Consider the following 72,089-nt stretch of genomic DNA (forward strand, 5'->3'; position numbering starts at 1 on the left):
TTATTGATCTCATCAGCTTGAATTCACTCATCCTTCCATAACTGTATTGTTGTATTGTCAGGAGGCCCCTTTTCTTCGGTCCCTCGTGTGCCCTTTGAAAAATGTGAATTACTTTATTGGATATTAAAAGCGTTCCCTAGCCACTGCCGCCCGATACCTAATTTAAATAAACATATAGCTTAGCTCCGATTGCTCACATTAGCCGCAGAATATATTGAGAGCTTGGGTTCGCCAGGGGAAACACTCGGGCACAGAATTGTAAAGCAGTACAGAGGGAATTCATTACAGGAGGCTTATTAAATTTAATTTCATATTGCTTATGCTTTACACGGAAAATGCAGTCTCTAAGTACGTTCCCTTTTGTATAACCCAAATGATTTCGCGTAGATACGGGTATGAAATAATAACAATGACATGAGCGCGTCATCATTAGCCACGATTTATCCACTGCTGGGTGAATGTCTCCCAAAGTCGTTGCCAACCTCTTTCGCGGTCGTGCAATGTAAAACAATCCATCTCAGCCCCCTTACGCACGAGCCGACTTCACCGCTCCGTCTCCGCGGTGAACGTCCCACCTCGGGCACGTTCCGACCTTTGACCCGCGCCTCCTGAACCGAGTGCGGCAAATGCCAGCGAGGGATTTGCCCATTTGCGCGAGGGTTCGATCACCGCGGCATCGTGAAGATTCAAACGTCAAGCCTTTGCGGTGGACGTGAGGTGACTGTTCCACTTGAGAGGCGAGGAATAATAGGTGACGCAGTTCAGGTGACGTTTTCTGTCGCCAGGTGACATTCGCACACAGGGATGCTCTGACACCCAGCGGCTTGGGCAATACAAATATTATCACGTTACCCTGACCCTCACTCTACCCCCCTCACCCTGACACCAGCCTTGTCCTCGTGCATGACGGAAGCCACGTAAATATACAGACGTCTTTGCGGTGTTTTAAAAAAAATACCGCGTAGTCGCGTGCGGTGTCTCTGTGCTTATTTTGTTCGGGAGACTGCATTGGCAGCGGTGCGTCAATAAAACTGCCGTTAAAACGAAAAAATATGAACACTGGGCAGGCAACATTTTGGATAATGGACCTTTGTTACAGCACATGATAAAATATAACCATTGTCTGTAACGTCGCCTGTGAAATATTTTGTTCCTTTTATGGCAGTATTATTGACAAAGGTGTTGAGATTTGTATACGTTATATTTAGGTAATTTATTCTGCATGCAGATGCTTTGAACAATAAGTTGATACCCCAGTGGGCTTTGCCTGGTAGGATGGGGATGGTTTCGTGTTGTCTCTGTGTACGTGTTTTGGGTGATTTGTTTACCTTCCTTATACTTTGCACTCCTATCGTGTCGTTGCGTACCGTTTGTTGTGATAACGTCCTCACCTACCCCGACTGGACATATGTGAAAACGAGCTTCATAGCTCATAGGATTCCTCCTGCAGTATAAACAAATATTTTGATCAAATTGAAAATGTTTCGTAATCACGACAGTGAGCGATAACATTTGAATAACACCGTCGTTTAGCGGTTTGACATTGGCAGTTCGAATCATTTTAAAGCAGAATGTTATTATGGACAGTAGTCCATTCTCTCCATGTTCAACTCTACATTTGATTGGGGAATAATGTTGTGATTTTTGTTATATAGTCCCAAATTTGTCACAATGATCCTGATTTTATGTACAATTTATTCAACCAACATTTAATGCGACTAAGATTGAATGTGATCAGAAGGGGAATTGCAAACACATCACATTTCTATCATATATATTTTAAAAGCATAACAAAATTATCTTGTCAGATTTACAATATTGCTAAATGCATGTAATGCATTTCGCGGTTGCATTTTTTGACCCTTTTGAAGTACGCAAACGGATGATACGCCGAGTGAAATAAACAATATTCTATTGAGAGTGGTGTAAAGGGTCTCCTTGCATTCTGATGAATGGAAATGCGCGCTCGAAGAAAATGTGGCTTTTGAAAGACCCCCAAAGCGAATTGTGCCATCTGTAGATGTTTTATTGCAATTGCTCTTTTAGTTTCACACCACGGAAAGCAATTTTTGAAAACACGTTCAATGCAACCAATGCAAAGTAACGTCAGCTACAATGTATGCATTAATGCTAAAAAAAATGCATTCGTTCAAATCACTAATGCAAAATGTGAAACTACCTTATCTGTGCATTAGCTGCCTCTTGAAATTACCTCCTTGGCAAAGATGAAAAGAAGCATTTCTTCATTTTTCAGTCTCCGTTGCCTTTGTGCTGCTGTGCGTGTCGCCGTGCATGCAACTGTGTCCGGTTGTGTCCCATGCATCTGTCTTTGTCTCTGTATGTCAAACTTGACAGCAATTTTTTAGTTATGATCCAAGACCACAATCTCTCGGCTGAGATTACTTTTTCAGGTGAAAGGTTAAGAGGTCACGGTTACAATGTTTCCAAAAGCATTCACAGTCGCAGACTTTATAAGGTTCAGAGAGCAGCATTCACAAAATATGCCTCTAGCGACACAAAGTGCCCAGTTTTTTGTGACACGGGCCATGTGAAAGCCTAGAGATTCCATTTGGAATGTTTGTAAACGCAGCAACTCAGAAATACTTTTGTAGCTTTCAGAAAAAAACTGCAGTTGTATATTCTATGGGTCACTAGCTTAGATATATGTCAAACACAGCTCTGCTCCTGCTTTGTCATTGCACGTATGTCACGTGACTGTGCAATGTGCGATTACGTTTCTAAAACGTATCACAGTACCCAATACAATTTGTACGCAACGAAAGAACCAAACATTTTTTATTTGAAGCTTTCGTGACTGCAGGGATTCATATTCTTGTTTTTTTCGGTAAAGTCACGTGACTTTACCGAAAGAACCAAGAATACCAAACATATCTTAAATAATATTTTTTTACGTGAGCGCACGCGTTTAAATCTGACATTTAAGGCTACTGTGTGATCACCTCGGCTCTTGGCCATGTCAAAGGGCTGAGCAAGCATGACCTAAACGTAGACTTCAATGTCTTATCCACCACCTGAAGCCAAAACTCGTTTTTAGCATGTCCGATGATGAATTCGATTTTGCGCTTAATTTAATTTCAAAAATAATAATTGACGGTATGTAGCGTCTAAACGCCGAAGGGCTGATGTTGCAGTGTGATGGTTTACCACACTGCAACCCGGAGGTCGCCACTTCGATCTCCCGGCATCAGAAGTTGAAACAATGGGGGGCAAGTTTCTTCAATGCCCCCACTTGCGTCCACCCAACCGTACAAATGGGCACGCCACAGTTCGGCGATCAGTCGCTTACGTGTGGTGGGGTGAAGAGTGGGGACTCCCGGAGATGTTGCTCGACGTTTTGGTAACACCCCATCCCCTGGTCCCCGCTGTTGTGGCACCGGCATCGCACTTCCAAGGCATCTGGCCAACTTGGAAAAGTAGGCCAACATACCCTACGGAGGAACCTTCCGCTAGAAGTGCAAGCAATTTCAGGGGCTGCATTTTTTATTTTTACCTTGACCTAAATGCTCGCAGGATATACGACATACCTAATTATACACAAGCAAGGCAGATTGAGCAGCGGTGCACAAGCCATCTCAAGCGGCGACGTAGCGACTTGTGCCGTCACGTTGGGGTGATAGCCCGAGGCGACGACATGTCGAATGTGTGCGAGCAGAGGAAGCACAGGAGGGTGACCATTGGTGGTGGAAGGGCAAAGAAGCGGGAAGGTTTTCATCGGGAAAGTAACGTCACGAACAGCAGAGGCGACAAAGAACGGAGCTCACGGTTCGACAATGGAGAATTATGAACAGGTACAGAGAGAAAGAGAGGGCAGACATCTCCTGACCGCTCAGGACCTCCAGGGGTGAAAACGTCTTCGTTTGCCCTGCGTGCCATTGTTGTTAAGACCAGCCTAAGATAGCACACACAGCAATTACCGCCTGGCCTGTCATTTAGATATCATTTGTAAAAAAAAAATTGCATACGTTTAAAGAGTTACAAAGGAGAATAGTCGCACGTGACATTTTTTTCTGCAACTTTTCATAATGTTTGGTTATGGTAAATGTTACAGAATAATCAGTGTGCCGTTAAAATAATGAATCCGAATCAGAAAGGGTTTTATTCGCCATGAAAGTTCGCACAGACAAGGAATTTACTTTGGCAGGAAGGTGCATACAATCAACATATAGGAATCTTAAATCTTAAATAAGTGGTGTACAAGTCTAACTATACTAAAGGTACAAAGTCTAACTAATACTAAGGAACTAAAGTATATAAAATTTTAAGAAAAGAAAATCTAAAATATACAATAGCTATAATATAAAATATCAAAAATGCAAATAGGGTAACATAGTGCAAATATGGCAGGGTGTCATTGTGCAGATATTGTGTTAAAGTCAGTTTGAGCGTTAAAGTCAGTTTGAGCCCCTGGCCTTGTTGAAGAGGCCAGCAGCGGAGGGGAAGAAACTGTGTTTGTGGCGTGAGGTTTTGGTCCTGATGGACCGCAGCCTTCTGCCGGAGGGGAGTAGCTGGAACAGAGAGTGTCCAGGGTGAGAGGAGTCGGCCACAATCTTCCTCGCTCGCCTCAGGGTCCTCGAGGTGTACAGGTCCTCGAGGGTAGGCAGATTGCAGCCAGTCACATTCTCAGCAGTGCGGATGATACGCTGCAGTCTGCTCTTGTCCTTGGCAGTGGTAGCAGCGTACCAGATGGTGATGGAGGAGGTGAGGATGGACTCAATGAAGAACAACCATGCATCCGCAACTACACATGACTCCTGTAGCGTGTTCCAAATTGTTCACGTGCGTGAAGTAAATGTTTGCAAGCGTCGTGCCGCCCCCCCCCACCCCCCGTTACAGGCGGACGAGTCCATGCTAACGCAGATGAATAGACACTTTGCAAATTTAGTGCGCTACTTTATGCAACTAATGTTGGCAAAGTGTTGAAAAGTAGAGCACTATGTTTCTCGTTTTATTACAAATAGTAACTCGACGTATATCAAAAAGTGTTGCCAAAGGAATTGGCCCCTCTTTTCTGTGCATATTTGCACATTATATCCCCAAATAATAAAGCCTAAAATGCATCATGTCTTTGCTGGAATGACAAAATGTCTCGCGTTAAACAAGTCGGGGTACAGCCCACAGATGACTTGTAAGATATTCACGAGTGCTTTAACAATATTCTCTAGTATAGTTTTTTTCCGACGAGGAAATTACTTCAGTATTTATGATTACGTATAAACATCCGTTGCGATGTAGAGCATTCTCGCGCTGAGCCGCCTATACAGAACTAGAAAAAATATGTAAATGCGTTCTTGAAAACAGTTGTTTGTATTTTAATATTATTGGTTCTTTCGGTAAAGTCACGTAGAAGGGAAATAATAAAATAATAAGAATTAAACAATAAGATTTTTTTAATTTATTTTATTATTTCTCTTCTACGTGACTTTATCGAAAGAACCAAGAATATGAATCCCTGCAGTCATGAAAGCTTTAAATCGAAATGTTTGTATTTTGTTTAAATTATGTAAACGTTCACATCACTGTAAGCCACAGAAATAAGAATCAACAAGGTAACTATTGTAGTGATTAAAAATGGCTGCCTATGCACTCCTCATTTGGGATTTTAAAACACTTTGAGAAGGCCCCGCTTGTTACTAAGATAGTTCAGATTTAGATTTTTCTCGCTATGTGTTCTACGAGTAGAAGATGTAACAGTAAAGTAGATGAAATGTACTCCTGAAACTAGAGGAGTGAAAAGTTGAGGATGTTGGCCTAAGTATCCCTGTTGATTAAGGTAAATATGCGGCCTGTACATGGGTGCTGCAGTGGCGAGATGTTAACTACCTCGCCTGTTACACAGGAGGTCGTGGGTTCGATCTCAACCCTGACGCCTGCTGTACATTTGGAGTTTGCGGTGTCTCTCACTCTCTCCCCGTGGTCGCGTGGACTTTTCTCCAGGTCCTCCGGTTTTTCTCTCCACATTCAGAAACATGCGTTTAGATTATTTGGCTGCTCGACATTTCTCCGTGACAAGCCACTTCGTTGAGCTATCCATCGGTGGCCAGGTCGTATTTGAAAAAGAACTTCATAGCTCAGTGGGCCTTACATGGTCAAATAAAAAAAATTGTTTCGTTTTTATTTGCTTGTTAAAGTCACTGCTGTCAGAAAGGTCCCCACGAGAGGGAGCTCTAGAAAACCACTCTAGAGGGTATTTTGGTCTTCTCTTCAATGTTGGCCAGACTTGTTTGAAGAGGTAGGAGTGCCCAACACTTTACCCCACCGCATACAACTTGCCGATGGCCTATCTGTGATGCACCCATTTATGCTGCCGGTTTAATTGGCACGCCGGGGCTAAGAGAACCAGCAACCCTCTGGGTTGTGAGCCCAGTGAGCTCACCATCACGTCACGGCAGCATCCCCACATCTCAGTGGAATAACTTAGGAACGTACTTTATTACTTTCCAAAGAGGTGAGTGATGCCACTAAAAGCATTGGCAGTGATGCACAGGCACGAATAACAAACAAACGCAACACATTCTTCAATAGCACTGTGTCCTTAAAATAAAAAAAGTCTAGAATCAGAGACGTTTCGGTAAATGGACCGAAACGTGTCCGATTCTAGCACATAGAGATGCCAGAGAGTCAGAGTGACTATCTCTGTGAAGAGGCGCCATTGTCCAAAATGTAACCCACTGTTGTCTGTACGCATATAAACTAGCTCAATTAATGTAGCTACAAGCACGGTGTCTTGGCATGTATGTGTGGGGACATTTTGGTCTGAGAATAAAATCATAATTTGGGTTCTCATAATATTTCAAACAAAGATAAAATGCCTGCTGTACTGTACTTCAGTTCTCATTGCAACCCCAGCGGTCCTCACAAAGTTTAAAAAGTGCATCCCCTACCTAATATTGACCATTGGCCTTTTGCAATCACCACTTACGGGGTGGCAACGTTTTTATTTTTTAGAAATCGCACTTCAGCAAATTCGTTGCTGCCAATGCTCGACTACAAGTGAGCCAACCCAGTTAAATGCGATCTGCATTGTTAAAACTATTCCTCGTAACAAATATGGCAGTGGGAGAGATACACTTGGCGAAAGGCTTTGACGAAACATCTTGCGTGGACCGGTGTGAGGAATTCAGCGATTGGGTCTGAAGAAATGTGGGCGAGCAAAGACGGCTCCCAACACATTCAAACCATCAACGGGAAAAAAATCACCACCGTGCGATGCTCATGCAAACGAGGCTACAGTGGATAAGCCGGATAAGCCACTGCCTGCCAGCAGCTGTCACGACGGCCCTACACGCTCTGAGCTTGACAGATTTCAGTGAAAAGCGCATTAATAACGTTAACTATACATTGATGGCACGGGGAACTAGTACACGTTAATGTCGTGACAAGAGATGAAGCAAAGTGAAACATTTTTACACGACGATAATCTTTTGGGATTGTACCCTATTATTACGCGTCAAATTCTTGCATGAAGACGTTTATCGGCAATGGCTTATTATCTTCGTATTCTAATCGACATTAGGTATTTCATTCTGTAATAATGTTAGTGTCGCGTTAGCTAAGGAGCATACTGTATGCATTTTACGATTCTATATGTCATACGTGCGAGCTTACGGGTTTCAATCATAATAAAAGCACTTCGAGAAATTGCTTCCATTGTTCCCGCAATAATTTATGGCCAATTTTGCCCACCCCTTACCCCCCTTTCTCATTACACTTTGGTTGAAACGAAACCGAAATAATTAATCTTGGCAGCTGTCACGCAGACGCACTGGTTTCTCAGCGAACGGGTCTCAACAAAACAGCGCTTGATGTACCACTATTGACACAAGTCTTAACGTATTTACGTGGCTTGGAAAATTCAGATATTTCAGATTTTTCTTTGTACAGTACAGCACAGGTATGTGTGTGTATATCAAAAATAACAAAACCAATTGAACGAAAAACAACTCAGGAATAATATTTAAACTAAACTTTTGATTTTATTTTACCAAGCTCAGGCTCACTGAGCGATACGGCTCTTTTTCAGAAGCGACTTGGCCACAAATTGATAGCCCAATGAAGTGGCTTATCACGTAGACATTTATAACAGCCAAATACTCTTAATAACATTATTACATACTTGTTATAACGCTTGTCTTAGAATCACAAAGCGTTGGTCACCGTTGCTCGAAGTATCAACTAAACTATAAAACTGCCAACTATGTCCTTTCGTTTACCTTGTAATAAAGACATCGGTGAGCTCTGCAGCTCTTTATTTCACAAGTGCCCTGGCTAGCACTAATGCCAGCTCCACGTGGCAGCGATATCAAGCGGCAGCCTAACGCCCCACAACGCGCCTTTACTAAACGTGGAGGAAGGGGAGCCCCAACTCCACACCTCTCCCCAATCCGCCTTTCGGGCACCTGTACGTCCCCACTTTTCCTGTCTATAAACATTTTTAAATCCTTTATATTAAGTTCGCTTGCTTGCTTAGGACCGTGCACATCTTTCGGTCGTTTTTTAACCCACTTCCCGTGATCCCATCGAGCTGACATTTTGCACACAGACTCTTTGTGCGTGAAAATGCATTTTCGTGAAAAATGTTTTCCAAAATGTTATACTGTTTAGAAAAAAAAATAATTACCAATTGTTTAATGCTGCCAGACAATCATCTGACCCATAGGTGGCAGCCATCTCAAGTCAGAGGACGAGAGGACTCTCGGCGCCACGCATATAAAGGATTTATAGTGAAAAACTTTGTTTTTATGGGTTATACTTGTTTAAAAATCTATTTGGCGTGAGCAAGTGGCCAAAAGCGTCCGTCAGCGTGGGCGTGTTCCCAGCCGTCGTCATCCTCCTCCGCCTCTCGGCCCCTCGTCACTTGGGTGGCTTTCCGTGAGCCCTGCAGCTGGGCAGGGCTCTCAATCTCTCATCTCTCGTGTGCGTGGGTGGGGGTTGCGACAGACAGACACCAGGAAAGTTGATTCTTTAAACTTCGCAGGTAAGGCGGCTGTTGCTGTTGTTGTTTTGAAAATATTAAAAGCCGACAGATTTGTTTAAAATCTTTATTTTGTCAAGTGTCGTCAAATACAACTTTTTGTAAGTTTATCGGACAGCGCGTCATTGGCGATGTTGTGATTGTGAGTGCGACGCGAATGGGGTGGTGGGCGAGTGTCACATTGCACGACGCACGGATGAGTGTGGTGAGCGGCCCATCAGAGCGACATCCGTGGCGTCTCACCTGTACAGTGGGTTTGTGTGTGTGTGTATATATTCTGTACATCGGGCAACATTGGCATGTAAAAGTAAATTCTGATTTAACGACCGCTTCAACATCGTGAAACAAATCGTCGATGGTAAGTTGTTTATGTAACCGTGGTATTATTTTATGGGCAGGGTTGGAGAGAAAACCATTCTAATGGTGCGGCTATCAACTTTGTGCCACTGCAGTTTCTTAAGAGTTGGAAAATGCTTTCGTTTTTATTATTATTTTACACGCTTTTATTTAACTCACTCTGTTGTTGTATCCTCAAATCTTGTAACTCAATTTTTACCCATTTCCCAATGTGCTATCGACTGTAAACTTGGTATACTTATGTCATACCGATGACAAGACTATATTCTATCATAAAAAATAAAAATAAACATATATTTTAAAACATTCTTTTACACGCTTTTGATAAACTCACTCTGTCTGTTGTTGTTGTATCCTCAAATCTTGTAACTCAAATTTTACCCACTTCCCAATGTCGTATCGACTGCAAACTTGGTATACGTATGTCACACTGATGACAATACTATATTCTATCATTAAAAGTAAAAAAATATATCTTTTTAAACAATCTTTTTTTATATGTTATGTTTCGGCTTGGGTCTAATTGTCCACGCTCAACTCACGTTGGCTGTAAATCACCACGGCCCCCTTACGTTATGGCAAGCTTCGGGGCCACTAACCTCGAGTCGTGGAGTTCTGCCATTACTCGTACGGTACATTTCATTAAAGCGTGTTTTTTAAAAAGTATTTTAAAATATGTATTTCCTGTCCAATCGTGTAAAGCAGTTTTGCAGGACTTTCTGTTTGCGTGCTGTTCATTCTGCTGTTACCGCCCCTGTTCTTGTTGAGCCCTGCCAGTGAAACTTAGCAGCGGCATAACGACCCTGCTGACACAGCACAGACAGTATCGTGGTGACATTCTCGACGGCTTCAAGGTGTCGTGCCTCGACCGATCGATGCCATTGTTTCTCGCGACGCTGTGCGATTTAATTACCGTACGTCGAGATGAAAACGCCGGTCTTGAAACGGTGGTGGTCTCACATCCGCGCTGCGACAACTGTAGTCGTTCGACTTGCACAGGCGGTCTAAACAGGGACTTTTATTTTTAATCTTTTTTACCAAAACTACTTTTATAAAAAGCACCAAGGGACGGTTTGTCTCGCGTTTCACAGCCACCCCCTCCTCCTGCTGCGCTTGAGCAATGGTTGTGATGAACGCGATCGGCATTGTGTCGGAGATAAACGATGCGTTTTGCCAATGTACAACTGTGTGACACACACTAAAACATTGGACTCTTTAAACGCCATCGTATCCAGAGGGCTGTGAGAACAGACATTCCTTTTTCAATTCTGGTTTTTCAGGTTAATTTACGAGCTCGCTAAATGTCAACAATGTGGCTATAGATAGTCTGCCTCTTCTGCTACTTGAGATACTTTCTGAACAAAAATGTGTCAATGCAATTCTAAGTCTCGTTTAAACAATATACATAGGCAACTAAAATATTTTAGCTTTCGCTTTGTAACAACACACTGTCATCATCAGGTATGGTCAATCAACTTCTGGATCATCATCATCGCTGTGTAATCATCAGGCATGGCCAGTCAACCTCTGTATCATCATCATCATCACTTTGGAATCATCATCAGGCATGGTTAATCAACGTCTGGATCATCATCATCATCATCACTTTGGAATCATCATCAGGCATGGTTAATCAACGTCTGGATCATCATCATCACTTTGGAATCATCATCAGGCATGGTTAATCAACGTCTGGATCATCATCACTATGTAATCATCAAGTATGGTCAGTCAACTTCTGGATCGAGGTCTTCACAAGCCGCCACCCACGTCTCACAACCCTGTGATGTCAACAATCCACCCAGCAGCTTCACGCGAGCCAACTTCATCTCCCTATCCATTCGGTCGACATCCCTCTGGGATGCTCTCCATCCATCGTTATCACGGACCCATCGACCATCATCATCACCATCATCTCTTCCAGCTGGCCAAGCCCACTTCTCTTCAAAAGTTTGAATTGTGTGTCTTAGCCTGTGTATGTCCTCCAACCCATTTTACTCTGATTTCTGTATCTCTATGTGATTCCAAGCGTGCATCTAGCCACGCTTCTCCACGTTTCTTTTCAGACTTTATCTCGCTGCGTTGTTGTTAATGACCGCGGTGTCTCTGAATCTTGTCATAGCAAGCACTACATACGGATTCAAAACCTTCTTCTTTAGACACATTGCCACAGTTCGTTCCACAACCATGTGTCGTTTTCCAATACCTCTCCACCTTGGTCTCTTTATTCTTTCATTTTGATTCCCGGTTCACCTTCAATTGCTCTCCTAGGTGCCAATATTCTGCTGTGTTTTCCAGTTCACTCCCTCTAACAGACCTCAAGAATTATAGAGTCCATTGGGAATGAACTGCAAATGATAAATAACTCAAGAAGATTATGGTTCAGAAAAAATAGGAGCAAAATAAATGTAACTTTGTCTTTATATACGCTGAATAATGGCTGCTTAGAATGATTAACTACATACAAAAAAGGTGTTACAACAGGACAATCTATAGCATTGTCAGCTGCATTACTTTGTCAGTCATGCTGAGCATGATATGTAGTTAAAGTTTTTGCATGTATGGCAGTACTGTACTTTAGTAAAATTGTTGCCAATTTATGTTTGAGCAAAATAGTTTTTTTTACTTATGAACATGCAGGAGTACCAAAATGTAGAAAAACACGAATGCTATTCATTTTATAATTTTTATAAAAATATATTTTCACTTACAGAATATAAAAAATAAAGTTTGGCCAAATAGAAAATAGATCGCGTTGGAAGTTTCCAGCAACAAACAGCATAATGACGCATGCTTACGCCAACATGAATGTAACTTAATTGTTGTTTGACTTTATGATACGGACATAGTATTCGTATTTATAGCGACTTTCTTTGTTTTTCTTCTAGGTTCACTCGGGCTGTCTACGTGAGATGGACGACGTGTATTCTGGGCAATTAGCTTCCAAGAAGCGATGGCAGCACGTATCCGAACTCCCTCCCTCACTGGGGAGATGTCCACTCCGAGGCCCCATTGCAGGAGACTCTCCGGACGGTGTCTCTCCACCCGACAGGCGACCCAGCTGGCAGCTCCGAGGGGGCGACTTCGATGTGAGCGCCCAGAGCCACAAGGACGAGCCGAGACGCAGTTCCGCAGTGTTACCAGTTCCGAGGAGGACCACGGCTGACTTGACGCACGCGAGAGGACTGATGGGACCAGCGCCACGACTGCACCACGTGGCGGCCAGCAGCAGGTTGGAGAACGAGAGCGACCATCTGCCAACGTTAGGAAATCCTGGCAAACGCTTTGAAATACCCGACCGGCGTTATTTTAGCCTGGACAGAACTAAGCACCGCTTGAAAGGGCACGACCTCCTCCCGTCGAAAACCCCGGTGGAGCGGGACACGACGAGCTTGCTGGCTCTCAGGAAGCTCTCAATTCACGACGACGAGGGCCAGAGATCTCCCAGCCACGGACGCCGCTTGTCCAACGACAGAGTGGAGCGGGCCGACGGAAGGGGACGCGGCAGAGAATCTCCAAATGGTTATTTACCCGGTATGAGAGAGAGAAAAAACGCGCAACAATTGTAAGGGCATTACATTTGGTTCATACTTCTAGTGGTATTTGTATATAAAACAATGTATACGTAAGTTATGATGATGGTTGCTTCAAAACGTTAACATCAGTTGAGTGTTGGGACTTTTTTTTTGCAGACCATCTCATAGGTGATCGTTATGGAAGAATATCTCTTGTAGTGGTTTCAATGAAAATGTTCAATGAAAGATTGGATGGACAGATCTATATCGGATGAAAGCACCAGTCATTGGGAGAGCATGGTGCTTGCATTTGTATTATTTTAGCAATGTGGAGATTGTCCCTAATATTTGATCTGCATCATCAATACAAAAACATATTTACAAGTAACAATCTTCTTCTTTCATATGGATTCATAGCAGCAGATTAAAGATGTAATTTTAGATGTTGTTATCCACTCAATTGTCTGTTCAGAGGCGGAGTGGATCTCGTCCATTCCTCCTTTAAAGGAGTCAAGACAACAGTCGTTTACACAATCAGCCGCTTACACAATCAGCCGTTTACACAATCAGCTGTTTACACAATCTGCCGTTTACACAGACAGCCGTTTACACAAACAGCAGTTTACACAATCAGCCGTTTACACAAACAGCTGTTTACACAATCAGCTGTTTACACAATCTGCCGTTTACACAAACAGCCGTTTACACAATCAGCTGTTTACACAATCAGCCGTTTACACAATCAGCTGTTTACACAATCTGCCGTTTACACAAACAGCCGTTTACACAATCAGCTGTTTACACAATCAGCCGTTTACACAATCAGCTGTTTACACAATCTGCCGTTTACACAAACAGCCGTTTACACAATCAGCTGTTTACACAATCAGCCGTTTACACAAACAGCCGTTTACACAATCAGCTGTTTACACAATCTGCCGTTTACACAAACAGCCGTTTACACAATCAGCTGTTTACACAATCTGCCGTTTACACAAACAGCCGTTTACACAATCAGCTGTTTACACAATCTGCCGTTTACACAAACAGCCGTTTACACAATCAGCTGTTTACACAAACAGCCGTTTACACAATCAGCCGTTTACACAATCAGCCGTTTACACAAACAGCCGTTTACACAATCTGCCGTTTACACAAACAGCTGTTTACACAATCAGCTGTTTACACAATCAGCCGTTTACACAATCAGCCGTTTACACAATCAGCTGTTTACACAATCTGCCGTTTACACAAACAGCCGTTTACACAATCAGCTGTTTACACAATCAGCCGTTTACACAATCAGCTGTTTACACAATCAGCCGTTTACACAAACAGCAGTTTACACAATCAGCTGTTTACACAATCTGCCGTTTACACAAACAGCGGTTTACACAATCAGCCGTTTACACAATAAGCCGTTAGCACAATCTTAGGTATTGTTCTCCACATTTATGAAAAATATGAATAGGTTTCATCTTTTCTTGCAATGCAACAGGTGTAAAATGTTCAAACACTAAATTGTTACCACAAGCACCACGTAGTGTGGTTAATGCAGTCACTTTATTCCTTGCAAAATGTTTTTATTTGGTGCTTGAGCATCTTAACACCTCCTGTTTTATTGCCAAAAATGGTAAAAACCTATTATTATTATTATTATTCATATACAGTGTTTATATTGATACACTTGATTACATTTACAGGGATTACATTTTAATAAGTTCCATTTACCATCCTCAGCCATTGTACTTTTCGATGTTTTTTTATATTACCCAAATTCGCCTTATGCACTGTGTGATTTCACACACATAGAGCGTTGAGTGCATGACATGCATCGGGATACATTGAGGTCAAGAGGTCATCACGGCCGAGGTCATTCGTGTGACTGTATATTGGCACCTCTTCCTTCGGCTAGATCCCATCATCGTTGTTCAAAGTTCCACATCTGCATTCAGATCTCCCCTTGCTCTCCAGCCCCTGGGTGACACGCCAATGCCTCTCTGTGTCACCTGCCCTCCTCCACCCCGTGCACAAGTCTCATTCATCACAAACCCCTTTTTTACCAGAGTACATCGACTACACGTTACCACATTCAAATCTCAACTTGCAAAGTTGCTCACTTTATTTTTGCCATGAAACTCGTCATCCCCCGTGTGTGCACACCTGTATTTAAAGGCAAGTTCGTTTAGTTTCTAGCTTATCTGTTCAAAGAGTAACAACGGACATAATTTACTCTTCCAAAGTGGTTGATGCGGTCTGCAGAAAAAAACCCCTACCCTGCTTCATAGCGACTTGTTGTGGTAATGAGCAGATGGCAGTGGTGGGAGTGAGAGCACATTCACAGCTGAGAAATGACGTACGAAGAAAGAACGTGTCAACTGTTATTTGGCAGCCATGTCAAATGGCAAACGCAACGATTTGACTTAATTGTCTTACTTGCATGTCTGACTCACGTGCGCACACCATTTTTAAATACTGTAAAATACGAATGTCAAAACATGGTAAGAATGCTGTGTGTGAAGATGATTACATCGCAGAGCCGTGAAAGATTGGGATGGCTTCAGAAGGCGCCCATCCAGCAGTGTGTTGACTTAAGAGTTGAAATTCCATGATTATTTAGTATTCATAACCGTACTGAAGTCTCCCTTCGTGTTGGCTTGCCAAGGGATGACCACACCCCGTCACTTGTTAACCTTGTATATGGGTTGGGTTTATAGGCAAACACGTACAGTACAACACGAATGAAATGCTCAAGGAACAACGTGCCAACATCGAAGCGACAGTCACTTAAACGTTGAGCACGTTTATAATTAAGCAGTGTTTCTTTCTTGGTAATGACACCGAAAGTAAATATGAAATTTGTTTTAACCCGAGCACAAATGATAATTGTTCAAAACACAATGACGCAATGAAGGAGAAGGGTACACAGGATTCTTACTGATAATTATCTCTGCAACATCATGAATTCTGGGACTGCTGTGTAAACAAACACATGACACATTAACCTTAATCACACAATTAAGATGAATTATAACAGTTACAATTGTAAGATAAATATGTCCAGCCATAGTCTAAAAATTATAATGACGTACCCCATTAAAAATAATCACTTATTAACGGTGGTTAATCGGTGTATGCAAATCAGCTAATGTCCTAAAACACATGTTGGGAAATCCGTGGACCTTCATCATGGCAAACAAACAAGTACAAATTCCCGACGACTGCTGTCGTGACCTAACCCGTTGACATCTTTCCAGCCGGTTCATTTTGCCAGAGTGCTTGTCCCAGCCCACCCGCTCCTGCCTGGCACACCCGTAATGTCAGAAGAGCTGCCAAATCTGAGTGCACATGCATTATGAATTTGTTCGAGGACTGGGTTGAGGGCCTTCCACCCATCCATCCCTGTCAGCCCACCAGCCCCCCCCGCCCCCCACTGAACGAGTACTAAGCCTGTGCACATGCACGGGGAGCAAACGACGGACGCACGTGCGTTGTACAGTAATCCAATTGTCATCTCAGCCTGCACGGCCGCATCGACCAATCAAATGCGGGCCCGGACTCTGCCACCAATGGCTTGCACGAAGCTGAGACACTGACATTATTAATAGGAAACCCTTCAGCGCATTAGATGTTTTTTTCGGGTAAAGTGGATGATTGTATTCGACTGCATGGACCAATGAAACGCAGGCGACTTTTTCAGGAATATTACAGAGTTTTAGCATGAGCTGAGAGATTGACAATGTCGCATGTAGCCAACTCTTGCAGAGTTTGTTTTGTGGCATTAAGTTAAATAAATGATTGATTTGCAAAGATAAATGCCACTAATACGTAATTTAATTAATCCCTTTTGACTTTTCGTGCATTCTGGTTCCATAATTCAACATCATCACCATGAGACGTGGTCAAGCCACCACTGGATAAGCCTCCACCATCTATCGCAAGACTGCGGTGTAAACAATGCATCCAGTGCGCCCGCACCAGCTGATTGGATCGCGTGTTGCCATCATTATATCTGACACGAATGACGAATTGGCTCGTAAACGACTGGTTACGTAAACTATATATTTTCGCTCGAATTAAATGTGTTCACTGGCCTTTTATTAAAATAAAAACACAAAACGAGGGGACATTTGAGACTACTGTAGAGTCTTGAGTTCTTACCTTGTTAAACGAAATGAATTTGAAATTATTCCTTTCAATTGATAGTGACTGCTTTAACTTGACATTAAAACGATAGCCTGGTGTGTATATAATGTCTTAGCAAATAGAAAAAAAATACACGGCGCTTAAACGTAATTAGATTCATGGCAAATCACTCCATTCCGTTTTTTCATTTCGTATCGTAATCAAATGACACGGTAAAGTGGCGTATCATCCCGATGAAGAGGCTGACACACGCCTGCTCCATGTCCCTGTCCTCTGCCTGGCTGTCTGCCCCGGTCTCGCAAACAGTTACTCAGCACTTTTGGAAAGACAATGCAATTCTAGCGTTTTGATATCCATCGATAACATTCATCGTCATCATCACCGTCAGCCATGATCAATCTATTGCTGGATGAAGGGTTCCCTACACCGTCACCATCTCTTTTGCCCTCGTGATGCAGCAATCCATGGAGCTCCTGCACACGAGCCGATTTCATCACTCCATCTCCTTGAAGGTCACACTGGAGGACGCGTGCCGTTATTATTCTTGAGCATCACCCCTTCGCATGGCATCCCCTCTGATGGCCTCGTTTGCCCATGCCCACTTTTCTTAATAGTTTGGATGGCACCATTTAATATATACTTTAACACAAAAAATTAGGCTGATATTTTAACACGAAAAATAAAGCTTAGATGTTAAACGAGATGCTTCTGTGGTGCATTGACAAGCATACTGGACTGAATCCCCAGAGATCATTGGTTCGAACCTCCGGCACGACAGTCACAACAACGGAGCACGTTTCTGAAATCTCCGTGCCTGCCCACGCAACAGTATGAATGGGTAACACCGCAGTTCGTTGATCGACAGCTCGTGTGTGCAGTGGGATGAAGTGTGGGTGTACGTCCACTTCTTCCAAGATATCTGTCCAGCTTGAGAGAATAGGTGGGAATACCCTCTAGATGGGCTTTAGAGATCCCACTCGTGGGGGCCCTTGTCCCAACATTGGCATGAGCAAGCACTTGCAAGGCTGCGTCAATTTATTTCAAACAGGCAAACTGCAGACGCAGCTGAGCAGTGGGTCTCTCTTCCACAGTTTTCCGTGGAAGTGTAATTCTTTATTTTTTTTCCTTGATAAGAAGTTGACAGAGTGTGGTTTTCATCATAAGCTAGGTCAGGGAATAAAATACAAAATATTTGTCTTGCTATCTTGATACACTTCCTGTGCGGCAGCAGCACAATTGTCTACACGGACACTCACCGGCTCTTATATAATGATAGTCAAAAGGAAATACACACAGATATACGGTTTGTAGTGGTTTCTGCAGACACACTCGAAGGCATGCAAATGACGCCGTGTGACTTCAGTGATATTGCGCTACTGACAACTGCTAAGCATAACGACGAATCGGTGATATTAACAAAACTCAACACATTAATCAATAACACTGTGGCCTTAAAAATGTAAATATTGTAATAGGTGACGTTTGGGCAAGTAGGCCCTCATTCAAGGGCCACTTTGCCAAAACGAACAATTAAGCTCATTACACGGTGTCATTTTGACGATCTCCTCCTTACAGCTCGGTAGTGAGACTACGGTAAGAATAACTAATCTTTGGCTCACAGTAAATAACTACAGATTGGCCCAGTGATTCACATCAATCACAGCGACGCTTAAAACGGTGCCATCCCGTCTTATGACAGCAATTGGCGTCGCAATGCCGAAATCCTACATCTGGCCAAGCAGTAAATGGGCAATGAATAATTCATGGGACGCGCCAGTGACGCAGGTTAAAGAGCGATGCGTTTGCCCGTGATTAACGAGCGGGCGTGTGGAGCGTACACTCATTTCACTTAAGAGTGCCCGAGGGCCACACACTGCGACGCTTTGAATACAAAACATTTTGCTCATCCACCGCAGGTGTGCCGAGCAGGCTGCATTGCTCTAAGACGTTAAAAAGGCGGCCGAGGGTTATAGGTGAAGCAGCCCTGCGATGGCTCGCCCGTGCCACCGCTGGCACCGGAAGGTACCCTTGATAGCCACCCCAGAGGGAGATGGTAAAACAGGACGATCTGCAGGGTGAGTTGGCCTACTCGTCCACGCTGGAACGTCTTGGAAGAGGTCGGATAACTCATTTACACGGTCGGGTGGACAGAGGTGAGGGTTTACACCATTGGAACTTCCTTTGCCAGTAGCAAAATATGATAATTGTTTTTTTACCCTTTTATCTGGCAACAAAACTGACTCCTTTTTTACAAGGAGTCATGTTTGCATTGACCACAATACCTGCAGTCGGAATGCAAACAAAAACACAACTCTTATAATGTATGCACTGTCCTTGAAATTGATTGGTCCACACCCGAGACAGCTTTCCTTAGAGCCTAGTCTCACATGGTGTTGGACCAGATGACGCCAAAAGGTGCCTTTTGGCGTCATAATTATCAGAGGTGAGGGTATTTCGGAAATGTGCCCCACAATTTCAACTTGCTGCATGGGAGGAGATCGAACCGAGATGACCCTCTGGGTTAAGAGTCCATTGCACGGACCATGGTTGCTGTCACAGCCCCATCCCCGACAACACTAAAACCAATTTCACCGTAATGAACACGGTAAAGCGCCACTTAGAGTGGGCACGTTGCCCCTCGTGATGACTGTTTTACCCACGTGCAGACGTCACTGCCAGGCCAGCGTCCCATTCGCGTGATCCACAGATCATTGAAAAACCCACCAAGTCAGATTATTCTATTACGGCTGTAACATGTCAAGGAAAACCACATTATATAACATTTGCTGGATGAGGCCTGATTAAATTTTGCTTATGGTACAAGTACAGTACAACGCTTCTTACTCATGACCCTATTATCCCCGACTCGAATGATCTGCTGGAGCTGTAATGTCAGCAGAACTGCAGCTATCCACGGCCTAATTCTTCCTATTAGCTTACCCGTCCTGCACTGTGGAACTGCTTGCCTATTATATACAAGTTGGCGAGATGCTATCTGCCTCGCCTGGTATGCAGGAGGTCGTAGGTTCAATCCCGACCCTGACGCTTGTATATATGGAGTTTGCATGTTCTCCCCGTGGTCGCGTAGATTTTTCCCCTGATCGTCCGGTTTTTCCCTACACATTTAGAATCAACGTGTGTTCAGAGGATTTGGCTACTATACATTTCCACGTGATAAGCCACTTCGTTGAGCTATCATCTGTGGCCAGGTTGCTTCTGAAAAACAAGTTAATACCTCGGTGGACTTTGCCTGGTAGGATGGGGATGGTTTCGTTTTATTTTCTATGTGTTGGGGTGATTTGTTTAGCTGTCCTGTATTTTGCACTCCTATCGTGTTTTTGTAACTGTTGTGACGTTCTTTCCCGCCCCGACTGGACATCCATCGGATTTCTCCTGCAGTATAAAGAAATATTCTGATTCTGATATTTTTAAGAAATATACTATACAGAGAGCTACTGTATCCAAATGTTTACCATGCAGAGGCTGCTGTCCCAAAATAAGATTAAATAACAATAAGATATTTTCATTGATCTTCACATGTTGCATCTCAGGATCGCGAGAGACGGTGACGGCTTGGGAAATATTTTAATCCAGCTGTGGATTGACCGTGGCTAATTGCAATGAAATCTTCGCAAGGATCATCTTTTGATGCCTTCCAATTAGGAGCGTGCCGAGACTCCAACAACTGTGCACTGCATTCTCACCAAATGAGGCCGATCGAATGTCTCCCCTCCAGTGCCTATTTGAGTCATTTTAAGGCAGAGGTTTGTACACACACAGAGCGCCTCCCTAATGCAGCACCGCCGGCACGCGGTTTATCAGACTGGCTTTAGGCTCGCACGAGCTGGGAATGGAACATTGTTGGTTTGAATGCAGCACCTACAGTAACTAACCCCACTGTGCGCGCTGCCGACAAAATTGCACCCTGCCAGCGCTTCACAGCGAATCTGCATGAGTAACTGTGCAAGGCACTCGACCGTCTACGGAGTGAAACTCCCGAATGCCGCTGCCTAGGTGGGCAGCCCTGAATGAGGGCTCAAGATGTAGGGGGAAGTGCGCACACGGTATACATATCGGACGGTGAAAATATTTTCGGAGATAACATGTATTATGCACACCGCTTTATTTTATGGGTAATCCTAAACCGCATCTGCACAAACCATGTCAGTGGTGTAAATTAAATAACAAATCAACTTCCCGGTATGCGGTGACTCTGGTCACTCAGAACAGAACCCTGGAACATATCACGACTCATCACCCGATTCACAAAATACGGAGGAGGCATCGCAGCTACAGACTCCACTGCTATTGACGAAAGTATCTGGCTCAACCACCTCATTGTAACATTTTAGTTGTGTCTCTACATCAGCATTAGCCGTACGAAGAAGCAGACAATGTTTTTTTTTATCATACACCCACCATCTGTGGATGTCTCAAGTGATTATATGGCAAGCGTTCAAGTAAGTTTGACATGGAGCAGCTGGGACTTCTGCAACAGCAGGCCAATGTATCTTACTCTGAAGACTGTTTGGCTTCCACTTGACTATTTGTAGTATCGTCAGCCGTGGTCTATCTTCTGCTGGATGAAGGCCTTCCTGCATAGTCTTCTCTCACGGTCCTGCAATGCCACAATCCATCTCACGCCTGCGTATGAGCTCTTGCCCTTGTCGGACCTTTGGCTGACACTCTGTAACCGGTCCCACCCATAGCGGTGTTTCCTGCCTCAACCCAATCACTGTCATTGACAGTGGATAACAATGGTGTCTCTGATTTGTGTGTACCTCGATCCATTGATCAGAATCAATATGATTAAATACATTAATAAAAGCAACATGTAGCATAAATTTTGATTTAAAGCTTTCGTGACTGCGGGGATTCATATTCTTGGTTCTTTCGGTAAAGTCACGTAGAAGGGAAATAATAAAATAATACAAATTAAACTGAATAAAAACGTCGTGAGAATTTGTATTGTTTTATTATTTTATTATTTCCCTTCAACATGTAGCGTCTACAAAATATCCAATTACCAATGCCACTAGTCTTCCTATTTGCATTTTTCCACACCCTGCATTGCTGAACAACTTCCAGTTATTTGCAATTTGTTTGCAGACTTGTGGAGTAAACTCAGAGACAACTGCGGATAATGGGATCTGTGATGTGTGTCCCCCCACATTGCAGCGGATTCAAGGATTCCTGCAGGACAACCACACTCATGGTTCCTAGGGGGTGACACCTCTGTGTGGCGGTGCATCATCTCCTGGGACAAATTATGCGTGGTGTAATAATAATTATTTAATCTTATATAGCGTCATTCATGCTAATAGCAGCCCATATCGCCGTATGTTAATTATATGCAAGGACCAAATTCCATAGAAGTCTGCTACCAAGCCAATGAAAACCCTACTACAAAGCAAAATCGTCCTGTAATGCTGTAGATTAATTACGTAGATAAGGACCAAATCCCATATACAGCCACTATCGAGCCAATTGAAACCCGACTACCGAGTTCAAATCCAAAATTAATAAACAAATGAAGAAGTGGTGTGTGCACACCGTTGGTGCCGAATCACCGTGTGCGCGTGATGTGGATGTGTGAAGCCGACAGGAACACGGCCTCTCCTGTCCAGTGGAGAAAGACGCAGCACAGTGGCAGCTCCCTGTTGGAGTCCCGGAGTTGCGCGCCGCGGGTCGCCAAGGGCGATTGGGGCCACCCCTCGACCCGGCTTGCGAGGGGGAACAGCGATGGCAAGCAGCCCATGGGCAGCCCCACGAGCAGCGGGCTGCATGTGGACAAGCCTGCGTGGGGAAGAGAGTGAGCGGTTTGCAATCACCTGCACAGCCCATCCTGCACAATGCTCATAACCGCATTGCTAATGCGTGCTTGACATAGTGGGGGATTTTCCAATAATATCATTTAAGTTGCAATTATGTTGTGGTACAATGATATGTAATTATGTCACTTACCTTTAAAAGAGGGCAGCTCTAAAGATTAGGTATTGGTTGTTAGGTTAGACATAGGGGATGAGATTTTATCTCCCTCGCCTGGTTTACAGGAGGTCGGGGGTTCGATCCCGACCCTGATGCCTGTATATTTATAGTTTACGTGTTCTCTCTCTCTCTCTGTGGTCACGTGGATTTATCTCCTCTTAACTGTCGTCTACAGCACAATGTAGAACGTTTACATTTTCTCTTAAGAGGAGACTGGGGTGGCTTAGCAGTCGGAGCGCTAAGCTGGCGCTGCTGAGTTCCAGAATTCGTCAATAACGCCGTGGCCTTGGCAAAGAAGAACAATCTATATTAGTCGATATTTTTGGGCTATGGCCCTTACTTCACAGCACATAGAGAGGCCAGAGACTACAGTCTTCTCCTTTTTACGGCAGTGCTACTGACGAATGTGTCGGGTTTTTATTATTAATTGTGCCTGTGCACCACTGCCAATACAGCGTCACCTAATAATGCGATTAAACCAGGCTCTCAAGTGAGGCCACTTTGATTGTCTCAATCCGGTCACCAATGACAACACAAAAAAAACCATGATTAAATTCCGTTTCGCACTTGATTTGGCAAATTTCCAGCTCCGCGGGTAAAAAAAAAACCCCCATCAGTTTGACATTAGATGGACGGATGGGAGAGGGTTGCCCTCTAGTGTGCTAAGAGGTCACTTGAAGGAATCTCAACAGTAGTTCTGTAATATCTGCTTCGTGGCTATAATGGGGTGATGCAATGTACTGTTTCATGAGCGACCCAAATAGATCATTTGTCTCGCGACACTGATAGCACAATCGGAATGAACTTGGGGTGGAGGGGGGGGCGAAGGGAAAATATAAAACGATAAATAAGTACCGCTGAAACCCGAGAGAGGATCACGGTCGAGACAGACTCAGTTTTCACTTTGCTGTCCGCACAACAGAACATGTCCTCGACTGAGCAATGCATGAAGCCACAATGCTAAATGACGACACTCGCACAAAAGCACATTATGTTTTTGACAAAGTATAGATGGGCATTACAGTATTCATAAGAAGTTATATCAATACAAAAATAGCGAGTAATGACTTTGCACGTGTTTAGATGTTGCTCATTTGCGCAAGCATTATCTTCGCGGGTTGGCGAAAGCTCCGCATTTCCTCGTGTTATTTACAGATTGTGTTTCACCGTGTGGTAACATACCGCGCGGCGCAGTCTAATTGAGTGGGTGCTCCGTCTGTGCAGGAGCCTGGACGTCCACCAGCAGAGCGGCTGGGAAGCAGAAGTGGAACGCCTTTGGGAAGGATTTGATATCCCAGTGCTGCCACGTGGCCAACACCTGCTCATCAACATTTGCAGCACCTGGGGAGACCGCCACTACGTCGGCCTAAATGGCATCGAGGTAGGGCCCACCGAACGCATCGGCAAAAGGTTTCACCGGAACGGCACGTGACGCCGGGGTCTTGCGTGCGGTCATGGCCGACGGCCTCGAACTGCCACAGACGCGCGTCGGTTCTCCGCTGCTGCCCCCCTCGGTGTGGACCTCTCTGTATCCCAGTTTAACACGCAGGCGACAGCCACAAGTCTGCCTGTCGCCTGATGATGCCGGTTGTGATTACTGGCGAAACGTCATACTCAGATTGTAAACGTTGTGGATTTGCTCTCCAACACACCGGTGTGCTGAAGTAGTAGATAATTGGCACGTTGTTTAAGTGACAAACCTTACTGGCTGTTAAATTTCGATTTAAAGCTTTCGTGACTGCAGGGATTCATCTTCTTGGTTCTTTCGGTAAAGTCACGTAGAGGGGAAATAATAAAATAATACAAATAAAACATAATAAATAAATTCTCACGACTTTTCGGCCACAACGCAAGCAGCCGTCCTCAGGTGAAGAACAGGTCTGTACGAAAGACAGTGTTTCAATGAGCACGCCGAAACGTAGTGAGAATTGTATTATATTATGTTTTATTTTTATTATTTTATTATTTCCCTTCTACGGAACTTACTGGCTGTGTCGGGTGAATAACATTGGTTGTGAAAGCCTACGTGTTAAACATCGCTCGAACGTCCGGCAGGTCTTCGCGGACACGGGCGAGCCGGTGCAGATCGCCGATGTGGTGGCCGACCCGGCCGACATCAACGTCCTGCCGGAGTACGGGCGGGACCCGCGCGTCGCCGCCAACCTGGTGGACGGCGTCTACCGCACGCAGGACGACGGCCACCTGTGGCTGGCGCCGTTCACGCCGGGAGCGGCGCACCTGGTGCACCTCGCCTTTGCCGAGCCGTGCCACGTCGCCATGATCCGCGTGTGGAACTACAACAAGTCGCGCATCCACGCGTGCCGCGGGGCACGCCACCTCGACATCTCCCTGGACGGGGTCCTCGTCTTCAGCGGGGAGATCGCCAAGGCTTCCGGCACGCTCCGCGGGGGTAAGCCGGGGCCAGGGTACGGATGCTTGCCACGGCGGTGCCCGGTTATGCCCTTGGGTGAGGACGGCTTGATCGTGGCGATTCGTAAATGAGGGTTTTTCTTTTCATGGAAATAGAGATTGCGTGCGTGTAAACGCGTTGTTAACCCGCCACCGCCCGATGCGGCCAATCGATGAGGTTTGTCACGTAAACAAAACGTGCCAGTTAGTTGCTGCTTCGACACACCGGTGTGTTGGAGAGTGAACCCGCAGCATTTACATAGCAGCATCACCGCATACTTACAGACTGATGTGAAGCGATATTATTATCACCCCATCTCGATCATCACCCAAATAGATTGTGCTTCTATGTAAGAATTTAAGATGTGGTAACATTTAAATATTTCATAACTATGTAAGTTATTGTGTGCTTAATGCCATTGTTGCATCTTTAATGTATAATACAATATTTCATCCATCCTTTGTGTATAAAGCACACTGCGACACACAGCGTTTTTGCAAAGTAGAATTCAAAATGATCATCACGGTTCGACTCATCGTGCATCGAGTGAAGCCGCTCATTAGAATATGACTGATATAACCAGTATAACTCGCATGTATCTCGGGACTCATCCACAACGAGCGCTAGCCGAGTCCACTCACTCCGCGTGCAAAACACTTTTGCAATTTAAAGTGTTCTTCTGCTGGCGACGCCGTGCTGGACGTGCGGCCCCCTCTCGTTCAGGCGCGGAGCAGTTCGGAGACACAATTCTCTTCACCACCGACGACTCGATCCTCGAGGCCATGGCCCAGCACGACCAGACGTTTCAGGAGGAGTGGAAGGAGGAAGAGAGCGGAGAGGAGCTCCCCAACCGGCCGCGAACGAGCGACAGAGACGCTGACGAGAGGCCAATCACCTGCGCCGCCTTGCCCAGCTGCGAGCAGCAGAAGGTACCGCAGTGGGCGCAACCGACCAGAGACATTGGGTCCGGACCAGCGGTTGCCAACCTGTGGTACGCGCACCCCTGGGATGTATGCACGGTATCTCTCGGGCGAACGTGAGGTGGAACGGCGGTGGTCACGTGGGGTCACCCAAGCAGTGCTGCTTGACGTGTACGCACTCGCAATTCTAAAGCCATATGCCTGTGTGTTATATGTTAAAAGTATGCTATATGTTAGATGTATGTTCCACAATACAGGTTTATTTTGGGTTGGATCGCGTGAATATAAATGTGTCGTTAAAACCACCACCACCCAACACAGCCAATTAGTGTGGGTTGTCATGTAAACAGAACGTGCCAATTCGTCACTAGTACAGCACACCGGTGTGTTGGAGTGCAAATCCACAACATTTACAATCTGAGTACGACATTTCGCCAGTAATTACAACCGGCATCATCAGGCGGCAGCCAGATTTGTGATGTGTGTTAGATGTATGTTAGATGTATGTTAGATGTATGTTAGATGAAATTGAGTAAACATGCGCAATTGAATGCCTCAGTCATTGCACGTGGTCTGCTTGTGCCCTCTCTCATGTATAACGTTTATTTAACTTTTCTTTTCCAAATATGACAAATAAGTTAATCATATTCATCATAAATCTTTTTCGCTTCCTGTAAACCTCAGCACTCCTCCCCTCGGCTTCATGAGGACGGCGATCCAAATTAAACTGTACAGCGGTGATTTTTTAAGTGTTATTAAAATGTAAATACTTAATCAATTGTTATGAATTCATTCAGTGTTAACGCAAAAGGCCTACGCGTGAATCTAATTAAACAGTTATTTAATCATTGACCTCGTGTATGATGATGATAGGCGGACAGTTGCTGGGGCTGATAAGTAGGCATACATGACGAGACAATTGGTCGTGAGCCACTGCAGAGACACTGAGGTTGCAGTCCTGGTTCTGCCCTTGTCTGGTGTGGATGATGTCCAGTTCGCGTTGGCAAGATGTTAACTCCCTCGCCTCGTATGCAGGAGGGTCAGAGGTTCAATCCCGACACTGACGCCTGCTGTATATTTGGAGTCTGCGTGTCTCTCGCGCGGATTTTTCTCCTGGGTCCTCCGTTTTTTCCCCCCGCATTGAGAATCAACATCACACATTCAGAGTATTTGGCTGCTATGAATTATGCACGTGATAAGCCACTTTAGTTGAGCTATCATTTGTGGCCAGGTCGCTTCTGAAAAAAGAGCTTACATAGCTCAGTGGGCCTTACGTGGAAAAATAACAATCGTCGATAGTATTGTTTTCACTTCAAATAATTCACTGATTATTTGAGATGCATGTCACGTCTCTTCGAGGCAGTCTGGGTAATCTGCGGTTGAACTTTTTTGTAACTAAACAGCACGACGGAGTGCATTCGTTTAAGTGAAAGGTTATTGCATGGAGCAATGCACATTGCATATTTAAGGGAGCAGCCAAAATGTTTCAAAAAGGGTTTAAAAATAAAAAAAACTCCCAGTACAAACTCACACCTTTAATTTGAGATTCTACAAGGTGATAACACGCATGTATTTGTTCTGTAATCGAGTGAAATATAAATAGTTGCGATGTGCGGTGCATGCTGTGACTCTTCACACTTTTTTCAGAGTTTGGATGTTGCTGAAGAAACGGAGGGAGAACTTAATGCATCTTCAGGAGCAGATGGAAAGTATATGGGGACATGTGAGTAGGAAGCATTCACTCAGCAGTTACATTTTCAAAAGTAGCATAATAAAAAACCTTGGTTATATTAAAATTGCTGTCTAAACAGATAAGTTTGAAATATAGTTTGGTAATATTTGCTGACAGGGTTTATTGAATTTTTTACAAAATTCTTCCCATGCAGTTAAATCAATGGGAAATAATTATACAAAGATACGTACAATGATGCACACATGACCACAACAAGTACAAAATGGACCGATTGAATGCAGTCTCGCATTTAGTTTTGTCTGATGGAAAGGACAAATAACAAAACAAAAAACTTCGTGGGAAATTAATTCTATTCAATTTAGTTTTTCTGTAATTAGAGCAAAAACCATTATAATTCATCAGCGCACAATAATGTGTGACTCCGAAGTGATTTAGGTTTTTGGAAAATGTTAACAATGTGCCACCACCATTAGGCGGGGGAATGGTTGGGGGGGGGAGAGGGAGGGTTGGGGGGGACAGTGGGGGGGGGGCGGAGGGGGAGGGTTGGCGGGGAGTGAGGGGTGGGGTAGAGGGGAGGGTTTGGAGGGACGGGGTGAGTGGGACGATGGGGTGGAGGGGTGGGGTGGGCACTCGACAGTGGTGACATGGGGTGCCCCTCCGGCCCGGCGATCTCTGTGCGGTGGGCTAGGCCTGCAGCTGAACGTGACCCACACGTGGGGAGATGAGCTGCAGTTTGGGCTCACGGGGCTGGAGGTGGTGGGCGCCAGCGGCGACGCGCTGCCCGTCACGGCGGGCATGCTCAGCGCGCCCTCGGCCTCCGCGCCTGGCAGCCCGGCTAGCGCCGCGGAGGCCCGGCATGAATCGCCCTCCTCCGGCCTCGACAGGTACGTCTGTACGTAAGTTGTATGTATGTTGACCTTCTTTAGCACCGTACATAGCCAACCTTGCTAATCAGAGGTGCGGGGGAAGGACAACAAACCAAACACACAATATCAATTCGAAAGAAATTCATTTGTCAATCTAGGTGATTTAAAAGTGCACAGCTCCAGTGGCTTCCTAACATCGGGAGAGCGTTCCAGACGGCCGCAGAAGGACATCTGAAAGCGCGCGACACGGTGACCGTCTTTGTTCGATGGCGAAGTCAAAAATCCGCCGCTGCGGCGAGGATGACCGGAGTCCACCCCGGTGGTTTGTGCTGCTTGACGGCAGGCGTCACAAGCCACCACCTCGAAGCCCCGATACGTCGCGGCGCTCTGGAGCCGCGCGATCCGTCTCCCGTCCCCCTTTCTCGTCGTCGCCCCCGTTAACGTCGCACGCCGCCGAGAGCGTCCCCTTCTCTTGGAAATCGATGAGGAAGTGGCTGCCGAGATGCGAGGCTCCCTTTGACGAGTTGTCACGTCGCCGTCGAGGCAGAGTGTGCACCGAGCTTCATGCTCCTATGGAAATCTCTCGAGGCTACAACTGAACACGTTGCGTGGCACCTCAACGGTATCAAAAATAATAATGGTAACACTTATATGGGACTATCGTTTTTGACGGAAAAGGAACGGATAATACACTGTGACGTCAAAAAGTCTCGACTTGTTCGCCATCGTTTTCAACGCACGCCTGGAATCTTCTCCAGGTGGTCTCCAGAGCCCGGAGGCGCATTTCTTGTGATATTGTTGCAAATTTTCAAAAGTGTTAACATTTTTTTGAAGCACCCTATATCTGATGACAACACTGGCGAGCTGCTTGATGACATATTGTTGGTCTATAATGGCAGCACTGTCTTTCCAATCGCCCATATTTATCCATAATAGCCTTTTGCGTAAGGCCACGTAATGGTCTGGACAAATTTGTATCATTAAGAACCCTCCACCACACAACCAACGAAATTACATTGTTACGTTTACACGCGTATAACGCGTGTATAATTATTGTTTAGGCTCAGCGGTAAATCGAAGAACAATTCTCACAACATAAGGGAGCAATGAGATGAGAAGTTTTATTTTAAACTGTGCCGAGCATCATCAGGACAAGATCCAGAGTCAGAATAAAGATCTATGAAGTCTGAATAACTGTGTCATCTGACCCAGCATTTAGAGTTTTTGTCTGCTCTCAGTTTCCACGTTATAAGCCACTTCGTGGAGCTATCATTTGTGGCCAGATCGTTTCTAACAAAAGAGCTACATAGATCAGTGGGCCTTACATGGTTTAAATAACAAAAAATGTTTCATTTTAGTTTATCTTAAATCGGTGCCTAGACCTCATTACATGGCCTGACCCAAAATCAATGATGGTTTTATATATTCTCTGCGAAAAACCTACATTAAGTTTGCATGTATTTCAACACCTGTTATTCACCAGTATTTGACCTACTAGCGACAGGAGGGAATGGATGATGACACGTGGTTTATTGTGGATAACAGGAGGAGCGCAGCACGCAATGACAGCTGCTGTGAACGGTGTCTCTACAGATTTACTTTACATACATGACGGTTAAGCCATATTTCTCCACGTTGCACTTGCAACCTGCAGAATGAAAATATTAAAGTAAAATGACGTCGATAAGTGAACCTTAGGGGGAACACTTTACCTCTGCAATGGGGCCTTTCTGATACCTCTCTCCAATATCGTGGAGAGGGCAGAATGTTCACGATTCTAATGTGACAACCAGCACAACATGAGGTGGGGGGTGGGGGATAAAATTGATTTTAAAATCTAAAAAATATAGCGTATCTTTGTTGTGAAAGACTCGTTTATTCAAGCAACAATCTAAAAACGCGTCTTCAAATCGTGCATGCATCCATGTAATCTGTATTGGGCTTAGGTTGGGAGCGGATAAAATGCGACGTTCGTAGTTTAACACGAAGGCTTACACGACCAATATAATCCATAAAAGGTTTTTGGGTTCGATGGCGTACATATAAATGTGTCGTTAAACCCGCCACCACTCGACACAGCCATTTCCTAAGGTTTTGTCACGTAAACAAAACATGCCAATTCGTGACTGGTACAGTACACCGATGCGTTGGAGAGTAAACACACAACATTTACAATTAGAGTACCGTGACATTTCGCCGGTAATTACAACAACCAGCATCATCAGGCGACAGCCAGAGTTGTGGAGAAATCCTGCTGTTTTGGGTCTTTGTAGCTTTCTCAGGCAGGAGGTGGGGGGAGTTTTACGTTTCCTGAAGAGCCACGCTTAAAATGTGCGCATGCACAGCCTTTCAATGCCACCAACACACTCATATTTTGGACGGCGAGAAGACATGAGCTGCGCACGACCTGCATGCGGATCTTGTTGTGCGGTGACAGACGTAGGAGATGAAACACAAACAAGGAGATGCGAGCAGCGTTAAGTGGCTCGGCGTTTACGTAGAGTCCTCGGTGAGTTGTGGGATTTTTAGGCTTTTGAATACCCGAGTGTAAATTTACATTCAAACAAATATATTTCCAAATGAGATATATCTCCAAATAAGATGTGTGTTTAAACATCTCCAAATGAGATGTGTGTTTAAACGTTTGCGTCACCAAAGCACATCACATGTACAAGCACGTCTCATTTTGCATTGAGTATTTTGTAAAAGTTGGTTAGAGGGCATAGGAGGCATTTTATAGCATGACCATCCCCACATTGCCTCCCACTTCTCGTCGGCCCGAGGAAGATGACACATTAATAACGCACACGAGAGGGGGCGAGATGTTTTTTAAAGGCCCGGGGCCGGCCCAGGACACACTGGCAGGGCGATGTCACTCGGCTGGACTGGGAACGCCTGGAAACTCCCCAGGAAGAGCTAGAGTCTGTGTACAGTGTAGTGTATAGTAGTGTAGTGTATAGTGTAGTGTATAGTGTAGTTTATAGTGTAGTGTAGTGTATAGTGTAGTGTATAGTCGTGTTGTGTATAGTGTAGAGTATAGTGTAGTGTGTAGTGTAGTGTATAGTCGTGTATAGTTTAGTGTAGTGTGTAGTAGTGTAGTGTGTAGTGTAGTGTAAAGTAGTGTAGTGTATAGTGTAGTGTAAAGTAGTGCAGTGTATAGTGTAGTGTAAAGTAGTGTATAGTCTAGTGTATAGTGTAGTGTATAGTGTGTAAGGTAGTGTATAGTGTGTAAGGTAGTGTATAGTGTAGTGTATAGTGGTGTATAGTGTAGTTTATAGTGTAGTGTATAGTGTAGTTTATAGTGTAGTGCATAGTGTAGTGTATCGTGTAGTGTATAGTCATGTAGTGTATAGTGTAGTGTATAGTGTGTGAGGCAGTGTATAGTGTGTAAGGTAGTGTATAGTGTAGTGTATAGTGGTGTATAGTGTAGTTTATAGTGTAGTGTATAGTGTAGTTTATAGTAGTGTATAGTGTTATAGGGAAAGGGAGGTGTGGACCGCCCTACTCAACACGCTGCCGCCGACGTGACCCTCACCAGGGCAAGCGGACTGAGAAAGGAACAAATGAACGAAGGATTTTGGATTTTTTTACAAAAATGTGCCGCAATATTTTGTCCATAATGATATTCGAATAATTGTACACATTAGCAGATATTTCTCCATGGAGGCAATGCTCGCCCAGTGAATCCTCATCTGCGCATTGCCGAGTACACTGCGTCGACATCCATCATGCAAACGAAAATCATTCTGCCTCGTAAATGTCTTCTTGCCGTCTTTTTAGATTTCGATGTAATTTATTTCAGCAGGAAGAGCCCAATGAGCTGCTCGGGTCTATTTCACGGGCGTCCTGCTACGGTACAGATGTTGTACAGTACAGACTGTGGTTACAAGCATGGCTACATAGGTTACGATACAAACGGCGCGTATATCGGTACCTGTGCTTCACACATTACGGAAATAGGGAACCGGTGGAACTATTTAAGTGTGAACCGCACAGACTCAGGCTTACGCCTCCCTGCCGACTGTCTGTTACAGGTACATCTATGAAGGGACTTGAGTTTCAGGAGCGAGCGGGGGTTTCTCACGGCCGGTTTCCCTCCCCTCCCTGTGCTTTCCGCTCAGGATCTTGGACGGCGAGAATGTGACCATGTGCGCAGAGCACATGTGCAGCCTGCCTTTCACGCCGGGACGAAGTCACCTCCTGGTCATCACCCTGGCACGGGCACACACCATCTCCGGGCTCAGGTTCTGGAATTACAACCGCTCGCCGGAGGATACGAGCAAAGGGGTGAGTTATTCGCGACATGTTCAGCGGCCCGGTTTTTTGTTGTTGATATAACAACAACAACAAATATTTTTGGGGCGTCACAAAAAGTTTTCCCTGTCTCGGCGTTCTTGCCGACCCGTACAAATTTCTTCACGGCGATTTTTTTGTTGTTCTTTGCTCGCGCACAAAGTTTGCGTTTAAAATATTTCACCCCTATCGCGCGCGCGCCAATGTTTATAGATGTTTATCGTTTTCAGAGTGTGATTTATGGAGCACGACATGCACCTCTGATATTCATATTTTAAAAAACGTAATAAAAATGGCGCTATAATTTTCGTGAATGTTATAAAAGCGTTGTATTACAAATTGGATTTTTTTTTTGTAAACACAATAAAAAGGGATGTCCCATGTTATCAAGCAGTGCATATTATATATTGCCTTTTATAAAAAAAAAAACGTTACCGTGTTTATATTCTACAATATACCTTGTGAGCAGCGCTGTTGTGCATTTGCTAAATAAAAGTAAGCCTTGGGAATGCTCCCCAAGGCTTGTGTGTTGTGTAAACTCTAAAAATGCAAGAGAGAAATTAACAAAGTATTATCAGCTGCTACATCCATGACTTAGAAGAATGTCGTTAATGGTAAAGTAGTGCTGTAGTGTAGAGATAGTTACAGTCTTGCCATTTACTGTACCGTGCGAATAGTTACTCCTTGTCACTGTTATTCGTACTACTACTACTAATATTATTCTATTAGAACGTTATGTAATGCTTTCATAATGTTACTGTTTTTAATATATCGCAATTATATTCACTGGCTTTATAAATGTTGCCCCCGTCATAGGAAGGTGGAATTTCCACCACTGGCTCTCAGGGCTATAAACAGGAGACTGAGCATCACCTCCGTGCTCATTTGAGCAATTAATCGCTCTGTTTTTATTTATTTATATACAGAAGTTAAAACGCAGAGATACCAACTTACTAAGAATGTTTCACCTTGGACGAGATGGCTCAAGATCACACAAACATCATGGTCACAGGCATGACAGGTTGTGATTATTTGCCCAATCCTGATTGTTTTCTTAACTGTGGAGCATTCTAGAAGGGCATGCTATACAAATACACGAAGGTTGATACTGGTAGGAACCACCTGGTGTTAACATTTTTTTGAAGCACCCGCTTCATGCCCAGAAATGTAATACAGATCTATGCCGCAGCTTTGCTAACTTCCACAGCAGCACCCCTCCTGTGAAGGGCTCCACGTAGCCACTGCAGAAACGCACGGCGATATTCACAGGCGTCAGATTGCGCACGTTTGTTGCCACGCATCGCCACTGCACTGGAAGCCGGAACACAGCACTTGACCTTGGAGAAAGCTGCCTCGCGTAGGCCTTTCTCTCGAGGTAGTGCCGTTAACGTGTGTTCGGGTTCAGCTCTTCAGGAACTGCCACTGCAGGACTGATTAGGTCCTAAAGAAGGTCCCAGCAGATGGAGTGAAACGTCAGACATCCTGAACGAACAACCATGCGATGACAATGCGGAAATCGCGCCGGAGGCCTTTTGGCGAGCAGCGACGACTTTGTGCGACCATTTAAAAAAAAAAAGCAAAAATCCACTTCATACCTTCAAAACCCGGACAGCGCTTTGAAATTCAAGCGGACGCATCCCACCGTGAGTCGAAGTCAAGTTGCATTCTCTGACACCCGTTCTTGCTACGTCCATCCATCCCCCCCCCTCCCCCCCAGGTCCGCACAGTCCACGTGGCGCTGGACGGGCGTGTGGTGTCTCCACCAGAGGGCATTCTCCTGAGAAAGGGGCCAGGAAATTGCCACTTTGACTTTGCTCAGGAGATTATATTCCGAGAGTTTTCTCCAGGGAGCGCACAGGCCAGAGCACAGCAGACCTCCTGCAGGTACCTTTGACCTTATGAAACTAAAAGGATTAAACTTTTGCCTCGTGAAATGCCATTGCTATGTGCGCGTGTCTTTGCCTGGTTGTGTTGTGCATTTGAATCTCGTAGAGTTGCCTAACAGCGTTTTGAAGGCAATTATATCAGTCTCTCTTATAAAACGGCATATTGTCTTAAGGTCAGAAACATTATCGACATTTTAGTAAAGGCCTCGGGATGTGTTGAAAAAGAAATCCCCAAGTTGAGGTTTAAGATGTATTTTAAATGTTACATTCAGTGAAATGCTCTCAACCAATTTCACTAAATTACAGTCATACCATGTACCGTATATTTATACTGCATGCAAGCTGTTTGCATGTCAATTGCATAAACGATTTAAAGATACACTCTGTACATACATACATACACACATCATACATGTGCAATACATGCAAGCAGCATGCAGCAAAATAATGTTGTGGATTTACTCTCCAACACACCGGTGAGCTGAAGTAGTATCTAATTGGCGTTTTGTTTAAGTGACAAATCCCTTTCTAATTTGCTGTGTTGGGTAATGGAGGGTTACGACACATATATACTTACACGATCTAACCCAAAAACCTTTATTATGAATAATATCGGTGGCGAAAGCCTGCTGCGTGTTAAACGAGCAAAACGATGCCTGGCACCGATGCATGATGATCGCACGTGTCCAGTGTTCACACTGCGCACCAGAGCCGTCTCGAACGCGCAGCGTGGCGATCGTGCGTGCCAGCTGCTCGTCGATGATGACCTGTCGATGACCGTCGACGATGACTTTTCTCTCCTCCTTCAAGAACTGAACTGAACGACCTGGAAACGACAGCGGCGTGCGGCGCAAACGCTGAGCCCCCTTGCGCGTCGGTTGACAAACGCCTCCGACCGATTAACTTGCGTTCAGTCAGCCGGTCGCGTTATCGCAGCTTCTTTGTGTTTTGTTTTATGTTTCATCCAGGCAAATTCCCAAGACGATCGAGCAGCAAAGCATGGCCTACGAGGCGCCCGCGATGCCTTGCGGATGTATCCTCGTTTTAAGTCGTCAAAAATAACGCGTGCTCTACACCAATGTTCGTCACTCATTTTCAGAGGTGGGGGGGGGGGTGAGGCGGGGGGGGGCACTTTCGTCGAGAAGACATCATCAGTGTGAGGGCCGCCACATCATTTGAAACCATCGGGGGGGGTGGGGGGGGTTGCCAGCAGCACGGCGACGACGATGATGATGGGGGTGTTGTCACCACTCTGTGTGGACTGTCGGGGGGCCGCACTAAAGGCCACCAGGGGCCGCCAGTGGCCCACGCGGCCTTGAAGTGAAGACCGCCACCCTATGCGCACAATTACACTTAAACGTGCGTGATGCTTCCTCGGGATTTCTGTTACGACTGCAATTGTGTTACCTTGCTGTTGTTGGTGAAAGTAAAAAAACAATGTGTAATTTCCTTGACCGTTGACGCACGTCTGCATTAGTTATCTTCCAGCTTCAGCTGTTGACGAGCTGGGGCGACCCGTACTACATCGGGCTCAACGGCCTGGAGATTTACGACGCCGAGGGACAGCTCATTCCCCTCACGGAGAACCGTATCCTCGCCGCCTCTGCGACAGCTACAGTTCAATCTTGAAGCGTTCATATTGGGAGAAAAAACGCAAAAAAACACACAACTTTCGACTTTAAAATACAGAGGGGGGGGGGGGGGGAGCGCATTGTACAATCCGTAAAGCAAATGCGGGATTTGTTGTCTAGTTTTTCAAGTCGGTGGGGAGGGTTCAAGTCTCACAATTCCCTTAATGCGCTGCGGTATGTACAAGAGATAAACACGCTGGGCGCTCCACTCACGTTGCTGCGTTATGTAACTGTTAGAGTTTTGAGTGTTTGTGCCTCGTTCGTCTGGGCTTCCTCCCACATGCAACACTCATTCATGGAATTGACCAAATATACAAAAGCATCATTAGCCTCTTGGACTTATTACTCGATACAATTTGTGTTGTTATCATTTGATCACGTTGCAGCTAAATGTAGACAGCGCGGAGCCGGCTATCTATGCTCGAAAATGAGAAAGTTCCTCGGTTCATCGGGCGCGACTCCTCAATCGATGGAATGTGCGTACGTGCGTTGAACTTCTTTCGCACCGTACGTAGCCAACCGTGCTCATCTGAGGTGCGGCGGAAGGGCAACAAACTAAACACGACACGCAGTCCGAAAGAACAAGAGATTTCAATCCAGATGATGTAGAAGTGCATAGCTCCCAGTGGACTTCCTGACATCGGAAAGGCGGAGGGGTTCCACAGACGGCCGCAGAAGCGCGTCTGAAGAGCGCCGCGCGATGATGCGGTGACCACCATCTTCGTTCGACGGCCGAGCATGAGCCACAATTGAGCCTCCACGTTTGCTTAACCCCTTGACGGCGGCCTTGACACCTCCCCCCCCTCGATCAGACATGACGGCTTTCCCGGACAGCGTCAACGTGCTGGAAGGCGTGTGCGGCGACGTGCGCACTCCGGACAAGCTGATCGACGGCGTCAACGATACCCACAACGGTCGGCACATGTGGCTGGCTCCCATCCTGCCCGGAGTGGTAAATATGAGGAACGTCGGCAAATAGATTTTTTTTTTTACGCCGAAGGTAGGCAAGCAGCCAGGCTTGCCAAATCGATTCAGCATTGGCACCAAAAGCCTGTCTGCCTCCGCCTGTCTGTATGTTGCGTAAGTTGTGAAATGATAAATAATATTTTTTTGAAACTTAACTAATCGCATTTCAAAACAACTTCAACATTTTCGTAATTAGAATATTTGCAGTCCTTTTTCTGCTCACTGCTGGAGCAAGGTTCCCTCCCTGTGCCGCGTCAGACAAGGCAGTTGTTTGACCATACCTCAGTCGGTGAAGTGAGGTTCAGAGCCTATTCGAATGTCAGTCTCCATTGATGTTATTCACGTCTGAGAATTGAACTCACTGTGCAACTGGGAATGATCTGAAATTAAGTTGTTAAAACTGGATATGACAGTTGTTATATCTCGCGGATGCAGCGCTCATTTTACACGTAATAATTAACACCATGTAATTCACTGCTAGCACGATGAGCGTCTGTAACAGTAATTAAAAAAAATTATTATATGAATGTGGTGTTCAGCCACGATACGGCCATGCTGGCAAGATGTTAACTACCTCGCCTGGTAAATAGGAGGTCGTGGGTTCGATCCCGACCCTGACGCCTGGAGTTTGTATGTCTCTCTCCCCGTGGTCACATGGATTTTTCTCTGGGTCATCCAGTTTTTCCCCTCTACATTGTGAATCAACATGCCTTTAGATTTGGCTGCTGCTATTAATTTCCACATGAGCCACTTCGTTGAGCTATCATTTTTGGCCGGGATGTTTCTGAAAAAGAGCGATATGGCTCAGTGGGGCCTTACCTGGACTAGTAAAAATAGTATATAGTTTTAATATTTTAGTTTATACTTCAAGGAACGGTAACCAAAGCCCTGTGAATCTAAGGCTGTCAACACGACCTTCGACCTGAACCTCAACCAGTGCCTTGAAGGGAGAGGAGGCAGCCGCATCTCCGCTCGTGAAGATGCTCCCAAGTCAAAGGTGACAGGTGCCGTCGCCTGCCGCCCTCGTTTGGAGTTTCTCAAAGGAAAAACGTCCTGCCCGAGTGTCCCCCATCGGGAAATGCGCTGGGCACATCACCGGGGTGGGGGGGGGGAGGCACACGTCAATACCACAGACTGCAGCACTTGGCATTTGTCTGCCGTTGCCCCCAGCTGAACACAAGTGTGGAGCCGTAGTCCACACCGCTTGCTGAATGCTGGACAATCAACTGAATGCTGTTAGGCATTTTATGAGTAGGGTTGCCACCTGGGACAACGAGGAGCTGGCTGCTGCCCCGGGGTTTTTTTTCCACGATCGTCCTCCTGTTGAGGCCGCTGTCCTGGGAAGTCAGCAAGTGTTCCCGGGACATTGGAAGTCTCTGGTTTTTTTGTGTCAGTTGTCTAATCATCTCCTGTTGTGAGATATTCTTCCCGGTGATATGTTCTGGTTCTTTGTAACTCAGGGGTGGCAACCTTAATTATCAGGACACCCCAAAGCTTCCCCCAGCTTAAAAGCAGCCCGCAGTTATACACTATCCCTCTGCGCACACCTTCAGCGTGACAAGTGTGTCCTCAACACGGCCTGGCAGGCCCTGTGGCAGGCCCTGTGGCAGGCCCTATGGCAGGCCCTGTGGCAGGCCCTGTGGCAGGCCCTGTGGCAGGCCCTGTGGCAGGCCCTGTGGCAGGCCCTGTGGCAGGCCAGAACGCCTGCGCTGGATCTCTGCCGTGTGAGGTCCCCACCAGCGGCGCTCTGATTCCCAGCTGTGTTGACCCCCCAGCACTTAGCAAGGACGCGTCCGTTGTGCGCCACGGTGCGCTTGCCAACGAGGCTTAGCCACAGCAGCCCCCTCGTCGTGTCGCCTCGTGTCTCGGAGTGGAGTGATGGTCTCAACTACTCTGTGTGTGGATGCTCAACTTTTTCGTACCGTACATAGCCAACCGTGATAATCAGCGGGGAAAGTAAAACAAGATAAAGAAATTCGTTTATAAACTACATGACTTATAAGTGCACAGCTCCGGTGAATTCCTAATATCAGAAGGAAGAGCGTTCCAGACAGCCGCAGAAGCGCATCTGAAAGCGCCGTGCAATGCGGTGACCATCTTTGTTCGATGGCCAGCCAAAAGGCGCTGCTGCTGCAAGGATGACCGGATGTCGCGTGGTGATGATTTATGCTCCTTGATGAGATCAGCGAGCTATTGTGGTTCATTTGACAAGCAGTTGGTGTATGATGAGCGCCACCTTATAATGTATTCATTCAGCAACCATGACTACTGTCGCCGATTGGCGTAAGAGCAAGTGCAATCAGCTCGCCATCCAAAGGTGGCGGTAAAGCCTGGGACTCACAACAGACCACCTGACATTATTTTACCAGGTAAGGCCCCACTGAGCTATGTAGCTCTTTTTCAGAAGCGACCTGGCTATCACAAATGATAGCTCAACGAAGTGGGATATCGCGTGGAAATTTATCGCAGCCAAATACTCAAAACGCACGTTTCTACGTGACCACGGGGAGAGAGATGCGCAAACTCCAAATATACAGCAGGCGTCAGGGTCGGGATCGAACCCACGAACTCCTGCATACCAGGCGAGGGAGTTAACATCTCGCCACCGTGGTGCCCAAATCAATTGGTGACGCTTGTATGTAGGCCCCCGGCTCGCCAGATGGCCTCAGGCCAGGCCCAATGTCACCTACGTGTCTTTACCGACCCGGCCGCGGGCGACCCTGGTTCGCCAAGTCGGCGGCTCCGCGTTGGTGTACGCGCCAGGCCTGGCATGGCCACGGAGCTTCCACACAAACACTCCCCCCCCCCCCCCCCAGATGGGTGAGGGCCGCCCTCCCCTTATGGCCGCAGAGGGCGACTGAATTCGACGGTGTTGAGCCGTGCTCTTCACTAATTTTCAGGGGGGTGGTCACTTTTACCAATGAGACATCAGCAGTGTGAGGGGGGGCCACCACACATCTGAAACCATTGGGGGGTTTGACAGCAGCACCATGATGATGGTGATGGGTGGGGGGTGTTGTCACTCTGTGTATTGCCGGAAGGATGCACTTGAGGGGCTGCACTGAAGGCCACCAGGGGCCGCCAGTGGCCCGCCGGGCCTTGCGATGAAGAACGCTGCCATGCAGGGATTGGTGGTGTGATTGACATATCGTCCTTTGGAAGTGAATACAAGAAGGCGCACTGTGTATTGTTATTAATATTATACGGGAGAATCTCTACTTGACGAGAAGTTTGTGGAGATTCTAGATTTGAAGCTTTCGTGACTGCAAGGATCCATACTCTTAGTTTTTTGGGTAAAGTCACGTAGGTAAAAAAATGAAATTAAAATTAATTGTATTATTTTATTTTTATTAATTTTAGTTTCATTTTTTTACCTACGTGACTTTACCGAAAAAAACTAACAGTTTGTGGAGATGCTAAGACGATGCTCGTGTGTTTCCGCTCTTTTCCTTCGCAGTTCTCCGCGACGCTTGCTCGCGGATAACGAACCCGTCACCTGGACAATACGGCAGCGGCATTGTGTTCATGTTGTCTTTGTTGTTTGGTCCGTGAGGTGAATCGGGTCTACATCATTTTCGACCACCCGACATCTGTGTCCATGGTGAAACTGTGGAACTACAGCAAGACGCCGTCGAGGGGTGTCAAGGAGTTTGGGGTACGTTTCAATAAATCTGTTATCTGTTACGAGCTAGTGTATCCGTAGGCCTAGCTTGTGTCTGGTTCACAGGCCATGTCGTGCCTATTTTGTAACTAGACGTTGAATATACCATACGTGTTTTCCCCTCATAATTCTGCTGTTAACGTTGACTTGCACCAGAAGTACAAATTTTACCTCGTTTCATTCTTCAAATTATTGTCGGTGTGATTTCATGAAAAATGTATATGATGATGTTATTTTGCGTATGCAGTACAATGTTGCATATTCGACCGTCATATATCAGCCCTGACCAATTAACCGCTCACGCCTAGTCCAGAATTTGTGCAAAAATCTGACCTTTTCACGCTCGGCAATATGTTATTAAAAATATCACGTACCATCCTCTTACTTCTCAAGCACAGCAAAGTATTTCCCTACATTTAAAGTAGTTTGCTCGTGCGTGGCACGTACCTAACTTTTCTTCAGACGTTCACGTTACGTTTCGTTGTTTGGGTGTAATTTTCCGCGGTCCATAACGTTATGTCAAGCTTCGCTGGTAGCTATAAAGGACCGCGGTCCTTGGGGTTCGGGGCCACTTCCTGGAGTCGTTCAGTAAAGCACTCGTTCATGCTGAAGCTTCTCTGCCTCGGGTCTGATTAAGGAGTCCGGGGTTGCTCTGGAGGGCCAAGACACAACAGTTCACATATCCGACCTTTCCGCGCATCAACCTCAGTCCCAGGAGACGAGTCAGATGTGCGACGCCATGCCGTGGCATCGCAGCGAGGTTCAAACCCTCGTCCTGAGGGCTCACACCGGTTTCCCCAACCGTGCCGCCCCCTTCGCCAGGTCCTCGTCGACGACCTGCTGGTGTACAACGGGACTTTGGAGCAAATCTCGGGGGTGTCACGGAGGGGGTCGCCTTACAGGGGGTCCCCGCGTCCGTCGCGCTCGACCGTGCCATGCCACACCGTCCTCTTCACCGACGAGCCGAGCCTGGTGACGAGGGAGCGCCGCGCGGTGCCCGAGTGAGCACCACCCCCACCCACCCCCCACCCCACCTGCCCTCACCACCGGACATCACGCTCCACGCCCTTCACCTCACCAAGACGGATGGGAGAGCCGCTCGAATTCATGCAAACCTAACCCCACGACCTTTCAAGTCTCGAAATCAATCGTGACAGAGACCAGTAAACGATGATGATGATGATGATTATTATATAATGCCCCTTGTTTATCAGTGAAATCCTCACTGAGTCTGAATACTATTTTTTCAGGAAGTTTGATCAATTACATTAATGTGTGTCTGGCGTTTCGCAGATTTTTTCTCTCTCAGTGGCATTTCTCAGCTTTTTGTGTTTTGTGTTGTTATCCTTCCCCCGCACCTCCGATCTAGCCTGTTTGGCTATGTATGGTCCGGATAAAAAGTTCAACACACATACTTTATAAGTTATGCTGCACCGTTCATCAGATCATCACCGTACTAACTGTATAATCATTCACTGCTTGAGCTAACGGTCATGCAATTGGGCTTAGCGTTCACAGTGAATTTCAAACCGACACACTTGGCCGGCACCATATCTTGAACATGTCTCCAACATCCGAACAACTGCAAAGACATATTCCACACGTGTCTCTATAAATACTCTTATCTGCATAGGTGTTCTTGAAAGGATTCGATGACCGATTTGTGTTTTCTCTTCAACAGGCCACAGGCTTTAAATGAGATGCACATGATATAGTAAGTAACCCAAATAGGCTTGTAATATATTCTCCAGAAAGCTAAATCCCAGCCCATGCTTGTACCTGGGTGTGAATAAGGTTTTATAAATCTGGTTCCACACACACATACATTGGATTTATCGACTCACATCCAACTTTTTATTTAAAATAGAAGTTTAAAAAGTGCCTTATAATCTGCATAATGCGGTATTTTATTGTGTAAGGTTGTAAAGTGTAAAAAAAACATACAAATGGAATAGATTATACAAGTTTGTTTAAACACAAATCGTAACTTTGCTTCACATCCTTGCAGTGCAGAAGAAGATGATGATGATGACATTCAGCTGTTCGACAGTGGCCGGGTGTTGCGACAGAGAGTAAAGCCTGTTGACCAAGGTATTGCGTATTTTCTCACCCTATTATTATTATTATTTCGCAACTTCTTAAGATTAAGTTTAATGAAGAAACTGGGTGGCTTTGGAGACCAGAGGTCCACACGAGTATACTAAGCCAGCACCTTTGAACCCTGGCTCACCCACCCCCCGGGGTTATTTTCTCAGTGTAAGAAGTGTGTTCATTGGGGTCTCAGGGGGCTGAGTCGGTGACGAGAGCACGTGGAATCTGGGGCTAAAGGGGTGCATTAGTTGTCAGCGGCCGTGAGGCTCCCAACAAATCGCATCGTGGATTTAACAAACCCACACGCACTGACCTCCACGCTCGCGGAGAAAGTGCCATCTCGTTAATGTCAAAAGAGCCTGGAAGCTATTTTTAAAGGGAGCCTTATATTTGTTTCTTCTGGTCTTATGATATTGTACAATTTGCTTTGATGGCATATAAATGCAGCTGCATCTCAAAATGTGTTTTAATATATGTTTTTAAGAACACATTGTACCGTAGCGGAATTGTACCATGTCACTGCTACGAGTAATGGTGTTTATTTATTTGTAGAATTTTTTTTCGTACTTTGGCCTACTCTCCCACGCTGGCCAAACATCCACCGTTTTGTAATTGCTTAACCGGTGCAATTATTTTTCTCTGTTTCGGCTTTTCTCTATTCGGTGACCCGGGTGACCCTTGCCAATGAGACGTCCATCCTTGTCCCTTAACTGCTCAGCTGGTTAAACAAAAAGACAGGTATTTTATCTGCCACGCTGGGAGGTTTTTTTTTGTTACACGACTTGCAATCCAGAACCTAAAAGTAAGTTCGTTACAAACACAACAACAACCACTCTTTCTAACAATGTATTTCTGACTTTCTTTTGCAGCTCTTCGCCCCATGACCTGCATAGCAGTTCGAGGTCAAAGTGGAAAAAAGTAAAAGTCGCACTTAAAAGCCTGAGCGATGGCTCATGGAAAAGGAAAATTGCTCGCGTTTCTTGCCCAGCACGTCACCGTTGATCCAGCAGTGTTTCCCGTTTCAGTATAGAATCCGATTAAATATGCATATAATGTTGCAGAAACTGACAACAATAAAATACGGTGTGATATATATAATTTTAACTGCGACATCTTGACGTCGTACAAAGTGTCTGCAACATACACACACAAGTGTCCTTAAATAGTAAAGGATTTTTTTTTTTTTACATTTTAAATACATATGTGAGCCTGCACTGCGTGCGTTACAAGTTGAAACGGTTGCGTCTAAGTGACACCTTGTGTGAGGGCCGGCGTTGGGACTTCATCATCACCACGCCACGGCCGAATTTTGGACATCATCTTTCTTACAGATTCATGCACCGTTTTCGGCAGTTCGTTGGCAAAGTAGAGCTCGCCAAAAGAGTCTGTACCACTGCATAACACACGTTTACCGTGTGTTATGCAGTGAGTTGCCGTGACGTTCTGGTACACGCACCTACATTTTATTCCTGGAGAAGCTCCAGGCACGTGCAGCAAAACGTCGGACATCGTGCAGAAGGACACGCGGTATGACCCGAAAATAGATTGTAGAGTTACATGGCACGACAGTGAAAACCTACGCAGGGGCGCTGTTCAAATTATAATTCAGAATTGCCGCAGTCGTGGTTAAATTACAGTCGTTAACTTTTACATTTGAGTGTTATAACAACGGTTCATTATTACAGGAACAGTTATCGTAACTATAATTCATCCTAATTGTAAAACATAAATTAAACATGTACATGGCCGCCCTTCTTGTCAGCCCACTGTGCAGTAGTTGCACCATACCTCACCACGCTGGTCATCGTTGGTTGGTCGAGGTGAGCAGCATAGATGTGGGAGCATAGAATCACAGTACAACAGATGTTGCTGCACCGCTCTCGGATGGCCACGACGTAGTACAACCCTGGCCCCACCGCCTTTGACAATCTGTGCGCATGGTGGTCGCCCATCCAAGCACTATCCAGGCTCAAAATCGGCTAAGCGTCGGATATCTGATGAAATCGGGCACATTCTGGGTGACATGGGCATAAGAAATCTAAAATAACTGCAGGTGTTTAAATATAGAGCGTAAAACTCAGTGATAGAATTGAGAACAGTTTTGTAATCTTGATTAATTAACCCTCATGTATATGTATAGCATAGCCTTCTAGAACGTTTCACAGTTACAGGACAATCAGTATTGGAAACATAATAGCAACCTTTCATGACTATGGCCATGATGTGTGTGTGATCTTTATCCTTTTAGTCTACTCTGGCAGCTGTAGTTACAATCCAATGTGAAAAATCTTAGTTGGTTGCTATCGCTGCGTTTTAACTTCTGTATATAAATGTCAAAAACGAGAGAGTGATTTATTTGATCAAATGAGCACTGAGGTAATGCTCACTCCTGTTTACAACCCTGAGAGCCAGTGGTGGAAATTCCACATTCCTATGGCGGGGGTGACAACTCTATAAATCCAGTCAATATAATAACGATATAGTAGAAACAGTACCATAATGAAAGCATAACATATGTTTCTAATAGCATCATAATTCGTACAAATAACAGTTACAAGGAGTAACAAATAGCTGAAACAAAACGTTACATTCGTTGCTATGCAGTAATTTGGTGCTATATATCGCTAATACAGTTGTATTGGCCGTGTGCTTTGTTGACTCCCAAGTGGCTGAGGGTCACCCGAGTGGGAGCAGTGAGCACCCAGAGTCCAGTGGGGGTACCGTCACCAACCCGCACTGACCACGCTGGCGAGGTATGGTCGCGTACCTCTCCCCCACTCGTAGTGCAGCAACAACAACAAAGACACGGAGATTAATTCGCACGCAACTGGGATTTTATCAAGCAATCGTGCATAGGTGTACGTTGAACTTCTTTCACATCGTACGTGGCCAACCGTGCTAATTGGAGGTGCGTGGGAAGGACAACAAACTAAACACAAAAAGTTTAACACGTAGGCTTTCGCGACCAATATTAGTCATAATCAACGTTTTTGGGTTTAGATCGCGTTATTTATAAATGTGTCGTAACCCTCCACCACCCGACACGGCCAATCAGTAAAAAAGTGTCACGTTGACAAAAGACAAATAGTTCACTGCTTTAGCCCACCGGTGTGTTGAAGCGTGGTGAATTGCCCGATGATGCCCGATGATGCTGGATGCAATTACCAGCGAAACGTCGTACTCAAAAATTGTAAATGTTGTGGTTTCACGCTTCAACACACCGGTGGGCTAAAGCAGTGAACTATTTGTCTTTTGTCAACGTGACACTTTTTTACTGATTGGCCGTGTCGGGTGGTGGACGGTTACGACACATTTAGAAATAACGCGATCTAAACCCAAAAACGTTGATTATGGATAAACACAAAAAGCAGAGATAGGTGTAAGAGTAACTGACATCAAGGATCGCTGGGTAACGATTGGCACACGCGATGCGTGGTGGACTACCTCGGGATGCGATCTTCGAACTGGGGGACAAAAACGTAGAGAAATGAAATGCGAGTCCGTGTGGAATCGGTGAGGCGAGGAGGAAAAGGCGGAGAAGGCCACGCTTCCGCATAGCAGCACCTGGTTCTACCGTGGAGGAGGTGAACGACGGTTGAAAGTACTGCAGGGAAAAAAGGGAGTGTTATGAGTGGAGATTCACATATTGGTAACCCTTAGGGCAACGGTCCCCAACCTTTTTGGCACCAGGGACCGGTTTCGTGGAAGACAACTTTTTTCACGGACCGGGGCGGGGGGGGGTCATCATTGGGTCTTTCCCTCTTTTCAAAGAAGCTCTCCAGTAACGTTTGTTTTTTACTCATTGTAGCTCGGACTAGCTTGTGATTGTTTTTTACTCATCGTGGCTAGGGGTTAGAGCTTGTGGGCTTACTAAAACTGTGACTGAGACAAGTGCGCAGTGCGGGAAAGAGGCGCGGACGGAAGTGGTAAATAATAAAACAATGGACGGGCCACGCGCGGACTCACCGCTCTCACCTCGTGCTGCTGTGCGGCCCGGTTCCTAACAGGCCACAGACCGGTACCGGTCCACGGCCCGGGGGTTGGGGACCCCTGGTTTAGGGGATAGAAAGGTGGCATTGTAGCACGTGGCAAGAGATAACACGTTGACAGAAATTATTAGGATTTTTTGGAGATCTTTAATGCAAAAACAATAATCGTTTCCCAGGAATTATAAGATAATTCAGATGAAAAGGAAGACGTTCCAACAAATGTCGCACTTGAATGATTAAAACGCTGCTCTTCACAGAATGAAAAAAGGGGAAACTTCTGGGGCCAGTGTGGTATAATTGGACATCATCTAAGCATGGTGACCAGTTGTTAACACTAAAGCAACAGACCGATTTATCAAAATGTCTCCAGAGAAAATAAATACCTCAATCATGCAAAAATGTATCTGTTGTTTATCAAAAAATGATAACTAATCCATTAGCCTCTTATCACATATACACATTGTTCATGATCATCATTGGGAACAGAATACAGTGAAAACCCCAATTTAACTTGGCTCAGATGCAGATTTACCACGGGACAAGTCCCGTACTCCCGAAAACAACAAAGTTAACCTCACGTGAAGTTCACATCGCTTGGTTTCACATCGCTGAGGAGAGGGGTACAGTCCCAAGGTATTACATTTTACCTTGACCTTGCGAAGGTATCCGCCCTGATATGTGGGAGCAGGTAGACAATGGTGGAGCTACTTGGGACGCCTCTCTCGTTGGTGGCGCGCTCCAGTAGCAACAAACCGACTGCTTCGACGAAGCTTGAATGTTTTAAAAATGTACGGCTGTGCGTTTACAAAGGACTGCGCCTCTTGGCGAAAACGCTTCTCTTGCGTCATTCTTTTTACAACTCTGTTCGTTGCGAGTTGGTTACGCGGTGGCGCTGTTGGCACTTGAAGCGGCGCTACAGTCGTGCACATCTTCACCTTCACGACGTGGGTAGCCAGCCCGTGACGTGCGCGTTGGTCACGGGGGCTCTTACGGTATTAGGAAAACGCAGGCCCACCATCCGCAGGCCGCGCTGGAATTGGGGAATGTTTTTCTACCGTTAGCCACATGCACGCACACTCTCAATCAGATTCTTCAACAGACGAATGGATATAAAAGAGCAACGGTGCCTACTTTTTGTAGACTATGAAGAGGCATCTAGGTGGAAATTGATGCAGTCATCCAAGGTTTTAAACCACAATCTAATTACAAATATTTAGAAGTATAACAGAATGAAAACGAGGTAGAACTACCTAAAATTGTACGTACAGAGTCAGGCGACGTGGCGCTCCTTCGCCGAAATTATTCACAGCGACATTAGAAGATGTTTCGTGAAAGCTGGTTTAGAGAAACAATGGCATGGATTTAAATGGATAAGGTATTTTCAGATAGGCTGACAAAATAACTTTTTGTAGGCCAGTATCAAGATGATGAAAAAATAACAGGCACAAATACAGAAGATTAAGGTGTTCAAACACCAAATAGACACCTATTACAAGGCATCGAGTCTGCATTCACAACGTGCTTGTGGTAAGGCATGCAAACGCACGTGCTTTGATTATAACGTACGCATTGAAACAGATTCGCCTACGCCAGACAGCCTCCTTTATGGCCTTGTCTCACCACCGGTGTTAGACCAGACAACGTCAAAAGGCGAACAGCACACAAAGGGCAATGCAAATATGAAAGCATTAATAGCTAGGGGTTGAGCTGTGGGTCCCATATTCTTTGCCCAGTATCAAGATGATGAAAAAATAATACGCTTTTACCCTTTCAAGAAAGAATAGATGTAGCAGCTGCTCAACCCCAGCAATTAATGCTTTGATATTTGCGTTGAATTTTTGGAGACCTTCATTGAGCAGTCGATCGTGGCTACTGGGTGATGTGGCCTTGTCACCGCGACTACTCCTAATGAGGGGCGTTCTCCTGGCCTCACTTGGCGTTTCAGCCATACTGTGAAAGGTGCCTTGTAAGTGCACATTATTAATTATGAATTGTATTAATTGTACTGTCACTTACTGCATGCAACGTCAGTGTAGCTTTTACATATGTAATAGGCCTTGCTTTGTGAGACCCTGGATACATGCATCAGTATTCACTAACTCAAGAGCCTTCTCATAGTCTCGGCATAGCGGTTTTTGATATTTGTCTTTTCAAGAGTCTGATCGTGTGTCTGGTCAGCGGTAGAAACGCGTTTCTAATTCCAAATTGGTTAGCATCTCAATATCTTGTCCATTGAGCCATTGCATACGATCTTCTTGAAAAATCTTCTTCTTGAAAAATTATGAACATGTTATATATATGGGTCTGTACATATTTTGTACCTGTTTTGCTTCTCTTTTTGTAGAGAAGAATGACTAACACATCATTCCATCCATAATACAGATATTTTTTTGGGTTAGACTGCGTAAATATGAATGTGTCGTTTAACCCACCACCACCCGACACAGCCAAATCTGGATGTCGCCTGATGTTCGTTGTAATTACTGGCGAAACGTCGTACTCAGGTTGTAAATGTTGTGGATGTACTCTCCAACACACCGGTGGTGCTGTACTAGTAACGAATTGGCACGTTCTGTTTCCGTGACAAACCTTACTAATTGGCTGTGTCGGGTTTAATGACACATTCATATTTACGTGATTAAACAAAAAAAACTGTATGGATTATATTGGTCGCGAAAGTCTACGTGTTAAACATCATTCCATGATTGAAGCATTTCATTTCTGTGTTAACATTTTAGAAACAGGTATGCTAATTTTGCTCAAATGCCTATCTTATAGTCTCGACTTTAATGGAAATGCATGTCCTGAATTTTTTATGTTTGCCTGCATGCTCCGTGTATTATATTTCCTTACAAGAAAATCACCCCAAATGCACCCAAGTTAAGCTGGGTTTAGCCTTGTTAGTAGTCGGATGAGTGACCAACGGGGCTTACCAGGTGCCATAGGCAAGGGGCTACGTGGTGTCGAGGCGACGCAAGTGCTGAATGCCACCTCTCTTGTCGGTCTGAACAGTTTTCTCTGGGTTCAACTGATTTCCTCCTTCATGCCAAACACTCGTGGACGATACCGGTCAAACATCCGAACGCAAAGAATATCCTGCAAAATGTCTTGTGGCTCGGTAGGCCTTGCTTGGGTAAATACACGGAATTATTTTATCGTTATATATTTAGTAATTATTCTGCAGCTCTTAATTATCATAGTAAAAAAAAGCCATAAAGGGATTTCCTGTTCAAACGAGAAGAGGTAGCACTCATCTGTTTACAGCCCTGAGCCAGTGGTGGGAATTCCTCATTCCTATGGCAGGGTCGATTCTAACCAAAGGACGACTAGCATGGGATTTCTGTATATATATATATTTTTTTCATTTTAATACAGATTGGTTCATCTCTCTGCAAGCATGTCCTGTATATTAATTGCAAGATACAAATGACAAGGGGCCTGATTTTAAAATGAAAAAACAAACCACCGAGACGGCAGTTTGTGGGATCCAGTGGGAGAAGTGTGAACGATGGGGGGGAGGGGGGTAAAAGGTTTCTTCTCGGGACTATTCACAGCTGTCGAGATTCTTATCAGCAGCAGAGGGAGGCACAAAAGAAGCAGATTCTGCATTGTGACTCCTCATTTGTGCTTCAAGATGGGCCGGCAAAGCATTACAACAGCAGCAGCAAAGGCCTACTGCTATTATGAATTACATTTTCAATGGACATCATTTTATTTGTACTCTACTTATTCTCTGTCTGAACGGAAATAAATCCACGTTTGTTCTCTCACTAGTAATTAAATTTAAAACATTATTGTAATGTCTTAAGTGGAAAATGTAATTTGCCAAGAAATATGGTCATGAGTGTCACGTTTAAAAATGAATGTTACGTGTATTAAAAGTGTTCAAAATGTTTCAACGACTAGATGCTGAAAATTAAAACACTTGAATAAAGGAATACTCGAAGTTCAGTGTTTATACTGAGTAAGTACGTGGTAAATGCTATGTTGGTTATTATTGCAGTACAGTACGACATCGCATACACAACTCGCCGGGGACTGAGGTATTGGCAGATCATGTGAAGAGATCGGGTGTGTGAATTTCTTAAGGAAATTGCATTTGAATCGTGCACAGTTACGTTACTGGCCCAAACTAAAGTGCAAACTTCAGTTTAAACGTGGGGAAGTGCTTCCACTGTGCCCCCCCCCACCCAGAAGGCAGTGCTCGCGAGATTGATCGGTCACCGTGTGTGAAAATGTCGGATATGTGAACATTGAAAGTGGTTACACGATTGCACAAACATCACACTGGGTGTGGCCGGTTAACTGGGTCAAGGCCTGTACCTGATGGTCAGATAAGTGACGTTATGGTGTATGCCAATCATCTCACGTGGTTCAGACTTCACAGCTACGTGTGTACAACAACAACAACCTGCCATTGGCCACTAAGTGGCGGTGACGTCACCACGGCGCTTGTGCCAGGCTAGGTGCACGTTAAGGCCAAGTGAAGTGTCGAACGGCCGCTGGCAGGAGGTCACGTGGCAGACCCAGCAGGTGCCATGGGTTGACTCAGATGCCTGGCCGATGCACCACCTGTGCCCTCTAAGTGTGTACACACGACGCACAAAAAATATATACATGACGATAAGTAAAAGTAATAAAAGGGATTTTAACTCTGGACCGGCTTCACGAGGTAAATTGTTTTCCTAAACGCCTATCGGCTAAAATGTCAAGATCTCTCTAATCTGTAATTAATTTAGAGTGTAATTCATTGCATGAGTTGACTAAAACAGCAGTGTCACACAGATATACATGTTGTACCAACCGTGTTTCCAAATTAAAATAAAATAGCAATTACATTAAACAATATTGCATGAGAAAAAATTAGGTTATTTTTTTATGGACACGTTTACACATTCACGCAACAGTTGAGACTGTCGCGTTAAACTCAATTTAACAAACTACCGCACGTAGCTGGCGCTGAGAGTGACAGCGAGCCAAGAGAGGGATTTTACACAAGAAACGGGTAATGCGGCTTGCAGACATTGCACTTTAAAGTTTTTGGTGACAATAAATGATAATAGGCTTAACTCAAGCAATTGCTCCCGGTACCAAAAACCCTGCATATTTGTAAATCTCCGGCCAGACAGGATTAGGTTCATTACGTCTAGCCGGGCCGCTTAAAACGTCTGGATTTGAAAATGGTTAAACGCATGGACCCCAATAATATCTTGGACCATTTATGCCTTCAGAAAGTCATTATCCTAAGGGAGCTTGCTGTCATTTCCTTCAGTCCGTGCTCTTGTGAAAATCCTTTTTGTACAAAACTTCACGATTAATTTCAGGACCCCCCCCCCCCCCCTAACCACCCCCCCTCTTTAATTACATATCACTGTTAGTTAAAGTTTTAACTATATAGAGTATTTTATTAGCACGACACTTTAGGGTGTATGTAATTTCCAATCCGTAAACTGTGTAATCGTACACATGAAGAAAAACCTGTAAGCGTTTTTGTTTCCTTTAATTTCTCTAAGGTTCATAAAATACTATTTTCCGTAAATGAATAGCTTTAAAGATCACGAGTATTTAACATTGGGTGCCAGTAGCGGCCATGTATATTACTATGGTCGAGAGGAACATCAATAAAGATAGGTTTTTCCCTATTTGCATAAACATTAATAATTCTAGTCTGAACCACAGCAGTGTAAATGCTAAATAAATAATCGTGTCATTTAAATGTATACCTTGCGTAAAATTGCAATAATTCATCGTTCATATAATTTGATTAACTTCAGCATTTTGCAGAGTATGAACATTTTATATTAAATGCTTCATGTAATACAAAGTAGACAGTGAGGAGAATAATAATCATAATAAATAATTTAAGCGCGTGTTTTAGCATTCAACTGACGATCATTGTTATGCGTAAAGTACTGGGGGTCACGGAGTGCGCTTAAATCTCTGGGTGTGTGCCTCTGCTGCACTTGTACTGGTCGTGTTGGCACGTGAGCAGCATTACCACAGACCTGGCTTTCCAATGGATGCCACATGACAATTCTTTTCAGCAAATCCCAGACTAATGTGACTCTCATGAACCTGGAGTGAAAGGGGCAATTGGTACTAAATGGTACAAACGCTCTCATGCCAGGAATGTTTTAATTCAACTAAGGCACCTAATTGCCAAATTGATGAAAATGTAACAACGAAAATCCCTCCAATTAGCTGCAGTGTGGGACATTTGGAAATTGAATGGATTTTGTTATTAAGTGAGGTTTTTTTTAATTAGCTCATTTAAAATTGATACTTGGAGCATGTTGCATTATTACCCATTACATTACAACCAGCACTAATTTGTATCAATAACACCAACAAGCCTAAATACATGCCAACAAAACCCCCAAAAAACTCCATTATGGATGATATTGGTCGTGAAAGCCTACGTGTTCAACTGAGTATAAGGAGGTAACTCTGTGATGTGTGGAGATGAAGCCCGACAATGAATTTCTTCTTGACCCAAAATTAATGAAGGCTGATTTTCTGGATCGTTCTACTCTTGTGCAATTACGATTCATAGTTCACAAGTCTGCATCAGACAAGTGAGATATTTGTAATACAAGGCTTTAGATTTACCGATGAGGTTTATCGCAATTTGTATAAAAATCAGATTAGGGATAATCAAGATTTAATCTGCACGTCAGCAATATTAGTGGTCGGAATTAATTCATATTACTTCGAATAACTGCTCAGTTCTGTTCTGCTTGGAATCTCCTGAAGGTTCCACGCTTAATTCTGAAGTATTAACATTGCATACGATGATGAAATATTAGCATTGCACAAAATTTATTTTAATTTGGTGCAAGTTTAATATTTCCTACATCGTATGTTCTCTCTCTTGCATCATTACACAGCAATATGTACCGTCTCCTGCAACGGTATCAATCATTTAAACAGGAGTGTTCTGTTTTGCAAAGGCATTACGCAGGAATGCACATATGTATGGAGATACAATATGAATTTCATAACAGGGTTATCATTTGTACCACCGAGTTATTCAACTGAACGCCAGCAGAAAGTGCAAGGGAACTACAATATAGCATCAACAAGTCAACAACTTATCATTATCAGGGCTAGACTCAGTCAACCGTGTGGTTCGGTAGTAACGTTTGTGCGTTACAGCAAGAAGGGCTTGGATTCTATCCCCCACTTGTGCACCTTCGACGTGGAGTTTGTAGGTTCTCCCCTTCTTCTGCACGGGTATCCTCTCTGTTCTCCGGTTTCCTACCATTTCTGAAAGAAAAAAAACGAGCAAAGGTACATTGTACGTGGATTTGGCCAAACCTCCCAATGTTGAAAAGTTACCAGAAAATTACTCAACTGGGATTATACACACAGCAGAAGCAGCATCGCGCCCCATTGTGAAGTCTTGTCAGGACTCTGCTCAAAAAGTCTTACCCGTTGAAGCTTTCGTGGGTAAACAAGCGTAATAACAATAAGTAGTTGTTGTTGTTAGAGTATGTGGCTGCTATACATATCCACGTGATAAGAAGCCGCATTGCTGAGCTATCGTTTGTGATTGCCAGGTCGCTTCTGAAAAAGAGCTACATAGCTCAGTGGGCCTTACTTGGTAAAATAAAAAATAGTTGATAGTTATTTTATTTTTTATAATACACTGGTATCTTGTAAGTTGCTTGAAAATAACCATGATACCACTGACAATTATGAGACACCTCCAACACTCCCTAAAACATTCTGCAGTCAAAGTGTAAGTGTTATTATCATGTGTATTTAAAAGTTGAGAAAAACTCACCATGCCGTGTTTATTACGTCCAATTATGTTCAAATTGCACATTCGGAATAAAACACAACGCGCGTGCCGGGTAAACGCTTGCAGCCGCCGAGCCATTGGCAAGCAGGGTCGGTGTGGGCTTCATTTCACCGCAGCCGCCACGCCATCGAAGTCGTGCGCACGGGGGAATGAGTGGTCCACACACGCGCTCTCTGCTGCTCTCTGCACTCTCTGCTCCTGCTGCTGCGCTTGTGAAACACCCAGCGACGTGAACGATGGCAAAACGTAAACCGTTACGCGTCGGTTGTCCTCGTCCAAATGACTAATTTTGACGATCGCAGACCATATGAATTGCGGCGAATAAATGCATTTGCCACATGACTACAGTTTCCCATGTCGCATTCAAATCAAAACTAGATATATTTTTTTTTTAAATGCACAGCATCGGGCATCTATCTGGTGACTTAAAAATGAATAAAAAAACCCAATAAAGCTTACACGAACTCGACATTTACAGTGCCCTATTTTGCTACGCATCACACAAAACCAACCTGCGTGTTTATTTTAGCAAACCTTAACGCTCTCGTCTAGTTTTAACAAGTATCTCAGAACAAAGCTTATTGGAGTCGTACAATCTGCATTATAAAGAACCTCAGAGTTCAGCGCTGACCCCCACTTGAATTATCACCGGACTGGACTCACCAATAACACATCTCAGTTGGCTTTTCACCAAGTCATCCGTTATTAAAGCATTGCAATGATATGGCGGGGTTTCGCCAGGTGAATGAAACGAGGCAAAGACACGCGCGAGGGCTTGGTGGGGTATGAGCCTCATCAACCTCACCCTGCACGTGTCCACCGAGTGTCACGTTTAGCCCAAACTACCCACACATTACTCGGTTGGAATTGTACACAGCAGCAGCAGCAACAATCATCGCCCGTAGCGGCAGACTCATGCCCCACGTTGTCATCCTGGTCTCTTTAGTTCTCTCCGGGTTAAACAGCTGTTCACCACGATCTCGACTGCGATTGTTTTGAACATTTTTGTTGTTCTGTATTGTTTAATATAAGTATTTGTTTTTATTTTCCCAAACACGATGTTCACGTAAGTAACATTCAAACGTGCAGTTTAAATTGCCATCTATATCCATAATATAGGTTTTTTGATTAGATCGCGTAAATTTGTGTCGTTAAAACCCGCTACCACCCAACACAGCCAACTAGTAAGGCTTGTCACGTGTACAGAACGTGCCAATTCGTCACTAGTACAGCACACCGGTGTGTTGGAGAGCCAAGCCACAACATTTACAATCTGAGTACGTTGATATTGGTTGCGAAAGCCTACCTGTTAAACTGCCATCTCTATGTTTTATATAAATACCGGATCATGATAGCTTTTTGAACACCCTCTATATTATCTGATGTCCAAACTGGTTGGACTGCTACGGGCACAGTTTTCAGTCGGCATGTGCAAGGTGGCCCAGGCCTTGGCCCTACCAGTGCGTGGACACGTCTGGGGGGGTCGGGGGGCCTGAACTCCTTCGGAAGCCTCTTCCTGAACTGTTGGTAAATAATTGACTACGTGCGTGCTCCCCGTCTCCTAAGGTAGAGACACTGTAAACAACTGGGACAATTAAGGGCGCAATAAAACAACTGGCAAAGAAACAAGTCTGGAATGCCGTTTTTGTTCCTCTGCCCCCCACCCCGTCCCTGCTTTGATGCCCTGCGTTATAAACGGGGAATTGGCATTCGGAAAATCTCTCCAGCTTCGAGCCGTGTTGTATTTGTAGCAATAATATCAGAGCCAATAACAGACACGTGCTACACTCCCGGTACAAAGCGAATGCCAAATTCTTCAGGACTTAAAAGGTCACGACCCCCGCCCCCCCGCCTCCTCCCGTTCTTCACCGGACATGATGGATTCTCCTTTAACTCGCCATGTAACTATTTGTCTCTGACGAATGTGTCTGGTTCCCAGCTGCGAGCAGACATGTAAATCACTCCGGTCTGACAGGACTTCGTGGGTGATAGCATCTTCTGGGTCCGAGCCGGGACGCGCCTCAGACGGAATTCTCTCACACAACACAAAAGGAATTGCCCCAGTAAAGTGATTTTTGGGTTTTGCGCCCGCGAGCCCGAGAGGGCATTTCCAATTGCAGCGATTCAGCAGCAGAGCATCGGCGGGCAACTGCCACTAAGTATCACCGCATTTGACCCTGTGCGAGATGCTTCAGTGCAATTGACGAATGGATAATCGGGAGCATTAGCACTCTCTTTCCATCGCAGTCGAGTTATCAGAGGAGGGGGGGGGAAAAATAGAGTCAGACCAGCCAGATGAAATAAACTTGACTGCCCTTCAGTTAAGGTAGCATCTGCACGGTAATATTGTTCAGACTGTAAAGTTTGAATGTTGTAAATGCTGGCTCGGGTTTTCAAAAGACAAATCCCAATGTAATTTACCGAGGATCATATTGTGCATATGCCTTCTTAAAATGCTATTGCACTAAAATCACTTCTTTAAATGCTATTATGCTCACAACTATATTACAGCAGTTTGCTTGTTTGAATTTCATAATTCACATGATACGTCGTCTTTTGTCAATCAGTTGTCAGTAAAGCATTAGCAATGTGATGAGGCAAGCATCAAAATCCCAACTTTAAATACAACCATCACTGTTAAACAACAACAAAAAACATACGACTCACCAACAGCGTGGCCAATGTAATAACTCCTAATTGCCCAATTCACCGGCCCGTCAATTTAGAATTCAGAGCTTGCACTCTGAATTTAATAGTTTTTGCGACTTTAAATCACTTCTCGAAAAATGATGCAGCACTGACAGGGGGTGACGCTGTGGATTTGCTCCTTGTCAGAGCTCAACCCACAGCATTGTCTGAGCGATGCATAATCCTCCATTGTCGGCCACTTGGAAGCGACTGCCGACGAATTAACCTCTCCTTCGGCCCCGTTGAGACCGATATCTGAGAAACAAATCTGGAGGCGGGCACGCGCTCAGAATCTGCGCTCAAGACACCAGTGGAGCAGAGGTCAAGATAGCGGGGGGGTGGCAAAGAGGCATTTTCTCCCCCCAAGGATATAAAGTCGTGGGCGCGGAGTGGCAAGCTGCTCACTTTCACAAAGCTGGTGGGCGAGGGAGCAGCAGCAGCAGCAGCAGCCACTGTGTTACGCGGGTCGGTGTGGGGCCCTCTGGTGAATTGGCTGCGTGGTGTCTGGCACCGCGATGGCGACGCAAGCCGGAGGAGCGAGCAGGACCTCCCTTCTGCTCTTGGCCCTGGCATTCGTGCCACGTCAAGGTTCCGGGGCCACCCTGCCTCCTCCCGATAAGCCACGCTACCACGCCGGGGTGTGCCCCAACGACCTCAACCCTAACCTGTGGGTGGACGCCCAGAGCACCTGCGAAAAGGAGTGTGGCGGTGACCAGGTATTTGCAGACGTCTCACCGTGCTTCCCGGCAATTACGTTGAAGGCGTGCTTGACACCACGCAGCAAAATGTTTGCATTGCCATTTCTTAAATAAACTCCTTTAAAAAAGTTTTTTTTTTGAACAACGGTTTTATTAACAACTTCGTTTAACTCACGGTCGAGAAGTACGTCAATGGCGCCTGAGGCACGCGGCGCCTGATGCTTGTGCGAGCCGATTCCACAGTTTAGGGACCGCGGCGTTTTTGAGCTACACAAAAATAGATATAATTCATAAGCCGTCCATAGAAAATGTTTAATTTCTTGAAAGGAGGCAATTAATTGATGATTTGATGCCGGTTTTCATACAGGCATGCATTGTCACCGGATCTGAGTACGTGTGCAGAATTTGAAATTGATTGGACAACAGGAAGTAGACTAACTTCTGATTACAAGATTTGACCACGACAAAGACAAGTTAAGTTAAATAAAACCGTTGAGCAAATAATAATAACTTGTGTGCATCGACATTAAAGGGTTTTTTCTCTTCTTTCCCCGAGCTAACAGGTCATAAATAATCCATGTGATTCGTATATTTTTTTGTACCATAATTAGAAAAGTAATTTACACGAGTGTTTGAATAAAGTTAAATTGGGATGCTTTTACCATGTCATACGGATGTGCAACCCAGCCGCGCAATAACAACCTTCATCTGTCACCATATAAACCAATGGTTCTTCACCTGGGGTGCACGCACCCTCTGAGGGTGCGAGATGCCCTTTCTGTGGGTGTGAGACATGGCCAGATTTGTTTAGAAGCTAAATCATCGAAACACAAATTAAGCATGGAGCAAGTAAGCACAACTACTTTGTGTCATAAAACCTCTGTATTTATTAACATGATAAATTGTCTAAAAATGTAGAACCAAAGGGGTGCAAGACCGCAGTAAAAGGCCAAGCAACACTGATCTAAACGCACCGCAGCCTATACCATCGTTTCAAAATGTCCATCGTGTATTTCAATTCCTGTCAATTTTTGTTTCCACTTGGAGGACTGCACCGCCTTCGAGAAGTGCTGCCTCAACGTGTGCGGCTCCAAGAGCTGCGTGGCCGCCCGCTTCGCCGACACCAAGAAGCGCACGGCCGGCTCGTCGGGCGGCCGCGACGCTGTCGGGGCCAAGGCCGCCAGCTGCGCCGGCTTCCCGTGCCAGCAGCAGGGCGCCAAGTGCGAGCTGTGGGACGGCAAGCCGGCCTGCCGCTGCCGCGACCGCTGCGAGAAGGAGCCCAACTTCACCTGCGCCTCCGACGGCCTCATCTACTACAACCGCTGCTACATGGACGCCGAGGCGTGCGTCAAGGGCGTCGCGCTGGGGGTGGTCACCTGCAAGTACCACGTGGCGCCGCCGCATCCCAGCGAGCCGCCCTCCGAGACCACCGCGCCGCCCACCGTGCGCTACCCGCCGCTCGCTCCGCCCGGCGACGCCGTGCCGCCGGCCCTGCTGTCAAACCCCTACCCGCAGGAGGTCGCCCTGGGCGGCACCGTCAGCTTCCGGTGCGACGTCGGCGGGCGGCCGCAGCCCGACGTCACCTGGGAGAAGCGGAGCGACGGGCGCGACAACCTCATCATGCGCCCCGACCAGATGTACGGGAACGTGGTGGTGACCAACATCGGGCAGCTGGTCATCTACAGCGCCGAGGAGCACGACGCCGGCATCTACACGTGCACGGCGAGCAACGCGGCGGGCCTCCTGCGCGCCAACTTCCCCTTGTCGGTCGTGACGCACGATCGGCCCAGGCAGCCGCCCCCCGAGGGAGCCGTCGCGGAGTTCCCGGCGAGTGAATGCCACGAGCCGCCCGACACGACGCACTGCGGGTCGGCCCGCACCAAGTGGTACTACGACAGCGGCCTGAACGCGTGCGACACCTTCGTGTACGGCGGCTGCGACAACAACAGGAATCGTTTCGACACCTACGAAGGCTGCAAACGGTGGTGCCAGAACCAGTCGGTCAACATCTGCCACTTGCCGCCCGTGCAAGGCCCGTGCCGGGACTGGGAGCGCCACTGGGCCTACAACCCCCTCATCAAGCAGTGCCAGTTGCTCGTCTACGGCGGCTGCGAGGGAAACGAAAACAACTTCGAGAGCCGGGAGGCCTGCGAAGACAACTGCCCCTTCCCGACCAAGGCGACGCTGTGCAAGAGCTGCAAGCCGAGGCAGAAGATCGTGCCCAGCTTCTGCAAGAGCGACTTCGCCATCGTGGGCAGAATGACCGAGCTGGTCGAGGAGCCGGACTCGGGCTACGCACGATTCACCGTGGACGAGGTGCTCAAGGACGACAAAATGGGCCTGAAGCTCTTCAACACCAAGCACATGGAGGTGACCCTGGCCAACGTGGACTGGAGCTGCCCGTGCCCCAACATGACGGCGTCCGACGGCGCCCTGCTCGTCATGGGCGAGGTGCAAGACGGCATGGCCGTGTTGCACCCTCACAGCTTCGTGAGGACGGCGAGCGACAGGCGCGTCCGCAAGGTGTTCGAGACCATCGAGAAGAAGACGTGCGACCTGATGAGGCGGTTCCATGACTAAGAGACGCACGCGCGTCATATCTCGCCTGGCTTTTATGCGCAACGCCTGATAAATCGCTTCCGTAATGGCTTTAGGTGTCCGAGCGGAGATGCTCTTAGCGATGCATATAAAGTATACGTAAACTAAATAGACGAACGATTTTTGTCGTGTTGCTTTGCCTGGTGAAAGTTACAAATTCATGTGGCATGACAGCCGTTTGATTGAATTGCCACAACAGTCCACCGTGGCATTTCTTTTTCATTAACAACTGCCAGCAAACACGTAATTTATTGATAGTGTTTGCAACGTAAAATGTGCAACGCTTGCACCGGAGGTTTTTTTTTGTGTGCGTGTCAGTGTTAGCGCTGCGTAAACGATGTGCACGCATTGTGTTGTTGTCGCTTTGTTCCATCGTTGTGCGCACGTCTGTCCGTGCAGTGCACGACATGCCGATCGCAGCCCTGGTACAGGAAAACAATCTTTTATATGGGGATGATTAAAGACGCCGCATCTGGTATTGATTCACAATAAGTGCATTGAAAAAAATGGCAAAATATTAGCAAGTGCAGCTAGCCCGTATTTGTATATTGGTATAGCAAATAAAAGCTTTGATGTTCAACGCACTGCATTCGCTTGATTGCTGTAGTATTGCAGGAGCGTGTGTGTTTATGTACGTTGAACTTTTTTCACACCGTACGTAGCCAACCATGCTAATTGGAGGTGCAGAACAACTCGTCGGGATGCACTCAACTTTCAAAAGTGCTTCATGGACACATCTGGCCCACCAAAAAAGGGCAGCTGTTAGTTTACTGGGAAAAAAAAATGCTACATCTTCCCAAATTGAGAATATAACTGCATTAAAATACAATAAAAGGCCTGGACAATTGCTCTAAGAAAAAAAAAAGAACCTGTACTATATTTTAGCAATTGCTGAAAAATTATCATGGCAATGTTTTGTCATGGCTTCGGCTACGCATGAGATTGCAGGTGCCTTGACATCCACATTACACCACGGTCTGGACTTTGTAATTCGCCGTAAAGGTGACGCCTCGTTACAGCAATTGAGTTGTCGTAGTGGTCCAAGGTGTGTTCACCATCAAGGCGTGTTCACCATCAAGATGTGTTCACCATCAAGGTGTGTTCACCATCAAGGTGTGTTCACCATCAAGGTGTATTCACCATCAAGGTGTGTTCACCACCAAGGTGTGTTCACCGTCAAGGTGTGTTCACCATCAAGGTGTTCACCATCAAGGTGTATTCACCATCAAGGTGTGTTCACCGTCAAGGTGTATTCACCATCAAGGTGTGTTCACCATCAAGGTGTGTTCACCATCAAGGGGTGCTCACCATCAAGGTGTGTTCACCACCAAGGTGTGCTCACCATCAAGGTGTGTTCACCACCAAGGCGTGTTCACTATCAAGGTGTGCTCACCATCAAGGTGTGCTCACCATCAAGGCTGACCATCTGAGTCGCATTCGGAAAAGGAACTTCGGCCTCAATGCAGAAGCTAGTGCCGCAAGCTAAGGACACACACACACACGCCAATCATAACCGAACCGTCACACCGCACAGCGTTCGTTCCTCGCCCTCATAGCGGGAGCACCAGCAGCAACAATTTCTCAAGCTGTGGTCCTGGTGATATATGAAGATATTTTCAGCCAATGAATACGTTTTTACACGTTGGAGAAAACCAACACGTGCCACGGGGCGACGATCTATCCCATGGAGAGGGAGCAGGTGAAATCCACGGGGTTCGGCGGTACTGCCTTCTCCTGGCGTCCCACCGTATGTAGCGAAGACGCCCACGAGGGAAGGGAGTTTCACAACATCTGTGGGATCCGCCAACCCTCGCTGTATTACAGGCGTGCGCCACCGCCACCCACATAAGTAACTAACACATGTTTTTTTTTATGTATATAGAAAAAATAAAAAATAAAATCAGACTGGCATACCTCAGTCACCTTAATCTTGTCACTAAATAATTCAGCAGACAATACATCCCCTTCACCTATTTATTTTTACAACCATAACCCAAACCTTAAAAATAAAAATTCGTTATATATCTCATCATCTACACGGCCTTCTGGGGCGGGGTGCATAATATCAGCAGCATTGGTTCTTTGTGTTGAACGTGATCTCCCCAACAACGACACAGACCAATGATCTCGTGCCAATCACATTCATACTTGATGTATGCCAGCTTATGTATAAAAGGATAGCCGAGCAGTTTGATCCACTACATCTTAGAATCGTAAATATATTATTCTCTACGGTATTTGCCCGGGGCTTATCTCACAAATTCATCAGGCGGATGGTCACACTTTCCACAAATTTGACACGTGAGTATCTTAAGTGTCTCTAAAATTATTGGATGCCCGAGTTTAATCAAAGTCAAGATTTCATCCAGAGATTTAAAAATATATTTGACATTTAATCTTCAGAATGTCAGCCTCAATATGATTAGGTCAGCTAGGTCAAACCTCAAGGTCAGACTAACAGCTGACCATATAAATCCTCGGAAGAGTCAGCACATTGATGGCTATATAGGAAAATACATTTGCACTGAAAATCACCGGTCACGATACGCGCTAAAATGCCCGTCGTGAGAAATAATGCCCTATGAACCTCGTGACATGGCTTTGATTCCTCACCATGGCTCAAATGATTGGAGAGTAACATCCGAACCAGTCCTGACCCTCCATCGTCGGCTATCCGCACGGAGCAGTGTGGTGAAGCGGTCAAATAACCTCGGTCACCAATTGCCTGTGGATGCCCTCTTCGGGCAGCGGGCTGCTAAACAATGAACTTTCTCCAGGCGTTCTACTGCATGAAGCATCAACATTTACCAAAACATGCCGGCGGAGCGCCCCTTCATTTGACCTTTGTGGTTTTGACAACGGTGGCAATTCCTCAACCCTTCATTTGTGAAGGGGGCTGATAAAGTTGTAGTTCAGTTGCATTGCAATTATTATTCGTAAGTTTTCTTTTTGGGTTAGATCGCGTCGATATAAATGTGTCGTTAGCCCACCACCACCCGACACAGCCAATTAGTGCCAAATAGTCAATAGTAACCAATTGGCACGTGCCGAACCTTATTTGGCATTTTTTGTTTACGTGGCAAACCTGAGTTACTAGTAACGAATTGCCACGTATTGTTTACGTGACAATCCTTACTAGTGGCTAAACGAACTCCCCCCAAAACAACCTTTATCACGAATAATATTAGTCGCGAAAGCCGTTTCTCCGACTGCGTGTTCAACTTGCAAGTGGCAGTTGGCATTTGGGTGCTCGTGCTCTGGCCAATGAGCAGGCTGCATTGCTTGAGGGGCCACTGCCGATAAAAATGGACTCGTTGCAAGGCCAGCGAGCACCCTCTTGTGGGTAGCTGTGGTGGCTCAAGTTAGTTTCGTCACCATGGCCAAGACAAAATGTACAGTACAGGGATCTGCACATTCTACTGATTGTTGCACTCCAACGCAATATACACACGCACGTATATCATTCAACACTCGTTGCACAATCGTTTTAAACAACAATTTTAGATTCTAGATTTGAAGCTTTCGTGACTGCAAGGCATCATATTCTTAGGTTTTTTCGGTAAAGTCACGTAACTTTACCGAAAAAACCTAAGAATAAAACAATTTTAGAACTTGAAACGTGAGGTGGCTAGGTGGCTCAGAGATCTGAACGCTGAGCTGGTAACTACTGAGGGCCTGGGTTAGAATCCAGGCAGCTGGCCTCTGGTTAAAGCTGGTCCAGTGAGCTGATCGTCTCTGCCCTGTCACCGACCAATGAATGGGCGCGCGCAAAAAAAAAAACCCATCGCTTAAAATATCGCTTTTGCACTTAATTTGGCTAAATTGCAACTCTGAAAATTTAAACGTTTCATCTTCTTGGTTCTTTCGGTAAAGTCACGTAGAATGGAAATAATAAAATAACAAAATAAAACATAATAAAAGAATTATTTTATTATTTCCATTCTACGTGACTTTACCGAAAGAACCAAGAAGATGAATCCCTGCAGTCACGAAAGCTTTAAATCGAAATGTAAACGTTTGTTTCGTCTGCCGTGTTAAAAAAAGCATCGCTTTCCTACGCAGCAGATGAGAAGTGCTGCCCTCTACTGAGTGTGGACAGAGGTCACCCGGACGGACCGCAGAGGTCGCTTCTGGGATGTCCGCTTCTGTGCGCCGTTCTCTAAACAGCAAAGGGATTCAAAACTCAACTCCCGTGCAGTGATTGCTGATCGCAGCAGGATATCGCTACATTTTTGGGGGGTAAAAATCAGGTGATATGCAGCAATAACCATTGAGGCGTGTGTGCTGACTGGCTTGTGTTTAAGTTTGTAGAGCCACGGAACAGCGCTGTCGGAAGCAGGTCACGCATTCCCATTGAGCACTGCCAATAGTATAAGCTGCTTTTTAATGGTTCAAACGCAATACTGTATCACTGTTGATTAATTCTATAGGTAACTTTATCATTAAAGCCATATCATCACTACGTATATTACATATACCACCTGTTATGCGGCAAATTTTGAAATAAATTTCGCTCGTTTTAACGTGGATTTAGCTTTGCAATATTTACATCACGTATATTTATTTTAAAAAAATATAACTAAAATAACCAAAAGGGATTAACAGGGGCTTTAAGCATTGGGAATAGATGGTGGTAAAACAATCAAGGGAAATAATTAAATTGACACGGGGGGGGGGGGGGGTCAGAATCATACCAGCTGTGTATCCCCATCAAATGTAACCTGTCCCTGGGTAAACATACACCGCATACGTAGTGTACGCATTCACAGTGTTTATACTGAATGTACTCGGTGTATACACGTGGCTTGGAATGGCATGCATAACACGATGCCACAGTCTCCCTCGGTGACCTAAACCACTTATAAGCAGCCTGTGCAGGAGGGGGACATTTGCCTTACATCACCCGATAAGTTCACAGACGCTGACTCCCATCAGCTGCCGTTCTTCAGTCGCCACTCCCAAGCGCACCAGCAGCTCAAGTTAGGCACAATGCCGCATGTATTAAGATACACGCTGTACGGATAAAAACATGGATGCAAAGTACCTTTACCCGTGTCTGAAAACGGGCTCCACTGAACTCGGAGAAGTGAAGGAACGCAGGGATTTGCCACTCACCTTGGACATTCCCTGCCCACCCTGCAGATTCCAGAACAATCTGAAATGCACCGCGAAAAGGGGACATACCCGGAGAGCATTGCGACTGAGACGCCAGCAAATGACAACGACACTGATCACGTCACGCCACGCACACCTCCACGCGAGCCATCACGCTGTGTGCACAAGAAGATGCAGCTTGTGAAAAAAAAAATTGGAATCTTGAATGCTTTTAAAATATTCTTGGTTCTTTCGGTAAAGCCACGTAGAAGGGAAATAATAAAAATAAAACGATAATAAAATAAAATATAAAAATAAATTATTTATTGGTATTATTAAAATGCTATATATTTACAGTCACGCATGACAACCATAATCATTTAAACTTCAATCAAGTAAGCATGCATCGTCTAAGGCCAGCATCGTATTGTTTATATTTTGAAGAGCAACCATTAAAATCTATGTCAGTACTGTACTAGCTGTGAATGTCCTGTAGGGTACAGCAACTTGAGTATATAGCTACTAAATATACAACGTCAGAAGTTGCCTTTCATAAGATAGTCCGAACATTAATTTTCGCGACTATCATTATCGCCAATACACTATACATATATACAAAACATTAAACTGTATGTGCGTATGGTGCAAAATACATTGTAAAATATATATAAATAAAAAAATGTCCTGCTCAAGTGGGCATTGAGTTTATCGCCCTGAACCGGTTGTGGAAATTCCTCATTCATATGGTGGAGGCGAGTCTATTCATAGGACACGCACAAGTTGACTTTCCCTCCAACGAAGTGCTAGTGTCCTGTACTTAGTGTTACAAACCCCGGAAGGATGGCGTGCTGAGTCAAACCCCAAACAGGGGTTGAACTAATGACCTTTCGATTGCGAGCCACCAGGAAAGCTTGTATATGAAGTCCATACGCCAACACAATTGCATCGTATGTAAACCTGTTTGATGTTTCCATATGTGTATGAGTATCCATTACAAATACAACTCAGATATGCATTGACCGTTTTGATTATATACGTATGTGTGCAAACTTCTTATATGACAAATACCTCGTTGGAAAATGTGTTTCATCGAGCAAGGTACGCAAGGCGTGGAGAATGACATGTTTGATGGGAGACTTGTTGAGAACATCAATTTACAATACAAATATCATTACATATTCTCTCTTTGGTTCTTTCGGTAAAGTCACGTAAAAAGAAAATAAATGTAATAATAGAGTACGACGTTTCGATTGCAACCCAAGCAACCGTCATCAGGTCGAACTCAATTTGAGAGAGAGACACAGACACGGAGACACACAGACAGACACACAAGCAGAGAGAGACAACACAGACACACAGAGAGAGACACACACAACATAGACACATAGAGACCCAATGCCTCTGTGTCGAGGCCTTCAATAGAAAGAGGTGGACGGGGGGCAGAGAGAGAGAGAGGTGGGTCTGCTGGGGCAGCTGCTGGAGCAGATGAATTAGCATGTCAATGAATCCACCCCGAAGCGACCGAGGAAAAGAAGATCGAATGGCCCTATGAGATCCTGTTAAATTTTAGAGAGAGAAATAGTTTGAGAAAACAAAATTTAGCAAATATTTTGGAAATGTAATGTAATGCAACACAGAGAGTGGGCTCTCTCTGCCCCCCCCACTCTCTCTCTATTTAAGGCCTTGACACAGAGGCATTGGGTCTCTGTGTGTCTATGTTGTGTGTCTCTCTCTGTGTGTCTCTCTCTGCTTGTGTGTCTGTCTGTGTGTCTCTGTTGTGTCTCTTTCTGTGTGTCTATGTTGTCTGTCTCTGCTTGTGTGTCTGTCTGTGTGTCTATGTTGTGTGTCTCTCTGTGTCTGTGGTCTCTCTGCTTGTGGCTGTGTGTCTGTGTGTCTATGGTGTGTATCTCTGTGTGTCTCCTGTGTTCTCTCTCTCTGCTTGTGTGTCTGTCAGTGTGTCTCCGTGTCTGTGTTTTGTCTCTCTCTAAAATTTAGTTCGACCTGATGACGACTGCTTGTGTTGCAATCGAAACGTCGTACTCTATTATTTAATTTATTTTCTTTCTACGTGACTTTACCGAAAGAACCAAAGAGTAATTCCTGCAGTCACGAAAGCTTCTCATCACTAAAATATACCCAAAATCCACTTACATAAAAAAATAAGTTACTCACGCGTGTTAAGCAAATAACAAGTCTTCACGTAATCGTAATATACTCTGAACAGCCCATTCTCCTAAGATTTGGACCACCCAACATATCACTAAGTTTGGATAACAACTCTGCAACCTCCCACTGCTATACATGACCAAAACAGAGGGTTTTATTCATTCCGACTGAATAATGTCTTCTCCCTGCTCTCTGGCTTCAATGGGGCTGCAGGCATTTCAAGTTAAGCCGAAGCCACTCATTTGAGCGAGGCCTGCGGGTCACACGGGTGTCGTATCAGAGCGCCGCGTTGAACGTGAGTAAGTCCTGCGCGTCCTCGCATGACACGGTGAAACGTGACCCACAGGTCGCGTCTAGCATTGGGCCAGGCGAGGTGACGCATGAACGACTCTTGCGCACGTGCGCTCGCGCTCGCGGGCGCTGCGAGACTCTCACACGACATCCGTGTACAGATGGAGCGATTCTCATGCGTCAAAACAACGTGGTCACTGTTTGCTCTTCAAACAGTGCACTGTTTGCAAAAGCGCATATACAGTGAGCAAGCTAGAAAAGGTTAGACCGCAAGTAGTTGAGAGATATTATGAGAGCAGTTAAAACTACCGAACAAACAGTACTCGTGGCTGTGATATTAGCAATGCACAGCAGCAAAGTGTATTCAGGTATTCCCCAAGCCTCCCTCATTCGTCTTGTCTGTCTCATCTGTACCGACTCACACCGTCTCATTTCGCATCGCCCGTCTCATTTGCATTGTCAGCTTCATTTTTACTTTCCATTTCTGCAGTCCGTCACGTGTCCACTCTCGTCTGTGCATCCTTGTTTGCACGTGCCACACGTTGCGACCTATTTGTGTGGTCTGCCACGACGCAGTCTCGTTCGCATCCGCACAGCCCCTAGCTCGTGTCAACTCCTCGCCCCTCTCTCTCTCTCCCCCTTCTCGTGCCTATTGTCTCACGCCTATTGTTTGTCACATTTGCTTTGTTCGCGGCCCACGATTGTCACGTTGCACTGGCGGATCGAGTGCACGCCGTGGAATTACAAGCTCCGCGTTCTCGTCACCAGAATCAAACTCTCTGCACGAACTCATCGCTGCATCTTGCGAAGCGTCTCCAACCGCAGGCGTATCACCCCGGCTGCTGCTGCTGAGAACCCCCCATTCTAGATTTGAAGCTTTCGTGACTGCAAGGATTCATACGCTTTGGTTTTCGGTAAAGTCACGTAGGCACTACAGTAACTTTGGCCGTAACGGTTCCACGTGGAGACGGAAGCTTGTGTTGCCTCCGAAACGTCGTGATTTAATTTAGTTGTTTTCATTTATTTTATTTTTTACCTACGTGACTTTACCGAAAAAAACAAAGAGTATGAACCCCCCATCCATTCATCCAGCCATTCATTCATCCATTCATTCATCCATTCATTCATTCATCCATTCATTCACCCATTCGCCCATTCATCCCATCTCGTCTCTTGAAACTGAATCCCTCGATTTGCCTCCCCACATTGTTCACCTCCAAATTGTAGATGATCCAAAAAAGCCGCAGCCACACTCGTCACCTGCACCTGCCAACGAGACGACATCACCCCGACACTGCGACCCCTCTCCACTGGCTCCCAATCTTTCACGGACTTGCACCGACATTCCTCGTCCCCTCTCACCCCACTCCACTCCCCTCCACGATCGATCTACTCTAGAAGCCACGGCGCGTTTTTGCCCCCAGTCGAGCTTCCCCCAGTGGGTTGGTCGCTCAGTCTCTTCTGCTACTCCTAATGTCTAGAACCTCTATCCCCCTGGCACCCGTGCGTTAGCTCCCTGCTCTTGTTTAAGTCAAGGTACAAAACAAACAGACTACCTTTTTCTGGCTATAACACACATATGTCAACTATTTTTTGTCACATTAAGTTGCTATATACATTTTGAAAGAAATGTAATTGTACCGTGGTGTATTGTTCAATGTAGGCATTTTTACATTGTAAATATAGAACACGAAAGAATCTCACAAATAATAATTTGATCTAATTTTATATACAACAACGCAACGTATTAAAAACGACGCTTTTCAAAGTTATCGAGTAACAATGAAATCTTTATTTGGTTTGTATTTCATTTCAGTATTATCGTTATGAGCATGTCTTTAACATGAGCAAATTAAATGTTTTTTTAATGCATTTAAAGTCTGTGCCCAAACACGTTACCGCTTCACACCGTGACAGCAATTTAACCGAATCGTATTATTGCTGGTGTCGGATGAATGCGTTTATTAAAGTTTCATGTACCATTAGTTAGTCACGGTGCGTGATGCGTGCGTGAGCATCACGGCTAACAGACAAACGCCAACACACGCATGCGATGATGATGATGTGGACACACCGCAGTGCATCGAGTCTCAGTCGTACGTTGTTCTGCGGCCTCGTTGTGATTTCCACTTGCCCTTTCACCCCCACACTTTACTCCCCACACTCCGCTGCCTTTGGAAGGCGACAAGGGGCCGTCGAGTTGTAGATCTGCGGGCCGGGAGATCGTCGATCGATGCCCGCTCGCCGTGTCGATGATGGTGGCATCGGTCGTGATTATTTCCCACTCGACGGAGATGGGTGGCGTGACTGCTTCCCGATCTCACACACACTCTCAAGGGCCGTGAACACCAATCGGCTAATGCCGTTGTTTGTTACCCGGCAAACAAAAACAACTCACTGCCTCAGAGGGATCGACTACTTTTCTTTGATTAGAGCGAAACATTTATCATTTGTGATCGTTATTTTTTGTATGACAACGGTTGCGTCAAACTGATGTTTAGAACTCTCATGTACAGAGAGGACTCACGGTGCGCATTTTAATACACGTTTTGGTTGACATGTTTTAATAAAGCGTAAAAGACCTAAATTGACACTTTGGAATGTTCAGTGTTTGAATTAATAACGTCACGCACACTGTGTTCAGATGCCAACGCACTCAATTGACGTTTGAAAGTCTATAAATGTTAACATTTGGCTGGAACGACGCAGCCTCCAAGTGACAGCCAGGCGTAGTTGTACTGTCACCAGGGAGTGGAATTGACAATGAGAAGAACCTTAAATTCGTATGCAACACAAATTGTATTTAAAGCCCTGGACGCAAACCTGAGACCCACTCTCACACGCTAATCTAATCTCCTGCACTCATCCCATTAGGATAATTAACATTCTCAATGTTACTGCAGCAGAGTTGCAGTTCAGTGATCACCAATAAATAGCTGCATTTAAAGTGCATTGCATACATTTACATGTAAGTAAATAACTGCTCTACATTAGAATGGGGATGGGGAGGGGGGATTGGCCGATAAAGTGTAACTGGACACAGGCAACCTGCATGCTCCAGGTATAATCAACGAATGGCACACAAAGGGACATTTCTTCTGCGGAGGGTTTCGCGGTTCGCCTGCGTAAAACTTTCCGATGCGATTTTTTGTTGTTGCGTCATACCACGTGGTGTTTGGCCCACGTCCAACGTTTCGCTGCGCTCCGAAGAAGTTCCCAGCACGTGGAGCGAGGACGTTGGTCACCGTGCCGACCGATAACACAGGGAAGCCAAGGCAAGACTTGCAGGTCAGGAGGGAACACATTTTGACTACGTCACGTTTCACGATTAGCAACAAACTCAAAC

General features: G+C 45.4%; 2 protein-coding genes and 1 long non-coding RNA gene across 3 annotated transcripts; 2 read left to right on the forward strand and 1 right to left on the reverse strand.

Moving 5' to 3' along the window:
• Positions 1-8,873: 8,873 nt before the first annotated feature.
• Positions 8,874-46,457, forward strand: LOC144722505 (katanin-interacting protein-like). Its single transcript, XM_078600727.1, has 18 exons — positions 8,874-8,995; positions 12,238-12,883; positions 22,609-22,822; positions 24,223-24,379; positions 25,054-25,408; positions 26,132-26,337; positions 27,976-28,051; positions 28,710-28,905; positions 33,009-33,174; positions 34,898-35,064; positions 36,035-36,099; positions 36,544-36,654; positions 37,510-37,649; positions 41,217-41,318; positions 42,147-42,325; positions 43,006-43,038; positions 43,333-43,415; positions 44,285-46,457. Exons 2-18 carry the CDS (start codon positions 12,262-12,264, stop codon positions 44,335-44,337), a joined length of 2,925 nt encoding a protein of 974 aa, XP_078456853.1. The 5' UTR covers positions 8,874-8,995; positions 12,238-12,261; the 3' UTR covers positions 44,338-46,457.
• Positions 32,669-34,929, reverse strand: LOC144722521 (uncharacterized). The gene is made up of 2 exons (XR_013586060.1): positions 34,776-34,929; positions 32,669-33,134 (listed from the first exon to the last, which is right to left on the reverse strand). It is a non-coding gene; the product is annotated as an uncharacterized LOC144722521 (long non-coding RNA).
• An 11,810-nt stretch (positions 46,458-58,267) lies between the features above and the next one.
• LOC144719183 (WAP, Kazal, immunoglobulin, Kunitz and NTR domain-containing protein 2-like) lies at positions 58,268-61,772 on the forward strand. The gene is made up of 2 exons (XM_078595101.1): positions 58,268-58,612; positions 59,642-61,772. The coding sequence occupies exons 1-2, from the start codon at positions 58,412-58,414 to the stop codon at positions 61,172-61,174; spliced, it is 1,734 nt and encodes a 577-aa protein (XP_078451227.1). The 5' UTR covers positions 58,268-58,411; the 3' UTR covers positions 61,175-61,772.
• The last annotated feature ends 10,317 nt before the right edge of the window (positions 61,773-72,089 follow it).

Source organism: Lampetra planeri, chromosome 1 (assembly GCF_965212315.1).
Source record: "Lampetra planeri chromosome 1, kcLamPlan1.2.h2, whole genome shotgun sequence".
In the NCBI taxonomy this organism is placed as follows: Eukaryota; Metazoa; Chordata; class Hyperoartia; order Petromyzontiformes; family Petromyzontidae; genus Lampetra; species Lampetra planeri.

Bases quoted from the DNA above. Each gene is read 5' to 3' on its own strand.
- LOC144719183 (XM_078595101.1), top strand. From the start codon at position 58,412: ATGGCGACGCAAGCCGGAGGAGCGAGCAGGACCTCCCTTCTGCTCTTG. The intron at 58,613-59,641 runs GTATTTGCAGAC...TTCCACTTGGAG, and splicing joins AGGAGTGTGGCGGTGACCAG to GACTGCACCGCCTTCGAGAA.
- LOC144722505 (XM_078600727.1), top strand. From the start codon at position 12,262: ATGGACGACGTGTATTCTGGGCAATTAGCTTCCAAGAAGCGATGGCAG. The intron at 25,409-26,131 runs GTAAGCCGGGGC...CCTCTCGTTCAG, and splicing joins TTCCGGCACGCTCCGCGGGG to GCGCGGAGCAGTTCGGAGAC. The intron at 28,906-33,008 runs GTACGTCTGTAC...CTTTCCGCTCAG, and splicing joins CCCTCCTCCGGCCTCGACAG to GATCTTGGACGGCGAGAATG.